This window comes from Micropterus salmoides, unplaced genomic scaffold, assembly GCF_014851395.1.
Source record: "Micropterus salmoides isolate LMB-PRFRI ecotype aquatic unplaced genomic scaffold, ASM1485139v1 Ms_hic_scaffold_14, whole genome shotgun sequence".
In the NCBI taxonomy this organism is placed as follows: Eukaryota; Metazoa; Chordata; class Actinopteri; order Centrarchiformes; family Centrarchidae; genus Micropterus; species Micropterus salmoides.
The window spans coordinates 7596496-7666874 of NW_024040485.1; the positions used below are offsets into that span (position 1 = coordinate 7596496).

The following is a 70379-nucleotide window of genomic DNA, read 5'->3' on the forward strand; positions in this document are numbered from 1 at the left end:
AGTCTACCTTAATACTCACATGTCCATGTTTACAGTAAGTTATTGGTGACTGTAATCATTATTCCTGCCCATATAGTCTGTAAAGACATCACCACAGTTGTCATTTTTATATTAATTCATTCTAAAGTTTAGCTGAAGCTACTATGAATCATCAGCTAAGCATTTGTGTTAGACTATTCAAAAGTGGACATCTTCTACAGGTGTACTGTTTTTTAGAGATTTCTCTTCACTGCAACCATGGAGGGGGTAATCATTACAGTGACCAATAACTCAGTTATAACAGCAATGTTAAAGTGTACACGCGCATGTGAGACTTGTTTTAAGACGCGCTTGAAATAATGTTTTTATGTACTGCAATGCCTGACCACACGATATAATAGCTTGTGATGTTATGTAAAACACTGCTCAACTTTATGTCCATTTATATGGTCATAGATCCTGTATTCAACTTCAAAAGCTGAACCTACCCTTTGCCAACTTTAAACAACTTAATGCTAAACCCAGAGTTGGAATTTCCTGCCTTAGCTCTAGAAAATGAAATAAAGAATAATAGAATAGAATTACAGTGTTTATAATGATACACAAATGAAGAACTAAACTAGGTGGAAGTACTGGCCTAACTGAATATTTATTATATCTCATTTGCAACTGCATTTCTTTTCTTTTAGAGCTTCCTGGGATCGTTGCTCAGATGGCTTAGAGGCCACAAAAATCTCAAAGGACCAGCTGGACCCTCACAAGCTCAATGTGCTCATAGGTATGTCTGGCTCCTGCACACCATCACTGTTCTTACTCTCACTACATGTCAACGGGGTCAGACTAAATAAACAAATATTCTTGTGAAAAAATAATTTTATCTAAAATACTTATATATTAAGTAATTGGCTACTTTTGTACGTCACAAATTGACTTCTGTGTTAATGTGAAATGATATGTAGACAGAACAGTTGTTAAGCAAGTCTGTATGTTTGTGTTATTTGTTGTACCTGTTTAATAACATTTTATCATATCCAGCTCCTTGGCTGAATGCACAGTAGTGTTTATGTAATGTTTTTGATCATGTTGTAATGGAAGAACTGAGCATTTACTGGGAGGGGTCCCTTGTGGAAAACCATTTTACCTCAGTGTTTCCCACACATAGGCTTTTACGGCATTTTAATTGCAGTGCTGCACAGCGCATATTCGCTCCCTTCACTCGGTCGCTCCCTCTCTCTCTCCTGCATGCAAACAAGCCATCTGTGAATTGAATGGTTGGTATCATGAACACCACTGCACACTTTAAAAAAGTTATTAGCAAGCCTTGCCAATAAGGACAGCTATGTTAACGTTAGAATGGGCCTACAGCTGTCGAAGATAGCACACTATTCATAACTGGTAGTCAATAGGTGCGTTCGAGACGACTGCGGCTGACTGCCGCCGATTTGATAGGCTAGTGTAATGTGAGATGCAGGAGACTGCGGGGGCGGGTTATAAAAACAGCGCCGTCAGACACAATCTACCGCCGGTAGACTGCCTGAGTTTACTGTGAGCTTAGAACAATGATCAGGCAAAAGGTGGTTGCAACTTTGTGCAGCAAGAGAAAAACAACCACGTGCGCCAGACTTGCCGCCGCCTTGCTCCCGCGAGGTAATGTTATGTCATGGTGATGTGACATCACGGTGACGTTTTGCAGCGCCAGGTGTTGTGACGAATTCTGCCTGCCTGCCGAGAATTAGATGCACCTTGTGAGTGGTAACGCCCTTTTATGCTGAGAAAAGAGATGGACGAAAATCTCGGCAAAATATCAACAGCTCTGAACTACTCTAAACTTTCATGAAATATTATATCATTTACCACACAAAGAAAATTATAGCATTTAAAAGCAGTATTTGCCCCACCTGAACCTAAACAGTTAGCATCAGAACAGTTAGACATGATGTCATATTGTGTTTCAGCAACTTTAAACAAAATAAAAAATCTGACAATGGTTGTTAATTAATTAGAGGTAATATTGCTTTGATATAGACAAAATATTTATTTTTCCCTTCCACATATGCTGTGTGATAAAGCAGTTTCCAAATCCTATAGTGTCTGCAGTCACAGAAAATGCAACAAGTCCTTCTCAAAGATACCGACCCTCCACTCCAAGGATAAGGATTGTGACATTTTTCAGTTTTAGTTTGGTTTCACCATTTGTACTGTATGCTTGTGATGGACTACCTTCACTACAGTTAAGCGCTCAATGTGTTTCTAATCAGCTGTGCGTGTGAGTAGAGTTAACAGCTACCATCTGAGAAGGAACCTCAACGTCTGTGTACTGAACACACACCACATGCACTCCTCCCCCTTTCACTCAACCTCCGTCTACCCCATTTTTCACTCCACCTTTGTGTCCTCAGCTCTCCATGTCTATTGATAGATCATAAAACGCAGTGGGACACAACTTTTTTTTATCTTGTGTCTGAGCATAAACATTTTGATTGTTAAATAATGAAGAAGTAACATTTGCTATTCATTTACAAGAAACTCTTTTTTGCTTTCCTATCTAGTTAGTCAACTAACGGTGCCTCAGATTTATCTTGCGACCCATTCAAATTTCTTTCTAATAATGATGTGAAACATTTTACCAAAAAAAAAACACAAAGTAGGCCACCTAAAATTACAAAACATTATGTTAATACTACAGGCTGAATGATCAAATACTGACGGTTAGGTTAGACTAACTGGAAATTTCTCACTCACTCTTTAACACACAGATTTCTCCATGAATGCATGGGCAGTTAATTTAATATATCATCTGTGCCCTGTGTTTATTTGGTCATATTTCCCTCTAGACATATTTTTGACTATTTCCTTGTTTTGGGGGAAGCTCCTAAACGCGTTCCCAGTTACTGGGACTACGGCCGCGTCAGAAACGCACCCGAACAACGCCTGCGCGTCGACCAATCAGCTATCCGCATGGCTGTGACGCACAGGGGATGTGGCATCGCGTGTGGTGGGGGAGTGGGCTAATACCTAAAACCGGTCCCTCCATCACAAAACCCGGATAACCTTCACAGAGTCAATTTAACACGGAATAACCTCCAGACTGTATCTGCATCTCGTTTCATCCTCCTCTCCATGTCCAAGTTTGTGTCTAGGTGAGTACATTAACTATCAGCCTACTAGAATAGGATTTTGAGCACGTCTGCGATTTAAAAAACACTATTTTGGTCAGGTTGACGTCATGTTATAGTTGTATATTAACTATAATGTTTCTATAGAGACTAATTTTGTATGTATGTGGACCCATCGGTCTTACCCATCGAACCCAGTCGAGAATTTACAGGGAAGTCACGTGTGGACTGTAATAATACTTTGATGAAATACCCTCACATGTAGCTACATTTCCCATCAAACCCCCAGAGAAACATACTCTCGGGCTATAATTAATCTGATAATTAAAAACGAGCCGAGAAGCGCGCGACTACTGCCTCGGGATATCCAGCTTTTATTTTGTCATCATGGACCACGCAGAAGATGGTGTTGCTGAGTAAAACGTGTACGACGTGCTCCGACCATCCAACGCAATAAAGGGTGGAACAGAAGTGACTGAAGGAAAAACCCCCACTTGACAAATTCCCTCCGCCATGACGTCATTTCTACAAACCCGATGACCCCTTACTCATAGACAGAAAGCAGAGGATGAATGGTATTTCCTTAATGAGTAATCGACCCTGTGGCTTCCGTTGCTGCCGTGAGTCTTATTGTGGGACACACGTACCAGGTGACTGCTGTGCCGAATTCTGCCTGCCTGCCGAGAATTGCGTGCACCAGTGACAACGATCGTTTATGCTGAGAAAAGAAATGGATGCAAATCTCGGCAGGTAGCCTACAAAATGTGTGCTGCCGAATTATGCCTCCACCTCTTTAGGTCCTTTTCAGACACTTTGCCGAGCTCACTGATCAAACGCGATTATCACCACATATATTTACAGAATTAATGTTAGGCTACTTGTACTAAGTGTATTAAAATATGAAAGACACTAAACGTTCATAAAATATATACTTAGAATCATTTATCACCATTGATGAACCCCACAAACAATATTATAGCGTTTAAAAGCAGCCTATTTGGAGGTGCATGGAATTCTCGGCAGGCAGACAAAACTCGGCATAACACCGGCCACATAATGGCTTTCCGCGCATGAGCCAGAATTGTTTTTTTGTTTGTTTTTTTTTTGACACAGACACGGGAAAAGAGAGTAATGGTTGAAAAATAACGAAGTTAACTTTAAGGTCCCGTCCTTCATCACCTGAACGTGACGCACTGTTTGCGGAATAAAGTCACTTCAGTATTTTTACTGCAGAATCAGAACAGGGTATCACGTGTGTGTTTATGTAAATATCACTCAGTGTCAGGAAAGTTACCAACAGTGACAGTACAGGACGCCTCCACCTGTCAGATTACTGCTGTTAACTCCGACATTCCTGGTAGCTGAATGCCTGCATTTACATTCTGTCACACCTCCACATAAAAAGAGCTTTGTCTCATAAAATTAATATTGTCTCGTCAGAAGGTGCAGTTCAGTGCATGTTAACAAAACTTTTTAATTAATGAACAATAGTGCTATAAATTTTGAGATGGTAAAAATAAGAAAAGGAACATAATACATCAAATTTAGCCTAAGGGATGAATTGAAACAGCGCCTGCAAGTCATGTCTTATTGCCCAGCATCAGGGTAGTCATGTGGCTGAATGGAGCATATCTCTGCAGTCAAGATGTTGTCTAAAGCCTTCCAAGAAGAGTGGAGGCTGTTAACAGTAGCAGATTGCTGCCCTTGATTTTGAGATGAGTTGTAATCACATATGAGTGTAAAGTTCCAGCATCCACATACTTTTGACCATAGTGTTTATACACATCACAGAAGAGTAGCTTTGTAGACGCAGTAGTTTTGTGCATACGTGACTGATGTACTGTTGTTTTTCTGCCTCTCTCTGTGACAGCTATGAGGAGTGTCGGGCAACAGCTGATTGGCTGCTGTCCAACACACAAGTGCGGCCCACTGTGGGAATTGTGTGTGGTTCAGGTCTGGGGAGGCTGGCTGAGGCCCTGAAGGACCCTCAGGTCTTTAAATACAGTGACATTCCCAACTTCCCCCGGAGCACAGGTATGCACCACCTGCAAATGTTAAAACATGTGTGTGCATGTTTTTTACTCTGCATAAATGCACTGGGTGACTAACTACGGTGTGTGTGTGTGTTGCAGTGCATGGTCATGCTGGCCAGCTGGTGTTTGGAACACTAAAAGGGAAACCCTGTGTTTGCATGCAGGGCAGGTTCCACCTGTACGAGGGCCACCCCATCCAGAAGGTGAGTAGAGATTAATCAACCCATTTTAGGAAAAGTCATGAAATGAGAGACATAGGGTTTTTTACATGCATTTGAAATTTTTATCAATATTTTGCACTTATCCTTTATCTCTGATTGAAACATTGGATACTTAGATTTTTTTGGGATCCAACCAGTTATTTTAATGAAACTATCTACAAAAAAAGGTTGAAAGGAAATCGTCCTATCAACAGCTCATGACAATGTGGCTAAATTAGACCAGCCATTTGTTTAATATTTAATAAATTCTATTTTGTTTGTTATTGTGTATGTATGTATAATGTAAAAAATTATTTGAAATGTAACTAGTAACTACTTATAGCTATCACACAAGTATAGTGGAGTAAAAAGTGCAATATTTCTTTCTGAAATGTAGTGGAGTAGAATTACAACGTAGTATAGAAGTAAAGTACAAGTACCTCGAAATTGCACTCAAGTGCAGTTCTTGAGTAAAAGAATTCAGTTAATTTCCATCACTGAAGACTTGCATAGACAACCTGACTTTTGCAATTATTTTTCTGTCCCAGGCAACTTTTTAAGATCCTGTACAGATTCTGTGCTTGTGCCTGCCATGAAGGGTTTTCTACAACAATAATTTTTAAACAGGTCAAATACCCAGACCTCTGCTAAAACCTCAAGACCAGAATGACATTGAATACAAATAATGAAGAGTAGAAAGACATAATGATATGAAATGTGTATTTTTTGAAAGGGCGTTTTTATTGCTTTTTATGTTGTTTCTCCAAGTAATCCACTTTATGAATACTTGCTCTGAAGTATTGCAAAGTTTTTCTAGACCCTCAGATGGTTTTGATCATAGCCATGTGAGAAGCATACCGTGGAGATTGTCTCTGATACTCCGAATAATCCACTTACCTCACTGCACAGCTTTCAGCAGGACAGTTTCTTTGGTAGAAAGTCATTCCCATGAAAACTGCCAACAGAGAGCTTTGTGGAGGAACTGACACATTGTTTCTGGGCAGCCACACAGCTCTGACTGTTTCAAATGTAAATATCAGATTTCTCAGGCACAAACTTAAGATACAGAGCTCTCAAACCCTGGACAAATAATACCAAAACTATCTAGTAGTACGTGTGTTTTCAGGGAACCAAACCTTTAAAGTTTTGTTGATGATCTACTGTAGGTTTTTATTTATTCAGCTGTCTGGAACCAGTCACAGTCAGTAGGGTTGAAGATATCAGTGTATGTTCCTCTCCGTTCAGGAAAAACAACCGAAAACGACCTCGGACGGATCATCCATTGCAGAACACAGAAATATATTTGTGCCTGAAGTGTTATCACATTATGTTATACCCTGTGTGCTATCAATCACATGATTTGCATATTAAGAAACAGAAAAGCATTTCAAGGAACACACTTTGCGTTTCAGTCCCCTTATTGTGTCTTTGTTCCAAGCGATGTTTGCGCAATTAGCATGCGAGTGTTCCCTATATGTTGCACTTTCACTGTCCTAACCCAGTCTATGCCCTAACCTTCATGATGTTTCTAAATATTATTATAGTGTTATTGTGTGTGCACGTGTTTGACATTACCGTGTGTTCTCCAGATCACGCTGCCTATGCGCGTCTTCAAGCTGATGGGCGTGGAGACGATGATCCTGACCAACGCAGCTGGCGGCCTCAACCAGGACTACAAAGTGGGGGACGTCATGATCATCAAGGACCACATCAACATGCCAGGGTTTGCCGGAATGAACCCGCTGGCTGGACCAAATGATGACAGGTAGGCAGAGGAGAGTTAGGGGTGGATGTTTTTATGAAGCGGCTTGTGGTTAATATTTTAAATTGAAAAAGGTTTTTCCACAGTGGGAAAGCTCAACAGCAGTAGAACGTCGTGTAACACCATAGACTGTATATAAGAAGTGAACGTAGTCATTGTGACGTCACCCGTTGGTTTGTGGACTGCTGTGTTGAAGCCTCAAGTTTTGCCGATAGGGCGCTGCCATGTTGAGTTTTGGCAACCAGCGGCACCGGACGTGACCATATTTGGACGAGGCGGTGGAGCTAACGACCGTGTGTGGAGCTAGCTAGCTTGCTTAGCTAGGTGCATCTGTCATTTTAAGCGATTTTAACTTTGTCTAGCGAACAACAGGTTTAAAACTTAATGTGCTCACCAGAGAAAGTGAACAGCCAACTTCTAATAAGCTTTTTCAACGGCGCCGGTTATATTTACACTTGTGCCGTGGCTACAAGTCACTCTAGCCTGATTGACTGGTTGCCATGGTAACAACTTGTCAGTCACAGATGATCCCACCCTGAAGCAAAGGCCTACTCTGCTTTATGGTCTATTTTCCTCTAAAGGGGACCATAATTTACTAAATGAACAGCTTGTTGTATTGAAAAAGACTTGAAACTAGCGATTGAGATAAACTCCTTAGCAAAGTGTTTACTGAGGTAATTAATCAGCTGAGAAGTCGGGTCATTTTACCATTAATTCTAATGGAACCGGACTTCTTTTTGCAACCAGAAGAGTCGCCCCCTGCTGGCTGTTTAATAGAATGCAGGTTTAAGGGACTTCCACATTGGCTTCCCGGTTGTGTAACACTCAAATTTCTTACTGAAGCAGAGACTTCTCACAACCTTTAAAGTGGGAGTTGGAGCATATTAACGGGTCTGTTCACCCAAATTATAATGATTATAAATATGTAATTTTCATTTGAATTTCCCCCCTGGAGATCCGTAAAGTCTTTTTCTGGTAGTCAAAAAAAAACATTTTTCTAGCAACTTCAAGCAAGTAGTTGACTCATTAATGTTCAAAGGATTCATCTGCACCAAGCTTCCCCTCCCCCTCCATATTTTATTTCCCACTCTACTTCACAAATATTCCCCCACATGACAATAAGTTCAAGTGTCAATAAAAGCCCCTATTGTTCTCGATGACTGGAAGCCAGAGACACTTTAATATTTCTAGCTTCAGAGTACAACTTAGTGCATAAGCTGGTTTGTTTCTTACATTGATACTCTGGCATTACACAGTGTTTTCTTTTACCCATGAACTGCAGGACGAACCTGCTGACCTACATGTTGGATTTTGTTTTGTTTCTGTTGGACATAAACTAATCTCAGAAACATATTGTTTGCTTGCTTTAATGTTGCCTGAGTCATTTGAGGGAGTTTCAGTATTGAGTAGCACAGTTGTGTGGATAAACTTTAGTCAACACTGTCCTCCTCTCTTCAGGTTTGGCACCCGCTTCCCCTGCATGTCTGACGCCTACAACCGCGAGCTGCGGCAGCTGGCCCAAGAAGTGGCATCAGAGCTGGGATACAGCGACTTCCTGCGGGAGGGAGTGTACTGCGTCCTGGGAGGTCCCTCTTTTGAAACCATCGCTGAGTGCCGCATGCTACACACCCTAGGCGCTGATGCTGTAGGTGGGTGTCAAGTCCTCCTCCCACATTCGCACATTTGTACTTGTACACTTGTGAGGCCCTTCTCAACCTCACCAAATATAGGCCTTTACAGTATGTATTAACAAATTCACATGCTCTCTCGTGTCATGTAGTGTCTGATATGGACAAGATAGGAATGCCTGTTTGTGTTTTTTAATGTTATGATGTCTTACAGGGACACTGAATAACATGTAGATATCTTTGCAGTATAACTTCTCAGCCCCTCTCTGTCTTTGATGCATGCAGGCATGAGCACTGTCCACGAGGTAATTGCCGCCCGCCACGCCGGGATGCGTTGCTTCGCTCTGTCGCTGATCAGCAACCGGGCCGTGATGGACTACGACAGCCAGGAGAAGGCCAACCACGAAGAAGTCCTGGAGACGGGCAGGGTGAGGGCCGGGCAACTGGAGAAGCTGGTGTCTACCATGGTGGCTCGGCTGGAGCACAACAACAACACCTACTAAAATGGTCCCAGGCCAGCTGCCCTGTTTTATCTCTGTTTTTAAGATGTTTGTTACAACGCTAAAATAGAGTTTTAAAACATCATAAATGTTTCCACTGATTGTTACTTAAATCCAGTCTTGAAACCGGTCCACTTTTTTTATACACTCCTATCAGCGACGTTTACATTTTTGAAGTGCGCAGATAAAATATATCCTACTGCAGTTACCCCTACAGCTCTCTGACAAATCTAACATACTGTACTGCATTCAGCCAGAATTGTATATTATTTTCTAACTTAATAACTTTTAACTTAATAAAACAGAAATATTTATTGTTCTTTTACATTCCGTGATATCAGTTGATCACCATCATGTCCACCATGACACTTCCTTTCTAATGTAGAGGACCAACTCATCACACATGTCTTCAAGAGATCAATATTTAATATAGTGTAGAAGATTTGTAAAATGTTCCAAAATATTTATACTGAATGTATTTAAGTGTTTTTAGGATGAACAGAGTTGAATGGGATAGTTACCAAAGTATGTTTGATCAGAATCTCTTTCCATGTCTATTGTATTAAAAGGCTGGGTTTCTGGCTGCTTTTATAGGTATTTTACTTAGAACTGTAAAAACTGTTGATCTGCTTTTCCAATTAAATAACTCAACATGAAAACAATGTGTTTTCACGTGTGCTATGTTTAAAACTAAAAAGGTTGAATCTGTCCGTGCTTATTCATTTGTTGGTGGGATGTAAGAGATGTTTGTCCTACAGACGTGTGGTCTTGAGTCAGTCTTAAAAGGACCTTCAGATCTTACACTATTATAAATGATCAGTCCTAAATCTCTGATGTGCAGATGCATGTGGACAAAGTCTCTGTGATGTTGCCCGTAGCTTTCTGAAGAGCAATTGTGAAGCTCAATGTGGGAGGCTCTGGCCATCGCCATCTTGGCAGTGCCTGACTCTCAGCTAATCGCAAAAAAAGCTAAAAATATGGGCAACGAGGTGGAGCCACACGTGACTGCATCCATCTGTCACTCAAAGCAGCAATGCCCTTAATTATGCATAACTTTAATATAATCATAGAGAAGGAGTCATCATGACCCATGTGCAACAGAGGGTTCATAACCCGGGAGTACCATTTTAAGGGGGAGGCTCTCTACACAATGGGCATCCTTTGGCAAGAGTGTATGAGTAATACAGGCAGACAAGGGCCTGCATGTTTACCATCACAACATATAATGTATAATGGCTAAACTTGATTCTCTATATACAGTATCAATAAGAAAATATTCCCACAGTATCAGGATGTAAACATATTTACATCTGCTGTAAAATTTTAATATGGGATATGGGGTACGACTCGCTTTTGGAGCCAGCCTAACGTGGCCATTCAGCAGTTTGATCTGTCCACAGCTAATCTCACTTTTCTCATATTTTTGAGCACATTTATGACTCATGGTTGCGGTGACTCACAGTTGTTGAAAACCCTATTTTATTGACTGAGCTGTCGTAAAGCTTAGACCTTCGTCTGTTAAGGCTCTTGTGCGATGGATATCTTCCTGCATGATGAATAACAGTGCCAAGGTTTATAACTGCTCGTTGGTTCTCAGGAAGAGACACACAAAAAAACTTATATTGTTTATGCTAATCACAAAAAGAAAATCTCTCAAGCTATTGACTTGCCGCACTCTATCGCACTCCAAAAACATGGGTATTAATCTGCTGCCACAAAATTGGAGGAACACTATTTTCTAAAATATCACTGTATACTGTAGCATTTTTTCTATCGCAACTAAAGGGTCTAGCCCAAACCACAAAAAACAGCAAAAGACCAAAGGTGCAGGAAACAGAGGTGTCCAGATGTGTTTGGCCTGCTAACGTAAATGGTATTAAAAAAACATCTTGTTTATGGTTTGATAATTTTTCTACAATACACACAAAAAAACCCCAATAAAATGGGCCAGAAATGCAAACAGAAATGATAACTGTATCTGTCTCCTAACAGTGTCCGCTAACCTGCAAATGCAATCAATGCAAGCTTCCCAGAGCAAGAATAACAAATCTAGATGGTGCCCACAGCTGTTCTCTGTGAAAGGGAACACCATCATGATAGTTGACGTTTTTACTGTTTGTCCTTCAGCTTATCAGACATGTTTACCCTGTTTTCATCAGTGTCCACTCAGACACTGATACTCCAGTCTACACTTTGTCTGTTCCCACTTTCTTACCCAAAATACATCCACTGCCACTTGTACCCTTCTACCTCCTCCCCCCGAAAGAAAAAATAACATTTTCCATGACTCTCAGGCACCAGTGTTTATGGCTATACAAGGTCATCAGTTTTCCTGCGGCGGACGAGCAGGTCCAGGTGCCAACACAAACGACTGATTCACTGCTGTGTGGGGAAGCAAAGCGAGGCACAGGCAGTACAGTCTGCTAGCACACACTGACAGGATATCAATAAGAAGTTCCCTTCTAGTTCTACAGGTTAGATTTATGGCTACACACACCACAGGTATGTATGGGAGTGGAGATTGTAGTGTAGGTTTTAAAGGTAGCTTGTTTGTGTAGGTTGTTTCTTCTCGGGACAATAAAGTCATAGGCACTGACTTTGTGTGCAACCTCACTTTCGCTTCAACAATCTACCTTTACACTTTGTACTGAGTGCGCACATGTCTAACAAACACTATACAATGTTTGAAATTATGGTTAAAAAATTAAATCAATTTGACAAAGGAATGAGGATAAAGTATGTTTTCATTACAGCATTATCTTGCAAAAGCACCTGCTGTATTCAAATAGAAATCTTTTATATGAAAAAAAGAATGAATGGACTAAGTGCAAGACTCCTCTGTTCAAAAGGGGAAACCTCAAGACATTATCTTCTTCCTCTAACACCTTTAAATAAACGTGCGTAGTTTTGCAGACAAGTGTGTCAAACATGGTGGCTGCTCTTGTAATTAAGCTGACAGACAGCCTGGAAAGACAACACTTTTCTATTAGGAATGTACATACTGTGTCCAGATGAACCAAACCTAGTATAGCATCCCTGCTGGCAACCCGGACACCTTTTAACTTTATGGGTCTGGACACAGGAAGACAATGATCTTTCTAAAGATCTAAAGGATCTTTAAAGCTGCTACTACCTGTCCACGTGTTCATCTCAGTTTTACATGGGTTTCTACTCTGCACAGTGAGGAGGCAGGTTGTGGCAAGAAAAAAATAGTAACTGAAGACCCAAAACCATCAAATACTGAGCAGAAGGCATCAGCTAGAACAGTGGAATGAATCTGGGATGACATGCATGAATGTAGTAAAGAATACACAGTAAAACACTGAAGATAACTAGGACACCTGATGAAAAGTCAGGTTGCGACTTTGATGTTTTGCAATAAACAGGAACTTGAAAGTGTGAAGCTCCTGTTCCTGCTCAGGCAGCCACCCTGCAGAGTCACAGTTCCCCTTTCTGCACTGAGACGATATAAAGGACGAGTTACGCTGCCCTCTGGTGCCATTTCACCAACCACAGAGACAAAACTACAGGCTTGAAGGAGGCCGTAATTCGATTAGGGGTGAAACAGTCGATAGAGTTAAGCAGTCGATTGATAGTAAACAAATCAGCGACAGCTTTGATAATCAATCATTTATCGAGACAAAATGCCAACAATTCACTGGAACCAGCTGTGAGGATCTGCAGCCTTTCCTCAGTTTTACATAATTGGAAATTGTACATCTTTGGGGGGTTTTGCTGCTTGACCGAAAAAAGAAGCACTTGGAAGGCATCAACATAGGCTCTGGGATATTGCGATGCATATTTCTGCACTATTTTCTAACATTTTATTGAATCAGCAATCAGACAAATCAAAAATACATTTTTAAAAATATTATTTGCAACCCTAATTTTGAGTACCAAATGGCACACATATTTTGATGAAGCTAATGTAATGAATTCAATGAAACAAATTTGAACAGAAAGTTGCCAATTTTCTGCTATACAAAAGTCAACAGGTGCAGACGTAGTTTCAGGAAGACAAAAAGACTAGTAGGACAAGAATGTGACACCCGAACTAGAAACACTCAGACTTGGGGTAAAAAAGATAAAAAAATAAAAATAAAAAATAAAAATCAGCAGCTGATTTTAATGATCCTTTAATAAATCATAACAAAGGGCAAACAGATTTTGGGGATATGTTTGATGGAATAATTCAGCTCAGAACAATAGTCAGGCAGGTTTTTTGTTAACAATGTTGACATCAAAACATAAACCTGAGAGGTGCTCCACTGGCTCTGAATGGAAAGCCCTCTTGTGACTGTAAAGGGGGAGTTTCTGGGGATAATGAGCATCTTGTGCTTCTACAGTTTCAGTGCTGAGATGAAGTAAGGCATATTTCCGGATGAGGAGCTAAAACAAACTATCTGTGAGTGAAGATCAGTCTCCAGGTAACTGTGAGAGGAAATCTGCAGGATCTGTTTTTAATGACTCCACATTTTGGTGTTTTGGATCTCTAGCTTTGGCTGTGTCTTCAAAATACTGACTTGTGTGGATTCTGTTTGAGGGTGCAATTCAGTTTTAAGTTAGTATAAGTATAAGACAAGTATTTAAAAAAGAAGCAAACATCTTAAAAGGGGATGGATTTTGCATAGGAAAATATGCATTAATGTACAAAGTCCGTGAGCTACGCCACAAGGTTACAAATCCCAACCAAAACAGCTGCCACTCACTGGCTTTTTGATTTGGCTTTTAGGGTCATTCGTGTCTTTTCACCTGAGCAACATCCTTCTAGACATCTCCGCCTCAGCTGTATGTGTGAATTATTCGGTGCCGCTTCAAATGGTGCATCAGGATGAAGGTTTTCCCGCACAGCGAGCAGCTGTAGGGCCGCTCCCCGCTGTGTGTGCGCTGGTGGACCCTCAGACTGCTCTGCTGCGTGAACCTCTTCCCGCACTGTCCGCAGCCGTACGGCTTCTCGCCCGTGTGTGTCCGGTGGTGTATGCTGAGGTGGGACGAACACTGGAAGTTCTTTCCGCACACCGAGCACCAGAACGCCCGCTTTCTCTTGTGGCTTTGCTGGTGCAGCTTGAACTGGTGCAGACGGCCGAAAGTCTTTCCGCAATGCGAGCAGACGTAGCCCCGCGCCATGCCGGAGAGAGGTTTGTGGGATGGGGTGTGAGCGGGGAAGCTTCCTGGTGTGAAAGCGTGGTGCGAGGGAGGCCTATCTCCGGCTGCAGCCTCCGTCTCAGGGTGTTCATCTGGCTGCCTCGGATGTGCAACATGTGAGGGGTTTCTCTGCGTGTAAATTTGTTCTTTCTGCCGGTCTTGCTGCGACAGGCTACCCTGAGGTCTGGGTTGGAAGCCGGACGACTGTGGAACATCCTTCTGATAGTCACTGCTGTAGATCCCGTTACACTGCCTCTGAGAGGACAACTGCTGGACACTCGCCGGCTTGGTGGTGTTAGAAACCACGTGGGCATCAGAGGGGTCTGGGAATGTGTTGGAATACTCCTCTACCACGCTAGAAAAGTCAGGAAAGCCAGCATCAATGTCATTACCTTCAATTATAGATGACCAGAGCTGATTCTCTCTGTCATCGATGGAAAAATCAGCAGCAAGTTGAGTCTGCTTCCCTGCGCTGTGCTGGCATCCATCCTGACTGAAGCGTGATCGGTCCTCCTCCTTCTCCGTCTTGACAGTGAACTGAAGGCCACTGATGTCTCCTGTAAGCTGACCAGAGTTATACAAGTCACCAAACTCTGTAGTTTTTTGCCTGCCGACCTCTGAAAGGTTCAACTGACGGTTCTCCCCAAGCTGCCGGCTCTCTGGAGCGTTATCTGGATTAGGGTATTGTACAGCAGAACCTGCAAAGCGACACGTAAAAAATCAGGAGGAGCCATGTAGATATATTCACCCCAAAAGTGTTTCATCTTTTCATCAAGATCTAGTTCTCTTACTCACCAATCGGTCCAGTAGAATCGCCGATCCACAGCGTCTCATCTGGGCTCTCTTCTTTAATTGTGAACGAAAGGGTGGCATCTTCAATCTCTGGAAACTACACCAAGAGAGGTTGGATTTAACTGCAAATTTTGGTTGATTTCTTTTACAAACTGTGAACACAACATATATATGATATAATAGGTGCGCTTTGCAGCGTTGCAAAACATCACCATGTCACAAGTTATAGTTCTAAGATCACAGTAAGCTCACGCACACACAAACAGTTGCCTATTTATTAATCGTGGGGACACGCAGCAACATTAATATTCATTTTGAGTCATGTTTCCGGCCACCTGGCTACTGTAAGTCCAATATTCCCTCTACTTTTAGCTCTCAGTCGCCTCAAACTCTTGCTGTGTTAAACATCTGGTTCTTTTGGTGCATGTGTTCAGCTGCAGCAATAAAACCAAAACAATGAGCCGAAAGACACTAAAATGCACCATAGAGCTGAGAGGAACTGCAGAGTGAGGTGATAATTCTGTGGGTTTGTCACTACAGGCGCCACCTGTATGACACAATATAGTACACAGTAAATAATTTGATCCAGTGTTAATGTAAAAAAAATATTGTTCGGAGCGGTTTTGTAATTCATTATAAGCACGTCCCACACCGGGGTCTATACCAGTCGGGTGAAATTAGATGATGATGCTGGGCTTCCTGCTTGGCGGCCCCAGGGCAAAATGTTGCTTCTGGGCCTCTCCCATTCTCTGAGCATTGTGTTGAAATATTATCACAAACCAATTTGACCTGGGGCCCCGGGTGGTCTGTGGTTCTGGGGCAGTTGCCTACTTCATCAAACTGGTGATCCAGCTTTGTTGCTGAGTAATATTGTTATTGCTATAAATCAGTTTTGTAGTTATGAAAACCACACAAACCTTTATGTCTCCTGTGGGATGCGGGCAGTTCCTCCCCAAATCTGTTCCTCGGTCCATATAGTTTTCTGTGCAGAAGAGGAAAAAATACATTTAAATAAGCTGGAGTACAGTTAAATTGAACAGTATTTTAAAGGAGGAAATGCGTCCAGTGGCACGTTATGTACATTACCGTGTGTATGGATGCACAGCATTCCTACAGTGTCTTTAGCTCATTGTGAATGTTATTATACTTCTACATTAATATGCATGACACATTCATTTACTCAAGTCGTCAATTAAGTGCACAAACGAGGCAGATGAGCTTCTTACCAAACCCTCGCTGCAGCTGTGAGTTCTTGTTCTCCATTATCTGTAATTTCCTCTTCAGCATCTCGTTCTCGCTTTGTTTTCGGGATATTTCAAGATGCAAAAACGCACATTTGTCATCGACTAGTTTGGATATCTCTGCCACTGCTGCTTTAACCAAAACCTCCATTATTGAGGATAACTGGGTTTGAAAGGGAATGCACGTCGCCATGTTAATTCATGTAAAGTAATATGTGAGGGAAACTATAATAAAAAAAAAGGTCCTTCCACGCAAGGATTGTTCTAAAAATTGCGAAAGGAACCGACGCACTGGAAAATTTTACATCTCCCTGTTTCTAGCTAGCTCAACCTTTTCTTCCGTGTGGCGGAGGGCTCTACCGTAAATACACCAGCACAAACGCAGTGAAATTACAACCGACAAGGAAGAACCACGGGTCTGACTTAATATGTGTGTTATTTGTTCTTTTCAAACTCAATTGGGAATCCAAATCGGGAAATAACGGTTCTTTATGTTGGTATTCATTTTTTAATCCAACACAAAAACCCTGATAATCCTTTTCGTCAAGTCAAAAATATGAAATGAACCAGCCACGTACCGAATTTGATTTTGATATTTGAAGTGTCCAATGTGTGTAAACAGGAAGTTACGGACTTCTTCGTGTCTTGCACTTCATAAACCTGCAGCAAAGAGGGCCTCAGTTGGGCGACGGTGACACCTGATTTAATGTAGCCTAATGAATGTGAGCTTTAACACTAACATAAGTGGGGTTTCTTTTTCAATATTATATAATATATTTGGGGAAAAAATGTGTTGACACATGTGAAGACTTTTAACGTGACATTTCCAAAATACTTTGTTGGGGAAAAAACACTTGATGTTCAAGCTCATATTCATTATAGCCTATGTCAAATCAGCTTCATCGCCCAAGTGTGTTATTTGCTGCAAAGTATCAAATGCAACACACAAATAAGTCAGTAACAAATTGGACACACAACATCAAAATCAAATCCGTGGGCCTGTTTTTTCATTTTCTATTTTTGACATGAGCATGGGTCAGCTGTTAGCTGAGATGATGAGGCTTCAGCTAAGCACAACCACATTCTGGCATACTGTCATTCTAATACACTACATCTAGACATTTGTTGTGGTTGTGGTTGCAGATTTGCATATTATAAAAGATTGGACTGGTGAAAGTCTGCACTCTCCACCTGACCTTCTACTTCCTTTCAAAACGGAAATTCACACTTGCAAGTAGGCCTACACTTTCATCTTTTTTTAAAATAATTTGTTAAATTTCCATCCAGATATTTTCATTCAATCAGAGCTGACCATCGCCAGTCCACTTTTGAAAACAAATAGTTCAACACTGTAACCATCTGCAGATCAAGTACCCAACATTAACCTATAATATACAAGCTTGATTAAAATAGTAACCTATAAACTGGTGAACCAGTTATCAGTTTAATGGTTTAAACAACTTGATTTTGAAGGCCGAATCTGTGATTTGTTCCCCTTGAAATTTGATCTAAATAGGGGGGTCCTTCAAGGATCCATAATGGGTCCTCTTCTGTTTAGTGAAGATCAAATGTTGCACCTTTTTGAAAAATCTGTAAGCCCTGTAAGCCAAGGAGGCAAGGTGAGAGAAGTAACAGAAAAGGGAAGGAGGAGGAAGTGGTGCAGGAAAGATTTAACATTCAACATTATTTTATTTACACTGATGAATATTAAAATAACCAGACTCCACAATTTTATTAACTTAGTTTTGAATTTATTTGAAAATACAAAAAGCTAAACAAAGAAATAATACCGTTTCATTATGGTCATCATTTCAAACGTAATCTAACATTGCGTATAATGTGATAAACTATTACTGTAAAGGTGTAGTAAATGCGATACCCGTGAATCATGCTACAATTGGGCATCTTGGGTGTCAGACTGACACTTATTGAATTGAAGCAGACTGAAAACGCCTGAAAGGCAAGAACACTGCTGCGGCAGGGCGAGGGAATTAATTCCCATGTGAAAAATGTAGGCACTCATTTCACTGTACTCTAAAGGGGTTCGTGTCACCCCGTCAGCCCCAGGAAGTTGCACTTTCTGTGGGCTTAGCTGGAGTGTTCGTTTTGTCAAACTATTTTACTGACCTCTTCAAGTCCAGCCACCTGCTCCAAACAAATACTAACTGTACCGTTCATTCAGAACCATTCAGAGCTATTTACTCAACCAACTTGATGGCTTTTTATATTACAGTTTTCCATGTGCGCTGCTTAACACTCGCCGTGTAATTTGTTCTATCTGATAGCCAGTGTCTTTAACAGGGGGCATATTTAAAAATAAAATACAAAATATCTCCCCCAAAATAAATATTAGTGAAAGGTAACAATGAAATCAAAGAAACGCTTCATATTCCTCGACTTTTCCAAATTCTTCAATGATTATGGGGACCCTGTGTTATTACTGAGGTATTTCATGTTTCTTTAGTCATACATAATGCACACATATCCTGCATTTAGTAGTAACTTATTGTAGTCCCTTCCCTTTCTCCAAGGAAAACATTACCATGTTGGCATTTGCCATTTTTGGTTAGGTCTTGCCTTTTGAAAGACCAAACCAAACCAATACTGCGACAACATATATACATACAGCGTTAAAGGCAACAGTTATTTCAGGTATAGTGTATATTTGTTGTTGTATAAAGGTTTCTTCGGTTCAACTTAAGAGGAAGACACAGCCGTCCATCCGTTTAAATCAATAGTAAACATATCACGGACATTCTTAACAATGGCTTCAAATCAACTTTAAAAACAAAAAAAATGTAGTCCCCTCACTGCATCCTCCTCAAAAGAAAAACTAGGCATTATTCCATATTTTAAGATCCAAAATACTGATTTGGATCCACATTACAAAAGTACTGTATTTTCTTAGAACAATATGATCAGCAGTGGTAGTATATCTAATCTAATCTTGATGAAACATTACATAAAAATCTGAATAGAGAAGAAACCTGTGCTATATCTTTAGCTGATGTGCTAAATCCATGAAGTTACAGCATGAATCCTGCTGTAATTTGTTCTAATTCCACTAAATACTATTTAGCCCAAAGGTATCTTGTAAAAAATAAATGACCTCAAACTAAAAGAAGTGCGTCTTGGATGAAAAAAAGCACATGGCCTGAAAAAGGTTGAGTTACATTAACAGTCTATAGTTATGGCATACTGATGACTGGGACTGGTTTACATTTACTTGATCAGTGAAAACAGCAAGAGCACAGCGAAAACCTGACATTTCAGTTAAGTGCCATGATCAGCATTTATGTACCGTTCTTCAAAACACAGACAAGTGTCATTAAAATACTTTCAGTAAAGTGAAACTAGTGGTCAGTCATGGAGTAACAGCTTTGCCTGGAGACCAGAAAATAGGACAGCTTCAACTGCCACTTAAAATGCTCAATGTTATTTGGTTTCTGCTTGTAGTAATTAAGTCATTATTAAAGCCACTCCAAAGCCTAGATTTGGCCAGCTTCAAGACGGCAAAGAACTGTGCCCACGCCAACGATGCTCAACTAAAAAGTCTTCTATAAATGAGGAGATGGAGTAGGTCCAAAAAACATTTTGTGCAAAGAATTTGAAATGTGACAGACGCTAACAAGATTTCTTTTTTTTTTTTTTTACTTTTACTGCAAACAAAAAACTAATTTTGTTCTTCTTTTGGAAGTTTCGGGACATATCAAGTATTTATTTAGTTCTCACTGTGATTTGTCGCCCGTGAGAAATTTTGCTGTGCCATTTGTTGTGACTGAGGGTGCTGAAGCCTGGTGGGGAACCGTGTAGAGTATTTGTCCTCGTTGTGTACATTTTCATTTTTACTCTACATGCAGCTTACGGTGCAATTTCAGGGCGCTCATCTGATTAAACATCTTCCCACATACCTCACAGCTGAAGGATTGCTCTGTGATATCCTTGCACTGGTGCCTCTGATATGAACTGAAACTATCAAAGCTTTGCCCACAAGTTGCGCATATAAAGCAATTCTGCCTGGTGGCGTCCCTGCCACAGTTGTCCTCATGGTCGCCTGAGGCGGTCACGTTAAACTCAAACACACATCTCTCGTGAGTCCTGTCACTCATTGCGGTGTACTCACTCACAGCCACCTCTTGTGTAACGGGTTGATCTCGCAGCTCAGGTGCTAGAGTCACATCAGAGCTTCTTGACTGCATCCCCATCATTGAATACCCACCATTGTGCATCATTTCTTCCTTTGCTTTGTGGTCTAGAAAAGGCAGATCCTTTATTGGTGAAGTATATCCCTGCGTCTGATTGGCCGCTCCAGCAGCAGGACTGAGGTGATACTTGACATCACGCAAAAGTACACAGACATTTTGTTCAGTGGCGTCTCGACTCTTCTCTATCCTGGAAGTCCACAGCGGCTCTGGTGCTCCTATGCCGTTTTCAGTCCCTGCCTCACTTAGCGTCTGAAAATCCTCCTCATTTGGCTCCATCTTTACCGTTACTGTCTGCTCACTGTACGCAGAGCCGGATAACTGTTCTTCCAAAACTGCCAGTCCGGTTCTGGGTTCTGCCAGGTTCTTCAGCGCTTGATTATCAGGCATTGCAAACATCAGGTGATGTGCCTCCAGCGCATCTGTGGTCTCACCTTTTCAGAAAAGAAAATGAAACAGTTTAATTAATCAAGAAAATAATACACTGGTTAATTGATAATAAAAAAATAATTGTTGTATGCAGCCGTAGTCTTATGTGGGAAACACACGCTTGTCTCTTACCATTTCTGTGCGTCTTCATGTGGCCCTTGAGGCTACTCTTCTGATTGAAACACCTCCCGCAGATATGGCAGCCGTACGGCTTCTCCCCGGTATGAATTCGTAAATGTCTTTCAAGGTGGCCGGCGCGCTCGAAGACCTTGCTACAGTACGAGCAGACGAAGCATTTCTTTGGTTTGATCACCTGGAAAGACCTGCTTCCTCTCTGTTGGTGGTGATGCAGCGTGGCTCTCATTCCATGCAAGCCTGCTTCACTTGATATCATACGTGTGTCCGAGGATCCGTAAGGTGTTTGGGAGACCGTGCTGTTTTTGAACTCCCCATACGGTTTACCTGCAAAGGAGAAGGTGCTGCAGGAAGCTTCGACTGGTGGCTGGAGAAACTGAGCCATCGGTGGGAAGGACGTCATACTCTCCGCTGGGCTGCTGAGATACTCTGTACTGCCGATCTCTGTGTTGCTTTGTCCTTGTAATCTGGACATCCACTGCTGGCTGTCTCTCTCGAACGTTGCGAAGTTCTCACTGAGGTTCTCCACTCCTTCCACTGTCTGCTCGTTCGCTCCGTGAAACAGCGGCTGTGCAATATTCTCCTCTGCAGGCTCAGATTTCACGTGTACAGGTGTGAGAACGTCGTCGTTCTCACGTGGGCCGTCCTCGGCTTTCATCTGGCTCTCTTCCTCAGGGCGCTGAGTATCAGTACATGGATTCACCTCGGGAATCTGCTTCTGTTCGACCACCTGGATCTCAACTGGTCTGGGCTGAATACCTGTGTAAGCAGAAAGAAGTCATTATAAGCTAATCTTTACCGCCCACACTGAAGGAGTTAAAAGCATCAAACAACTCATGTGTAAAAAGTGTGTAGATCAAAAAATGTTTTTAATGCCATAGAGGTCATTGAGTTTTTCCATAGTGTTGCCTGCAATCAAGACCAATGGGGAAAATAATTTAATAATCATTCTGTATTTATCCATAATTCACTGTGTAAAGGAACAACAGGTGGTGTATTAAACTCCAGCAGGGGGCGTTTGTAAAATGTTCTGTTGAAAGCTCAATGGCATTCAGAAAAGGAGGCTCTTCATTCTCTTCGCTTACGCACAACAGAGGAGACTAGCGAGCCGTGCTGAAGGAACAATTGTGACCCCAAACCAAAGCGGTTTGTTGCCACTTACAAATGCAACTGCCTTCCAGAAGCGTTGCCATAAAAAAAGCGAGGGCAGCAGAGAATGAACATGAATCAGTCATCAATTTTGCAATGTTAGTTTAGGATTAGGCTGCGTGTGTTACGTCCAAATTAATTTGAACAGATTAGTTGTTAGTTCTCATTCGTTTTGCTTTAAAAGGTCATATCCTAAACGGCCATAAAAGTAATAATTTTAATCAAATAAAACAAAAACTTGCGTGAAGAAGAACACAAATACCGTCATTTGCCGTACACCCTGCTGAATTGTCAGGAAGATATGAAAGTATGAAAAGATGAATACCGTCCAAGCCTAAAGGAACACACTTGCTTGGTACAGACCCCGGAAAAAAAATGATAATTTCCCCACTGAAATCGTGACTCCTGTCGTTCAGCCCACGTTGCATGGCATGAACATGAACTGAAATGTGACCCCAGTGATTGATCCGCAATGGATCTCATATGGGGGCGGTTCGGAATCTCGCCCTGGGAAGCGAGGAGGGTAAAAAACAGGCCGGTCTTCTTCGCAGCCAGACCAGCGAGGCGAACACAGCTGACAGCGGGGGAATTTTAAGTCACCGTGCCCCATTTACTGTCGTCTCGCCTAAACAACATGGTTTTTCTCTGCCTGCTGGGACACCGAGGACTGTCACAGCCAGAGACTTCCAACTGTGAATTGAACAAAGACTCCAACAGACAGTGAGGGTAAAAATAACACACAAAGAAATACAGCGAGCTGCCACGTGTCAGGGAGATGTGAAGGACCTTCGAAACAAGAGGTACATTTATTGATTCTCCACATACAGTTTTTCTATGGACAGTCACAAACTTTATTCAAGGTCCCAGGGACCCTGGGCATACAGGTTAGATCCCCCACAACCCTGTCACCCTCCCTTTTCCCACCACTCTTCCCTTGCGATGAGCTTCAGAGGACAAAGTGCTTTGCTCAAGGGCAACGCTAAAGTTAGTTGCTGACAAAAGGAAGATCAGTATTTCTTCACACAATGAAGTGTTTTACTTACATCTCCTGTGAATCTTCATGTGCTCCTTAAGGCTGCATTTCTGGTTGAAGCGTCTCCCGCAGATCTCGCAGCGATACGGTTTCTCACCAGTATGAATCCTTTTGTGCCTCTCGAGGTGCCCGGCGCGCTCAAAATATTTACCGCAGTAGGGGCAGATGAAGCCCTTCTTAAACATCAACCTCTTCACCGTCCTCCTCCGCACGGTGTTGTACGAGTTACGATACTGACTGTAGCCCAGCAGCCCGCGGCTGAACGGGCTCTGCGGGAACCCGCCGGAGCTGCTGCAGGGCGCAGTCAGTCCGCTGTCCAGAGGAGACTCAGGGAGACATAACAAGGAGTTCTGCCCTAAATGTAAATAATCTGAGTTGTTGCCTCCCGACTGAGTTTGTGTTGTCTGTCTCCACTGCGCAGTGTCCGTTTCATACAAGGCCGGTTGGACGGGTTGTCCTCTGGCCTCCTCGCTTCCGTCTTCCACAGGTTCACGTTTCACCTGCACCTCGGGTATGGACAGGATGTTTTGGTTCTCATCAGCGTGCACCTTCTCAAGCAAGCTCCTCTCATCACCAGCGTCACTCTGTCCATCTGTGGAAAAGCAATGAGAACGTTGTAGAACAGTGTATTAGCAGCGAGTTTGATAAAAGGTATTTCAATAACTAATAGATTAAAGTCATAATTAAATATGTGTATACAAATTGATCATTTACTTCATTCAGACACATTTGTAGTAGGAGAAAATAATAGTAATGACCACCCAGGATCCCAACAATGAGGTGGGTTCTGTGAAGAAACACAACCTTTTGGGGATCCTCAAAAGTATCTCACACTTGACCTTCACACTGGTTTGGTTTTAAAACCAAGTCTACAAAACTGTTACATGTTCTCAAAAACAGGACACAACTGCTGAGCCATGTGAGAGTTTGACCAGAGTGGTCAGAGTGGTCCTCTCTTGTCTGATCGTAAAACAGGACACCACTTTTAGAAATATAAAAACCAACATTGCGCTGTCACAGTAGTGCCTGAAAGTGCCTGATTGTATATAATTAATATTAGTATATAATTAATTATGTTTTAAGTCCCTTCTTAAAACATACTTTTATAGAAGAGCCTTTCCCGATCATATTTGACTTTATTTTATCCCTTTTATTTTATTTTACTAATTTTATATTTATCTGTATTTTAGTCTTTTCAATGTTTTCATGCTTTTATCTTGTATTGTTTTTGTATTATTGTCTCTTGGTTATTATTGTCTTTACACTTGTTAAAGCACTTTGTAACTTGTTTTTGAAAAGTGTTACAAATAAAGATTATTATTATTATTATTATTATTATTATTATTACCAATTCATCAGTAAATTAAACCTACAATAACAGATTTCTTGGCCACTGCTGCGGTCTAATACGTCGTCATGGGAGCAGTGAGGCTGAACAGTACATTTACGCACCAGACAAAGTACAACAATGAGCTGAAGCTCCGTACAGCAGAGTGGAGCTGTAGATTCAGGTGATAATTCTATGGAAGTTCATCACTACGACTGACAATTTTCTACAATGTTATGGTAAAATATCAGATCCCAGACGAGCCCCTATTTATGTTACGACCCGGCTCGTGGGGAAAAGGGAAGCAACATAAACCAGATTATTTTTGGTAAATTGCAAGATATTTATTTACAGGGTTCAAAGCAAAGAAACGGAAAGAACCCATTTTAATGTGCAAGGGCGTGTTTTAGTTTGTTGTTTGTTGGGTAAACTATACATACACAAGAGGGAAGAGGGGACCAAAGCCATCCCCGAGGCCTGAGTCATCTAATTCCTAGCTATGTCCCTGTCACACAGACGCTCGGCAGTGCCACAGGAAAGGATTAAGCGTGGAACAGGCAGGTAGGCACTAGACAGCATGAAATAATCACTTTAAAAAAAGGACTTGTCTTTATAAGCTAAGAAGTTATTCAAATTTATAAGAAATTAAATTGCTAATGCAAAAACACAACGATTGACCAATCAAGCAGTAGTTGTCAACATTACCTATTTGTACTGCTGATATATCCCTCATTTCTCTTTTAGTTTAAAACAAATTATTGCTGCTCATCCTTTTCAATACATAATAACAACGAATCTTTGGAGTTGTCACATACATGCAGCTGACGGCCACACATGTTTTGCTGCTGGCATTCAACCACCTTTGTAGCAGTGTTCATATAGCTGATAATGTTACTCCAGTGTCTGGCTCCACAAGGCCCCTGCAGCCAGACAGAGCCTTGCAGATATGCTGAGGTGATAAGGTTGATGAAGAAGCACCAATCCCCAAAGCCCAAACACCAAGGTCAGCTGGGTGTCACAACAACAAGAGATTTGAGCACTTCAATCCCAACCCTGTCCTCATGTGTCCTACATCAGTGTGATATTAGGTAGATATAATGTGTGATTTAATAGTGTTAGCTCAGTCAGACGTGTGCAAGGTTTATAAAGTGTACTTAGGTCCGTCTGTGTCAGGTCCATCTCACCATCTCTCTGGTCGGGTCGCAGGGTCGCTCTCTGCTGCGCTGATCTCAGCTCGCTGTGCAGAACCTCGATGTTGCTCTTCAGCTTCTTGATGTCATTTTCCCGCTGACACATTTCCAGCCGCAGCACCACCATGCCATCTTCCACAACTTTGGCGATTTCTGCCACGGCTGCTTTGGACAAGGCGTCGATTACGGAGGCAATCTGAGCCCGCAGAGCAACGCTGCTCAACATTGTTAAAACCACAAACAAGTGACAGCGAAGCCTGAACTTTACAGAGAGAAAAGTGGCTCAGCTGTCCGGCGCGAGGCTGGAACTCAGTCGCCCTGGCTAACGGCAAAACGTCATTGCTGAAGCCGCCAAGTGTCCACAAACTGCAGCTATTTGGTTAGCTTGGTGTTGGTTTTATTGTGTACCGCTTTCAGCTAACAGCAGCTAATTGGTACAAGGAATAAACACAGGTTCTCGTTCTACGGAAGTGATGTCACAAATGCCGTAAACACAAGAGGAAAGGCGCAACACATATTGCCGAGGCACTTCCGAGGTTACCCCACTTTTTTTTTTCTTTTTTTTTTTATTTAACCACAAACAAATCGATAGTAACAATGTACAGGCATTGCACCAATTTAAAACATACCGGAAATAATCCAAGCAGCGGTAACATATAATACAAATAAAAGAAAAAGTTCAAACACTAAATAAAGTTAAAAAGCATAAGAATATTTGTATTTATTTATTTATATTTGTTATTAAGTCCTTCGGATGAGGGACGAAACGTCTTCCAATATCTTCAACCAAGTCCAGTTGCCCTTGACTTTAACCTTCGTTGGATAAGAATATTTGTAGGAAAAAAGTGGCATGAGACATTATAGTAAAATGTTAAAGTTTTTGTTATACACTTTTTAAAGATTTAAAGTAAATCCCTGGAGATTTTGTTCTCAACAGCTTTAGCAAATGCCAACAATAACCTGTCAAGTTGAACTTTTAAGCCAACAGAAATCGTATAAGCATTGTAACACCATTCAATTTTAATGTTTACTTGGAAATGCCACTCTTTGCCACCTTTAACTAACATTATTTTGAACTGGATGTAATTTGACAACCATTAACTTGCCTTATTTTATCCTTTAAGTCCCCCCAACAAAAAACTTTAATTCATACAAACATATCCATTAACTCATAATTTAGTTCACTATCAAAACAAACAAAGAAGTAAAACATTATAAACAAATAAATACATACCTTCATGTTATATAAGTTAATCAAGTTTTACAAAAAAAAAGGCATCTAATGAATATACTAAAACTCATACATTTATACTTACATTTATCAAGTATATTAAGTATATACTGTATGCATAAATCCTGCAGGCGCAAAATAAAATAAAATTTGGAACCTTTAACAGAAAAACGGAAAGAAAAATAGGGGATCATTAACATACTTTAATGCCAAGAGACAACAAATCTCTACTGACTTAAATTACGTGCAAATGTGAAACACATTAAATTATTGCATAGGTACAAACCCACACCCCCTTTACTATGACACACTTAAGTCATCACTGGTGCACCCAACTGCTGAGGCCGCATAATAAGTTTCAATCAACATCACTTGTGTGTAATCAAGTTAGGTCAAATACTCAGTGTGTATCTGGAAGGTCCAACATCATGAATGCAAGGGAAACCATTACAAAAGTACCAGTCAGGGAGTGGATGCCAGAAACTTTCCAAGGCACTGAAACACCTCTGAGTACAGTAAGATCATGATAAAACTGCACAAACTCCCTCTCCTGATACCGGTACCTGAAGTCAGGATATCTGCAGATCTGACAGTTGTGCTCTCTTTTTCTTAAAATTGCTTGGAACTATTTGAAATCATTATTATGTAAGGTAACAGGAGCCCAGAAAAATGCTATAGTATTTGTTAGGGTTGGGTGATAGGACAATATATACTGTAAGTAGAGATTTTGCCATACAATTTATACTGTTGTTGCTGTCTTTTTAATACCTGTGTGTGTGTGTGTATTAGGCCAGTGATGTCCAACACTTTTTCCATGAGCCCTTAATACAAAACCATATTTACTTGTGTCATACTGTCACAGTTTAAATGTGTGTGATTTTGTGAGCCATTTTTCCATTGTAGATTGTTTAATTTAATTTAACTTACTAAAGATGTTAAACTTGTCCAAATAGTCCTAAAACATTGTGTTACAGAATTTAGTTTTTTGTCATTTCAAAGTAATCATCTTGCCCCTTGTAGAGGTTCTGACCCCCAGGTTTAGAACTACTGTATTAGATCGTTGTGGTTAATCTTGCAAATCAATGAGCTGGACTGTTTTAGATAAATAAGATAACCCTAACCCAAGATTAATACGTGTTAATAAGTGCAATTTGTCTTAATAAGTGTCACAGAGTATCTGAGGGTTACCTCCCCTGCAGGTGAATCTCTTGATGTATTTTGAGGTTACCCAGCACCGTGAAGCTTTTACCACACTGCCCACAGCTGTACGGCTTCAGGCCGCTGTGGAACCGCTCGTGTCTCAAGCAGTTGTCCTGCCTCGAAAACATCTTGCCGCAGATTTTGCAACTAAATGGCCTTTCACCCGTGTGCACACTTTGGTGCGTCTTCAGCCGGGTCTTCTGGGTGAAAGACTTCCCGCACTCGAGGCACCTGAAAGGCTTAAAGGGTTGGTGGGTAGACTTGTGCTCTTCCAGCTGGGAGAGGCGGGGGAAACCCTTGTTGCAGACCGAGCAGATGAACAGTCTTTGATTTGTTCTCCAAACGGTCATTAGCCTTTTTGCTCTCGGGTTGTTCCTGCTGAAGATGTGACCTTCTGTGTTCGGTCCTAACGTATCTGCCGTGGACCTCTGCGCATGCAACGAGGCTAGCGACGACCCAGCCTGTTGCGGAGCAGACTGCAAGCACTGGTTCTGATTGACTGCAGGGTGCGAAGCATGTGTGAACAGTTCATTAGGAGCATACTCTGAAGTGGTACTTGCCATGCACATAGGTCGAATCTCTACCTCTACTTTTATCGGCAAACTTAAGGAATCGTCTGCAGTTTCAGTTGAAGAGTTATAGGAACTTTCTGTATTTCTATGAGCAGCATATTGCTCAGGATGAGGGGTGAAAATCTGTGTGTGCTGCTGCAGTGCAACAGAGCCTTTCTCAAACATGCTACAAGCAGGAGGAGGCCAGATTGGGTCGTCTCGCTCTACCGCCTCAAAGCAAATGTCAACTGTTCCGGTGCTGTCTGTTGTTTCCTGGGTGGCAAGTTCATCCGCCGGCTCGTGTTTCACCGCTGGCCTCATGTCACAGTTCTCCTCTGTTCCATGTTGTGGCTCGCAGAGTGAATCAGCAGCCTTTGGTTTCAGATACACTGCACATGTTTCCGGATCTTCTTCTTTGTCTGCAATTGACAGATAGGAAATTTGCAGGTGCGCGTGAATTTTACTCCACAAATGCAAATGCCAGACAACAAAGCACAGACACAGTAGATGCGTTTCTACCCAGCTGTTTGTGTGAATTTTCAATTTGCGCTTTAAAAAAGCCGGATGGAAACACTGAACATTCAGAATAAAACCACTCAAAATATTGCAAACAAGTATTAACACTCAGCTGAGGTGCAAAAGTTGGTGTATCAATAACAGCAGAACGCTTTAAACAGAATTAGCGAATAAATCTTGATGTCTCAACTCAGTCTTCAGGTTCACTCAAAACAGTGGCAGACAAAAACATCAGATTGATGTGGAGCGATGAGGCGACTGTATCGTGAAATTAATACATGAAATACATGAAACAAACAAAGATAAATGCCATTTTCCCCATCTAGTTTTCCACTTTTTCAGATTTGACTGGCAGTCTTTTTATAATGTCATCTTGTTGCAGCTTCTTCTTCTGTAATGGTTTAACTACAATACATTTAAATGGAAACCTGGCTAGTTTTGTTAACTGTAACAATACAACCCAGGACTATTTACTTACCCTGTTCACTGGAAAGTGTCCATGCTTTGAAGAGCATGACAATACTCAACACTAAAGATCACTTCCTCATGAACTAGGTATTTGATCACTGCATCAACTAACTAAAAGAAACTTTATACTTTCAGAATCGCTTGTGAGTTTAATCTGCGTCTCTTATTACCTTAAAATACACTACACTTTTAAACCTGAAATAATAAATCAACTAGTCTAACAACTTAAAATGAATGTTGAGAATTCCCCAAACATTCCCTAATTCCAGGATTTGCATCTCTTTCTGTTTTGACTGTTGCTCGGGCAAAACAAGCCATATAATATCTCATTTTGGACTTTTCACCCTTTCCTGACCTTTTAGTAACTAATCGATTAATCAGTCAATAGGAGAAATAATTGGCAGATTAATTAAAAATCAAACTATTGCTTTTCAGCTGAGTTGATTGAATGCTTTTCTTTGTCTGAAAAGATTGACATTGTATCAATCAAATAGATGCAGCCCTAATAATATATGTTAGTCGTCTTACACATGTCTATTTACTGTTTCCACATTGTTATCCAAAATAGGTGTGCGGCAATTTAAAAGGAGTTCAGGGATTCATCTTTAAGCCGAATTAATAGGAGACCATAAAAATTGCTCAGGGTCTTCTGTTGATGTTCTACCGAGCAAGGAAGGTTGTGTGTAAGGAAGCAAATTCTGAATGTCAGACTTGTTGAATGAAGTTTGGTGTGACGCTTCTCTACAGCCCCAGATGTGGGAGCTATAGCAGTTCCTTCTCACCTTTTCGGGGGACCTGATTCGCGGCTGCTGTTCGCTCCTGTTTGTCCTCTGTAGCTCGGGTCGTGGCTGCTTCTTGAGCTTTGCAGAGTTCAACCTCCATCAGCTTCAAACTTCTTTTGAGTTCCTGAATCTCGCTGTCCCTCCGACACATCTCCAGGTGCAGAACCACAGTCCCGTCCTCCACCAGCTTCGTTATTTCGGCGACCGCAGCTTTCGCTAACACATCCATGATGGCTGCGGCCTGCGCACCAAATGAGGAGGGGAAAGACATCCTGCCGATTGTAAACACAAACCCGGTAGAAGCAAATGTCAAGCTTTATTAAACAGCTGGGGCTTCTGCAGTGAGGCGAAACATCTTCCCACCACTTTTATTTTGGTTTACTTCCGGGAAAACTAGAGGGCGGATTTGACGTAAGGGCAAATGAGGTAACTCTTCTAATAAACGTGAATGACCAAATCTTCCTTCGTTATATGAAGGCCTGCTTTTGTTTTGTATGAGATAAATAAGAGTCAATAAAAAAATCTCTATATTTGTCTCCCATTTAAGTTGTTATAAAGAAAATAGCTACTGATCTTTAAATAATACATAGATATTAACATATAAAATGTTTATGTCTATGTGAAAAGTCGTCCTCTTTGTACAAAAAACAAAAAAGAAAGTTCATCTGTTATGGGAATGTACCCATTTCTGTATCCACAGAAAATTAATTTTTGCATAAAATTATTTTCAAGACAAATTAGTGATTTGGGGCATGGGGAAAACAGCAATATCTCAAACATTGTAACCCTGCTTTTAACCTTTTGGAAAGCACCATGTTCACACAAGCAAGTAAACGACAAACCACTTAATATTACCCATCCCTGACTGTGGTATAGACCTACCTCAGCGTAAGTCAAGTGTCTGACAATGTAAGTTAGATTTCAGCAATAATATATATAAAATCATTATGCCTTATAATTAGCAAAATAATATGGCAATGAACATCTTGGTTCTGTCACTCTTGGTATCCAATATAGTTTAATAGATAAACATGAAGAACAAATTTGAGTTTGACAATGTAATAATAATAATCATAATAATACACCACATTGGAAACATCTTTTTATTCACAACATCAACAAAAAAACGTGACTTTTGCAGACATTATATTTATCATGATACATTCCATTCATCATCCCTGCTCTTTAAAATCTACCATTTAACTAGGCTACATGCTTGTCAACTGTTTATTATACATACTGCAGACAAACATATACTTTATATAATTACAAAGTATTGTAAAATTAGACTAGTGCAAACAGGAGTGAGCTGGATTTAAGGCTTTTCCATTTTGGGGGATCAAAATTGATTTATCAAATGGTGGGATGTTTTGTTTTACAGACCCAAAATAATGAAGATAAAGAAGTTCTGGCTTGAAATAGAAAACACCAGTTCATTCAGATTGATTGTCAAACATTTCTTCTTCAACATGTTTCAGCAGCACTATACCTTTAATCTCACCTGTGTCTTTGCTTTCAGTTTCAGTTTTGTTTAACTTAAAGAGCAGATAGCACAATTGCAGCTATTCATTTATTAGCTACCTGACATGGCGTCCTGGTGACCTAGGGGTTTAACACTGACCCAGTCGTTGCATCGTCTACGGTTTGAGTTTGGCCGAGGATCACGTCCCTCACTTCCTGTCAGCTTCCAATGTCTCTCTGTCTAATAAAGACGAAGAATTCTCCTCCAAATAATACCTTCAAAAACCCATTTCGTTTCCTGGCTGCACATTAAGTTTGTGCATGGCTGAAAAAAAAACACCTAACACATCTTTAGTAGCATTGCGATGACAATACTGTGGTTGTAATTTAAACTGAAAGAAAATCCTCAGTCAGTACAGGAAAAATACAGCCATTGATGCTACACCTAGAAAAATAGTTTGTACAGTCAAATCAGTTTAAATCAATATACAAACAAAACAAACCTTCACTCTACTTCACTTCCCCAATCTCTCTGCCTCTCCTTCTCGCACTCTTTCTCTTTTTCTCGCCTCATGGTTGCTTTGGCAACGGCCTCATCAAAACACATGCTGAGGGGACTGTTTCTGTTTGTGGCACTTTCATCCCCATCCCTCCTCTTGTCCCTTTCTTTCTCCCCTCCCCTGAGTGTTGGCTTCTCCCTTTTCCCACTGGCCTCGTCCTCGCCGTCCTCGTCTCTATCCCCGTGTTCTTTGTCCTGCTCTGTCGGGGCCTTCAGCGTGTTTTCCCTCCCTCTGTCGGCGTCTCTTCTGTCTTTCTGCTGCTGCTGATTTCGGAGGCTCAATGCGGTGAATCTGCAGTGCTGCGGCTTCGGAGGCACGACCGGCACTGCTTTTACTTGGTAAACCTTCGGATGTTTGGAGATGACCAGCTTCCTTCCTACCCCTCCTTGGCTGCTGTCACTTTCCTCACACTTTCTGTCCTCTGTCAATTCCTTCATATCAGACCTGACCTCTTTCAGTTGTTTATTTATTTCAGTTGTTCTTCGCTGCTCATCAGCTCTCTCTTTGTCACTGTTCTCTTTTTCTTTTGAAACCACCTCTCCACTGTCGTGTCGCTGTGCTTCGTTGCAGATGCCGTGTTTCCCTTGAATTGCTTCATCTAGTTCACTTGTATTTGGTAAGTTTGTCTCTTTCTCATCAAACTCTTGCTGCATCTCCGGATCTGCGTGCATATCTTCAGTTGTCTCCATTGATTCCTCCACTACTTCTACTCCAACCTCTGCCTTGTTTGTCCCTCCTTCTTCAACTTCCACCATTTTCTCTCCTGAAACATTTTCTATCTGATCTTCCTCCTCTCCATTGACTTCTTTGAGCGTATCTCCCTCCCCAGCAACACTTTCTCTTGCGCCCTTCTTCTGAACCTGCTTACTTTCCTCATCCTCTATCACCTCACATATAACATCCTCAAGTTCATTCCAGACTTCGCTGCTTGTCCCACAAAATGCACTATCCTGCTCTTCGCCACCTTCCTGCATCTTTTCTGCATGTTCTTGGTCAGCTGACACTTCATTGGCCTCCTCTGTGGTTTCTTCCCCCATGTCAGCATCACTTTCTTTCATTTCCAGAACCATTTCTGTGTCCTCTGTCTCTTTGCATTCATCCTCTCCCTCATCAATGTCTCTTTCTTTCCACGTGCCACAAGAAACCCCATCACAAGGTGGATAATCACCGTCAGGATTATCAACCGCTTCCTTCTCCTCCTCGACCGTAATGTCAGCCATTGCGCTTGATTCATCGTTGCTCGTCAGCGGATGCTCAGCAAAGCAGTGCGTTGATGCTTCTGAGGTGGGAGGTTGTTCTTTGTCACTTGGAGTATCTTCCATGACACTGCAGGTTTCGTCTGTTGCTTTGCTGCAGATGGATGACAGAAACATTTAAGATCTCTAAGTGGACTTGGAAAGAGGTGTCTTGCTTCAGACAACTGGTTGTAAACTTTAAGTGGGTTAAGTGTGTTGTTCGATGTGATTTTGGAAAACACAATCCATTTTACGGTGAGCTAAACATATGGGGCAACAAGATGAGATCAACTTTTTGTATATTCTTTACTGGCTTCTTTATTTATGCCCCTATTTGTAGTTGTTATATGATTATATGATAATTGAAATGATTTAATGTCTTAATTTTTTATTTGTAAAAAGGGGACATATAGTGGTGTTACTGTTACTTTTCAAGTTGCATAATGGTGAATGCTAAAATAGTTAGTTAACTGACTCAGTGATGTCAGTTATGCAGAAATAAATATCTGAGGTTTGCTAACATTAGCTGACACACAGTATACTACTGTTGTATCATTAGCTACTGGTCATACCAGACCAAGTAAGGTAGCAGCAGCGAAAGCCGTTCAGAGTATGCTAAATGGAGCAAGTGAGTGTGTTTTATTGGTTGTTCAAACTGATGTGTGGTGAGCATCTGGCACAAATGGCTGCTGTGCATCACCCACCTGGCAGCATCTAAGATAAACACGCAATAGTAATGTAATCCAGAATTATTATTAGAATGATTATAATTTTTATAATGAATTTAACTTATAAGGACGGAGAATGTGTTTGTCTTTTTAAAAAGTTACTTCTTGCCTTAAACCTACCCAACAGTTACCCGGGGGGCAGCACAACAATCTATAAGCACAGCTTTGACATATTATCGCCTTATAAAGTTGATATGGCGAACTTGTTATCAAATAGTTGCCTATTTACACATCCGGCAATTACGAAGCAACGATAGCATTCACTTGGAACTGTCTTTCTGGACACCTGACAACAATAAGTTCAATATTTAATTTACATAGCTCTGTTATGAGATAGCTGGCTCCTCAGCAGCTAAATGCTCCACCATGTTCCCCAGCTGGTCACTAACTTTGTCTATCTGCCGTTTGGTGCTCAGCAGGTTGTGTACAGTGAGTTTTTCCCCTGAAAATAGCTGCCTGCTGCATCTGGAAATCTGTTTTATTTGTCAGGTTTGAGAATGGTGGCAGTCAGTTTGCAGGCTATAAAACCATCTCTGTAGTTATTTGTGGGTTCATGCGACATCTTTCACATTACATATAGTTATCTGACCCATTGTAATAGAACAGTATTAGTTAAAGCAGCTTTAAAGGTGCACGATAACGTAGTTATGAACTGAGTTGATAACAGGTGTGTGTGAAGGGAATTAGTTTTACCTTTGCCTATTGTTTTCCACGTTTTCCTTCTTTGTTGTCTCCTTTTCATCCAGTCCATCTATATCTTCTTTATCTTTCACTTCTACCTGCTCTTGCTCTCCAGCAGTTGATTCTTTACATGCAGAAAATTCAAGGTTTAGCGACTGGCATTCTCTTTCCTCAGAGCTCTGTAATTGAGTTATAGGTACTCCATCATGGGTGCAACAGTCTTGTTTATCAGTGTCTGGTTCAAAGTCAGTCAAATTGCTTAAAAAGAAATCAGGGGGGAGGCTTTTAACAAACATGCTGTCATCGTCGTCGTCGTCACTACTGTAAATGTTATCATCACTGTCGTCCCCTGCATCCTCCTCTTCAGAACCCGAATCCTCTGGTCCGCGGACAGGTGAGGTCATGTAAGGCAAGCTGAGGGATTTAGTGTGTCGGCTGTTTATGTCGAGGCTGAGTGGCCTGTGTGGATTTAACTGTGTCTGACTCTGGGTGTGTGTTTCAGGGCCCGCTTGCAGGTACATCTGTAGCGCTGCAGGACGATGGGAAGGCTGACCTTGCGCCATAACTTCATACTCATCATCTGAGTAGCCAGGAGGTTCAACAGAGAACTCGCTCACCTAACATGTAAAGACAACATGTAAAAACAGGAAGTGAAAAGCAGTGCAAGGGAGAAATGTTTCTATTTTTCTCATTTGCATTCTTTAACCCCAAAGAAAATGTGTTAAGAATTATTTCCACCTTCAAATGCTGTTTAAACCTTATTAGTAAAGATAAACAACACACACCTGGTAGTTGACACTGCAGTCCATATGGTCCTGGGCGCTGCAGTCCATTTGGTCCAGGAAATCAAAGTTATCTTGAACGTAGCCAGACAGCCCCTGGTCATCCTCCTCCACTTCAGTTGAGTTGAGGATGTTGGAAGCGTCAAACACAGACGCATCAACACACTGAGTCACCGCTGGCTGTAAATCAGCTGGCTTCACCCCTTTCATGTCTGTAAATGAAGCACGGGCTAAGATTAGATGTGATCTTGCATTATTTACATTCACATTACATGCAACAGAATAAAACAAAACATTTCAAGACTTGAAATGAAAGAAGAAAATAATCTTGTTTTAAAGTGTGTTATGGTCACCGTCACATGCTTAAATATAAATGTTGTCATACAATACTATACAATATAAATATTTGTTGTCTCAGAAGTGCAATGTTGTTGTATTTCCTTTCAACATTGTTATCTAGTGTTTTGACTTGCATTAACTGATATTAAAAAATAGTAACTTAACAGCCCCTAAACGTTTTGCTGCCCCCCTGTGCTTCACCTTGCTGCAATACGGTGTACTCCAGGACCCTGTGACATCACTGTAGGGTGTGGGTACAGGTGCAGCAAATCACACATCTAACCACACCCATCAGTGATGTTATGTCACTCTTTAAGTCACTGTTTCACACCCCTTTTGCTTATTAACTTTATAACCAATCAACACCTGGGTTATAAAGTGAGCTGTTACATATGAGCTGTGAGCAGTTCAACTATGGAGGGATGTTTCCTTCCTCGACTGTTGCATTTAAAGAGGTTAAACTTGGTAGTATTTCACAAGAAAAAATATTTGAATACAATTTAAAGACGTCAATCTTAAAGCTAGGGTAGGCTATGTTGGAGAACTAGCTTGATTTTGAAAGTATCCAATCAACAAAAGCTCCACCCTCTCATCCAAAAATTGTCACTTCTGGCACCAAAAAACAAAGATGGCAACGCCAAAATGCCAAACTTGAGGCTTCAGCAGCAGTCGGTAGCCATGCTTATTACAGTCCTGCAACAGCCACAGATACTGGATTTTTATTGATTGCTGTTGGGATGTAAAGAGAATGCCAACAAATATAATGAAAAATTGCTTCTGAAATAAATTTCCTAAGTCTTGGGCATTTTTTAAAACTATTTTCTGACATTTAATTATTGGTGCCCAACCTTTTTGGCCTGTGACCCCTAAATGAAGCAATGTCTGAGGTGGCAGGTCCTTGTTGTGAGCCGTGAGCAGTTTAACCAACAAGTATTTCAGTTTCATTTGAAGGTGAACGTGTCTGGTATTTCACAAGAAAAATAACAAAGGAGAAAAGTCAGAATAAATAAACATACATGTGTGTAACCAGTGTTTCTTTTTCCCTGTGACCCCACAGATTTGTCCCGGACCCCAAGGATGAGAATCATTAGAATAATTATTTATAAAATAACAGATATTGCAAATAACTATTGGTTGAACCCCCGTTGTAAAAAAAAAGGAGATCATGGTTATGAAATAGGTGAAATTACCTATGTAGTCATAATCGACATCCTTGTCATCATCCACAGCATCTTCATCATTATCTTCCTCAGCATCTTGACCTCCCATCACCACCTCCGGCTTCCATGTACGTTCTTCTCTGACCTCCTCTTCCTCCTTATCCTCCTCTTTCTTTACTTCACCTTCTTCCTCCCCACCACCGCCTACCCCTGCCTTCCCTTCCGCATCCTCGACTCCTTCCCTGTCCGTCACTTTCCCACTGCAATTCTTCTCCTCTTCCTGAACCTTTCTGCCTTCTTCCACCTTCCTTTCCATCGCTCTGCTCTCCTTGCTCTCCACCTTCTCTCCTCCCTCCTTACCTTCCACCCTGTCGCCTCCGTCCTTGTCCCTGCCACGATGGATGACCCTGTTGCCACCGCCCCCTTGCAGCACCCCTAATGCTAGGTTAGAGGTGATATGCAGGGGCACAGTAACCAGGGTGGGCCCTGTGATGTGCATGGCTGCTCTTCGGCCTACTTTAGTGGAGAGTCCTGGGGATCTGGACTGAAGAGATTCATTGCCTGTGACTCCTGAACCTTCAGGGTCAAGGGCAGTGTAGGTGCCCTGGGTCCCTGCGCCCCCGCTTACTAACCCTGTTCCTCTGCGGTAGGTCACTGCATATTCACTGCCACCTATTGCACCGGGGGAAGACGTGACCTCCGAGCATGACTGGGGGTTGGGGGTGACGAGGGGAGATGCTGTGGGGATGCTGGTGGAAGGAGGGCGCTGGGCAGGACGTCTGGAACCTGGAATAAAACAGGCAGATAAGTCCGGGGACTAAGGACAATCCAAAGTGAGACTGTAAATCTTTTAACTAATACAGTTTCAGACATATTCAGGCAAGTTTGTAGATTTTGTTTTAAAGGGTCAGTACACGCAAAACAGAACAGTTCTCTTCCCACACTTATCCTCAGTGGGATGTGGTTTATGTGAGGTTTTTGACCTATTTGTGGTGCTCTAAGCATTACAAAATGACAGCTGGAAAACAGTTTGTTGTGTCTTGTAACAGTCCCTATGTTGGTAGAGAAACAAGTCCTTTTGAGTATTAAAGATGCAAATTTTCAATTATTTTAACCAAACCAAAATTTCAATAAACTGTTGTAGGGTGGTTTCAAAAGTTTCACAGGCAGGCATCTCAAAACCTAAAACCATAACACACGCAAAAAGAGAAACTTTCTCCATGACCAAACGCCACTATGGCAAAGTGAGAACTTCTTTTTATTTATCTATACATTTATTTTATGACACGGGTTGGATCCACAGGTCAATCAAAGCAAGCTAATTATATATATTTATATTTCTCCTTAGTGTGTGTAGTTTATTCTATTGTTGAAACATTTATGATATTTATTTATCATTTATCATTTTAACAACATCAGTTGGGAAATGTGTGACGAGAGCAGTACCTTCATTTGGAAACGCCTGGGTGCTGAGGGAGTCCATGCTTCTGGCTGGTCTCAAAGCTGGCCTGTCTTTCTCTAAAACAAAGAGCCAGTTATTTAAGACCAGACATATAATAATATATATTACTGCAGCAAGGATAAAAAAGTGCACAGGTGGGGTTTTTTAAGAAAAGACCAATGTTGATATCATTTTCACGAAACCATTTGGTTATAGTTATATAAGTTTAGTTATGAATCAAACATTCTTAACACTAACTTTGACATTACCAGAGGCCATATTCCTGTATGATCATCAGTTTTCAACAGAAATGTCTTCCTTTGCTAGAAAAGTGAGAAATCTCTACACATGTGTTAACTTGAACGATTAGGATCACTTTTATTTTATAATGCATTAAAATAATGCACTCAGAGGAGAAATAACAATTATTTAAGGGAAATTATCAACGATAGGAACAATGACCAGAGATAATAACCACGATAAGGTTCGGTACCTTTGGATGAGTGTTTGTGCCTCCGCCGTGGGTCTTGGAATCGTCCTCCGATGTTGAAGATGGACATCCACTTCCTGCCTTTGAGAGATCCTTTCCTCCTGAACGAGACACAGACATTCACAAGGACTTGGAATATGAAAAAATGAAATAGAACAGCTGCATTCAACATGAGATAGGCTTCTGTAAATGCCTGTTTGGTAAACATACATTTGGAATGTCTCTTTCATGTCTGTTTCTGTTTATTTTCCAAGCTGCCCCACTCAGACTTACAGAGCATGTTCAAGCTGATCATCATTGACCTTTGACCTCTGTATGAAATACGTCCCCACCAACCAGATCAGATGATTCAGACAGATAAATATGTGGTCCACTTACTTGTCTGTGCCTTCAATGATGGCGTGGTAGGGTCTTATGGCTAGAGGACCGTCTCCTGGACTGATATTACCAAAGTTGGGGAAGGGCTGAATGGGAGCGGATTTGAAAAACCCTTCCTCCTGACCGGACGCTGCTGACGGGGAGGGGAGGGAATTCCTTCTCTCATTTGATACACCTGAATATGGCAGAAGTCAGTGATGTGATGTGGGACTGGGTGTGTTTTTAGTCCAGACTTCTGAATTGCTGCCCAAATCTCAGATTTTTTCAGCAATTCATACAGAGAAAATGATATAAAACAAAATGGTAATTCTGTCTTGTCATCGGGAAAGTGTTTTACCTTGTTCGGGAAACAGCTGAGGGACGTGTGTGAGGATGAACTCCACCACGATGGACTGAACCCTGACCTCCATGAAGGCTGCGGTACCATTAAACCCAGACGCCTCAATGTCCTTTGACCTTTATATACAGATTGATTGATTGATTGATTGTTGGAGAAGTAAGGATGAACATGCATGAAAAAATAATGGATAGAGGAATGAAAGGATGAATGAAAAAGAGAGAAGGAAGAAAGCAAGGAAGAGAAAAGGATAATGAAAGAAGGAAGGAATGAGATGATAAAGAACATCTACTAATTCATAATCATCAAACAAAATTGCTCTATTAGTTAGATTTTAGGAACGTCCACGAACGGCTTATGTAGATTTGCCAGTAGTCAGGGCAGAGTGTGGATAAGTGTCTTGCTCAAACGCATTTCACCAGAGAACATATATTGGTGTAAGCAACTGATATTAGCAAACCTGAGCAGATTGGGGGCCCAGACAATGGCCAAGTTCCTGGAGTGCATGTTGGTCTCTGAGCTATATGAGGCCATTCTGACAAGATGGCGCATCAGAAACTCGAGAGTCCTGATGGAAAGAAAGTGAAGACATTTCAACTTGAGCACAGGTCAGCAAGTGAAACGCAAAGTGAAAGCTTTCAAAAACTGTGGTCAAATCATTTATTTTTGTTAATGACATTTTATTATTTTAACAACCAAAATCATATCATGCTGTGTTTCTCTGCCAATCCCATACCTGTCCTAACCTAGCTTCCTGATGGCAGAGCCCCAAATCTACGTCAACAGGAAGTTGACAAACAAAGAAGCAGACAGGCCACATGTGGACACCCTGTTTTGTCATGTAACAAAACTGTAAGGACGCCGGCTGGATGATCTAAACACAAAGAAATACAGGCCTGCTTTCTCAAGGCAGAAAAGACAGTTTTCCAAGTACCTGTAATGTGGGTTTGGAAGTTCTTTCAGCACATCTCTGATCTTTACCAGCCTGTCCTCCTCCAGCTGGATGGCCACAGCCTCCTGTTACACAGACATGAGTTTGAATCAATATGTTTTTACATTTCTGAGGGAACTGACTACTTCGGGATGTTTGTCTCTCAGCTTCAGACTGAACTGAAGAAGCCGCTCTGCATAAGAAGTACTTTTACTTTTGATAGTGTAAGTACATTTTGGATGTGAGTACTTTTTCCACCGCTGGAAACATGACATATAGTCTCTATTCATTATTAGAGAACTGTTGTAAACACCATGACCCAACTTGTCTATGTTCTCTGGGAGATTTAGACTTTATATATTTAATATTTTCTTTGCAGGGGAGGCACTTTCCACCCCTGTGATCACTCCAATACACATCAACGCAAGAGGGTGGAAATTGTGTGAAATGTTTGTATGTCTGAGCTACTCACAGCAAACTTGTCATATAGCTGGTATGTGAGCAGAGGGTTGGGCAGCTCTCTGAAATAAGCTTTACACAAAGAGCTGACACAGTGGATGTCCTGCAGGTACAGGTCCTTGTTCAGATCTGGACTCCCATCGCTCTCAAACTCCCCCCTGGTTGTATACACACATAGATTCACTTTAGAGTACAGCAACATACGAACTGGAATTAAACTTTGGTGGAATATACATTTACAGCTATAAGTTCAAAGAGAGGCACACAGCTGCACACATACACACAACTTACCTTAGCTTCTGTATGTTGGACGATACTCCAGACAACCTGTAGATCCCATCCACGATTCCATGTTTCTCAACAAACTCACTGCAGCATCGCAAGACCAGAGGTACTGTGGGAAACGGTGAATGACTCAAATTAATCAATTACAAAATAACACAAGAATAATATGCTAAATGAGCAAATTTATTATTTTATTTATTTTACATGGACCGGTGAGAAAGATAGTTATGGTCTAACCATCATGTACAATTAAAAAAGCATTGGGGGTGAGATAGTTGTGCAGGAATTTTTGCTCCTTTTGTGCAGATTATTGTTTACCAGCATCTGCAAATAATTTATGGATGTGCGTGTACCTCCGGATGATTGCCAAATATGGTATGTACAAAAGATAGTGTACGAATAAATATTAGCATGGTATCATAACATATTCAATATGGAGTATAAGTAATGTATCAAAATCCTGTTAGACAAAATACACAAATTTCTGTTCATATACATGTATACAAGTTTCTAAATTGAACACTTTAACATTAGCAGCATGACTCCAGTGATGGCAATGTCATTGTGTCAGTCTACCACTTTGATCCAAAGTGAAATATCACAACAACTATTTAATGGATTGCCATGACATTTTGTACATTCATGGTCCACAGAGGATGAATCCTAATGACTTTGGTGATTTCCTTCAGCACTACCATTAAGTTTCTATTTGTGGTTCTCAAAACTATAAAAAAAAAAAGATTGGTAGAGACATTCATGCTCCCCTCAGCATGAATTGTAATAACTTTGGTAATCCTCTGAATGTTTCTCCAGCCCAATCAGGTAAACATTTATGTGTCCAATACTTTGGTTTATAACCAAACACCTGCAAATGCATTGATATTCCCATCAGCCTCGGCTGTACTTCTGATTTGCAAATATGAGCATGCTAGCACTAAATAAAATATGATTGTGAACATGGTAAACATAAACTACCTGCTTAACACCCGAATGTTAGCATTGTCATTGATAGCATGTTAGCATACTGACGTTAGCATTTAACTGTGCCTTAAGTACAGCCTCACAGAGCTGCCAACATGGCAACAGGACACGCAAAACCCACTATGGAATGGCAGGATGGACTGCTGATTACAACATGGACTCCTGAGAGAAATAAAATAAAACAGTAGAATGTAGCCACAATGTAAAATGACCAAGAGACACTCTTTGGAGCAGACCTGGTGTGGTAAATGCTGTGTGGTTTGATTCTTAACCAGAAAGAAATAATTGAACATGTGCTTTAAAAAAGGCACAGGCTAGTCTTTTCTTGACTTCATATCTGTCTGAGAAATATCCCTGCATATTGAGACACCAAGATTTTTAAACATGACAAATATTCTGATCAAATAATAACTGTCAAAAAGTTATCTGTTGAATTATTCTTTTACAAGATGTACGGTGACCTGTCAGAGGATGTCATTTGTGGTTATGAAATATTCACAAGAACACATTGGGTAACGCTTGACTGAGGATATCCGTATCTAAGAACACATTGTTATATAAAAATCGTATGGTTATTGAGATGTCTACTGTTAGACACCATAGGTACTGTATTTTCTGGAGATGTTACACACCATTGCTATTGATCTGTACAGCATGGTGTAGTGTGTGTTGTAATGAGGAATGTCATGAAGAAAATGGTTACAGGAAAAAGTTTGTTCTCTTACTCTCTTGAGAGGAGGCGTTCAGGTGCTCCAGCAGATCACATCCAAACACCTTCTCTTTGTTCCCTCCTTTTCTCCGAACTCTCCGCATCTCTTCCTGTCTGCTGAGTTCACCTCACATTCAGACCGACGCGAGCTGCTCCCTTTGTGACCGTCAGACTGACTGACTGTCTTTGTGGCTGCTGGATGTGTTGACCGACTCCGTTAATGTGAGACTGACTTTGTAGAGGTGCTACACATTTCAGAGATTTGACAGTGCTGCTGCTGCTGCTGCTGCTGCTTCTGTTTTCTTGGCTTCAGTGCATGTTGTTGGGTGCAGGTTGTTTCCTCTGTATGCTATGTTGCATTGGAGTTGAAATTTAAAAGTTGGGGTGTTAGGACATTCTTTGGTTTACCTTCCACCCTGCAAAAGCAGAAATAACAAAAGTTCCTTCGTGCAAACCCCAGCTTTACGTTGCAGACAATAATTCCCCCCCCCCCCAAATCAACAAACTGCACTGAATCCTCAGCACACAAATGTGGCTCTCCACTTCCCCCTGATGTACTGAATTTATTTTCGAATGAAAGGCCACACCCTTGCCTATGTACTTCTCCTATTCAGTGAAATGAGCCTCTAAATGTTTCACTCCAATCACACCATAATATTGCTCTAGGCTGGTGGACCCACTTAGACCTCAACTCTCAGCTTCAGCCTGAGAACCGTGTTAATTACAGGCCCAGCCTGTCCTCACTGCCCGCATGTCATGGCCATCGCGGCCCCCTTTTTCACTGCAGCGGAAGTCGAGCACTGTTAAAGCTTGAACATATAGACTCATACAGACATTCAAACTCACTCCCCGGCCCCTCCACCCTCCTGACACCTGCCACTGCTCTCCCTTTATCCACCATCTCTCCCTATCTGTCCACTTTTAGGAAAGCGTTTCAGAGGGGAAACGTGAGGAAATAAAAGTTAAAAAGCGAATACGAGTGTTCCTACCTTCACTCTGCATCGGCACACAAGCAGCAGCATAAAATGATGACGCAAGAAACCACTAAACTTCCCCTGTTAACTTCCTGAGTGTCTCTGTTTCTCTTGTGCTTTCTCTCTGTATGTGCCCCACAGTTTGTCTGCCTCTGCTGATTGAGTAGGGAAATCAGTTCAGTGTATCTGTACAGTGCATCTATTTCCCTTTATGTGCTGTGTTTGTCTGTGTGTAGATTGAGCTCCATGTGTACTTTTAACCCTGACAGCAAGAAATGTACAGTAAATATAGAAATAGGATTAATTCAACACATTTCAGCCCATTTCTTTTGAGTGTGTCAGTGGTACACACCAGTACTAATCCGTACAAACTCAAGCATCACACAGCACCTCAGTGAGTACTGTTGAAGTACCACAAATGGCTTCATGCTACAAACTACAACAAAGTATAACTACCAGATAATACAATAGAAACTAAAACTACCACAAATAAAACACAAATGACCACAGATTACAAAACAGTAACACACAGTACAGAAATAAGTAGTGAAGTAACTACAAACAACCACAAAGCATATCGAAAAGTACCACAAAATACCATACTAGTGCATTGAATCACACAAAATACCAATCGGCTCAAAGTACCAGGGGTTTCCACAAAGTAAGGACTGCAAAAAAGGCCTACAATAAAATATTTAAAAGTACTAATAGGCCTACAACAACAAAATATCACCAAGTACAACAAACAAATTACAACAAAAGAAAAATCACAGTATACCTCAATTCCACAATGAATTTAAAATTTGAGACAACTACAAAAGTAGTCATAGTTGCAACAAAAAGGAATTTAAGTATCAATAGTAAAATATTCCTAATGTAGCATAATGACCCCTGCCAGTGTTGTATTGTTGGATTATTATTACTCATGCATTAATATGTTGCAACCATTTTAGCTACTTACAATAATTGTTTCTGAAATGTAGTGGAGTAGAGGTATCCCTCAAAATTGTGCTTAAGCACAGTACTGCAGTAAAAGTATTTTTTCACCACTGGTCTTTCTATTCCTGGCACTTGCCTAGATACCTAGATATTACTGCTCTATATATTGTGCATGGAGTCTAATAATAATAATAATAATATATTGTGGTAGTTTGTGATAGTGTCTGATACTGTATTGGCTCTGTATGGTAGTTTGTGGCTGGAGCTATTTCCTGGACCTTATCCTGCAAAACCCCTTAAAAGTGTTGATACACGCATTTTAAATGGTTAATACATTATTTGCCAATATTTTATCGAGCCGTTATAAAACATTAATAAGAGATTGGATTGCCAAGTTTGGTAAATCCCTTTGGCTGGTGTTGGTAATTCAGTGTTATTAATTGTTTATAAATGGTTTAAAACTGATGTATACATACTTTGTAAATTAGTTATTAATTATTTGCTATATATAGGCTAAACCCCTTATAAAGGGTGACTTACCAGAAAGTGGTAGGCCCTGCTTAAAACTGAACCGAATATCTGTTTTTCTCTTTCACACACACACATCTAAATATCGTCAATATTTCTCGTGGTCTTAATGAGATCTTCATCGTCATAAGTTTATTAAGACACACTGATCATGTTTAAATAGGCCTATGTGGTGTCTGTATCAACGTTTCTAAGACATGGAAATTAGCCTATTTGTAATACTTAGGAACACGTTTAGGTCGGTTTTGATGTATAATTATAAAGTAAAACTAAATATCATGTTATATTTGTAACTTTGTCATGTTTGAAAATATCGTTAGGTCCCTGGATGTTTACGTGAGGTCTGTCTTCCACTGCTGGGGTCACAGTGCGGATGTAGCGCAATACTTACGGTAATTCACCTGTCTCTTGAAGTGACGTTGTTATGCCAACCTCGTTTTGGATTACGGTACGTCCCTTAGTGGCGGAAATAACGCTGAACTGGCAACCCTGCTAACTTTATTTAGAAAAATATACGTAAACAGTCCCTATGTTGTATCGATTTCAAAAAGAATAAGATGTTTAAGTTTGTTAATAAAAAAAGAGTAAATTTGTATTAATGTGGCCAAAGCAGAGAGGGAGTGAGACCGCCCGCACGAACCGTGGGGTGGTCAAAAACGAGCGACCCTTCCCCCCTAACTTCCGCGGAAGAAATATACAGTGCACAGCAATGGTGGCTCCAGAATTCTGAACAGCCATTTATATACATTGATTATTAAAGTGGGCGACACACAGCACATACAGGCGTGCACAGGTGAATCTGTTTATTCGTATTAGAAGAAGGAGCGGAAGTCAAGTGCAAGATGGAGAACTGCAGCTTCCACAGCCAGCTGCTGTCCGTCATGGAGGTCCTGGCCAAGGCAGCGGTGGCGGAGATAAACCGGCGTGTGGATGACAGCTGCGCGGTGCTCCGGGTGGAGGTGAGCCAGAGCCGGCGGGACATCGACCAGCTGAAGAGGAAGTGTGAGGCGATGGAGGCAGAGCTGAGGAGGACCAGGATGAGAGCCAGGAGGAAAGGTGGGCAGGGATGCATGAGAATTTCACTTGTTGTCCAGAGGAAGGGTCTGCTTTAAAAACACGCTGTGTTTGTTGTACTTCTTCCTCAGTGTTTTATCCTCCAGCAGCCGAGAGGTTCTCTCCTCTAGTCAAAGTCGTGTTGAACAGAGAGAGACAGAGCACAGGATGGGACAGACAGGTGGATGCTAAGGATCAAAATCAACCCCAGCAGGTATGACAACCACAAAATATTATTTGGATATTGATTAATCAATTAATCATTTAGCCCATAAAATGCCTGCAATTAATAAAAAACACCTATCACAGTTTCCCAGAGCCCAAGGTTATGTCTTTAAACGGCTAGTTTTTGTCTGATCAGCTGTCCAAACCCCAAATATATTTATTGTGCGATGATATTAAACAGAGAAAAGCAAGAAATCTTCACATTTGAGAAGCTAGATCCATTACTGGAACCAATTAATTTTAATTTTGCTTTGTTTAAATATGACTTAGTACATGTATAGCCTATCTCTTAAAAAAATATTAAAACTTTGTAAGGCTTATTTACATTTAGTCTACTTTACTTAAACTCAGTGTAGATGCCCTTTACTAGCACATCTTGTGTATTTATTTGTTTTATTTGTGAATCAGTTCATCCTTCCTGTATGAGTGTTAATGTCGGGCCCGGTGTTGCAGTGTGCAGACATGGAGCCGGCTAATGAAGCTGAACACGTACTGATCAAAGAGGAGTGTGCAGAGGAGGACACGTGGAAGAACGACTCAGAGGACAAGCTGAGTGAGTTTGAACACAAACATAACTCAGTAGATACGCATCACTCTGGGTTTCAGGTATTAAAAGATTTAAAGATAAGACATGTGTTAGCCTGAGAGCCTCTACTTTAAGAAGATGTTTGCTTCCTGTGCTTTCTTTAGTCGCTAAAGACGAGCAGCCGCCATCTTTCGAAGCCTCACAACCTGCCCAGACTGACAACTCCGTGGAGCGACGCTACTCGGCTGAGACCCCCGCCGACCCTGGAGCTCTGGTTTCCCCGACGGACGGCTACATCTCTTTCCCCGAGCAGCAGCTGAAGAGAAACCAAACTGAGGCAGAACTCGGGGTGAAACACGAGAGAGAGGAAGAGCCCGATGAGAACGCAGCTCCTCTTGATTCAGCCCACAAGTTTGTGACAGAGGAAGGTGGCGGGCCGCTGTGGCCGTCCAATCTGTGCAGAGACGCCCCTGATCCGAGCTTCTCATACGCTGAGCAACAGTATGAGCCGGTTCCCTCTGTGTTCCCATCTCAGAGTGGGTTGCGTTTGGAAGACCTGGTGCCCCAAATTCACTCAGTCGGGAAATCACATTCAGTCGTGGTGAGCGCAGCACGAGTGAAAAGACGAGCCAGAACGTTTGGATGTAAGCGACCACAACCAGATGAAGGACACAGTGCTCTGTCTCAGATTAACACCATGGATCAGTGCATGGTTCCGCAACAATCACAGCATCAGCACAGAGACTCCGCGCCTCACGTGACGAACCCGAACCAGCATCCGACGCCGCCAAACCCAGCGGCCTCTTCCTTCTGCGGGCACAGCCGCGGCAGCTTCGGCCTGGCGAGGAGGATGAGGACGCCCTGGAGGTCCGGCATCGGCGAGAAGAGATTCAGCTGCACGTACTGCGACAAAACGTTCATGAGGTTCAGTCAGCTCAAAGAGCACCTGAGGAGTCACACGGGGGAGAAACCGTTCAGCTGCCTGCAGTGCGGCAGGAGCTTCACCAAACAGTGCAACCTCATCAGACACGCCGTGGTGCACAGCGGAGAGAAGCCCTACGAGTGCTCGCTGTGCGGGAAGTGCTTCACCCAGCGCTCCAGCCTCAAGTCCCATCAGAAAACAGCGCACTGAGTTTACAGGGTTTCGTTTTGTACATCTGACTCCTGCGTTTAGTAATTCAAGAAACATTCCATGTTTTTCACTGTAGCTATGCGATATATTGATATGATTGTTTATTGTTTATTGTTTTTAATATAAAATATGTGATATAATACTGACATAATGAAACAGACTAGTCTGAAATCGGAATACCACAGTTAAGCTTAAAGAGCCATACTTTGTTTTTTTCCTGCTGCTCAAGGAAGCCACTAGTTTTCCGTACAGTATGAAAAACAGTTAGTGGACTCTTGAACCTTACTTTGTCCTCACTGCGTTACCTCACAACAATAAATACACTCTATGAACAAAAGTACTGGGACACCTAGACATTACTTTTATGCCCGTTTTTTTTTTTGCCCGTTCATCCATTTGTGAGGTCAGACACTGATGTTGGACACGAGGGCCTGGCTCGCAATCTCCATTCTCGTTCATCCCTAAGGTGTTTGATAGGGTTGAGGTCAGGGCTCTGTGCAGGCCAGTCAAGTTCTTCTACACCAAACTGGGAAACCCATTTCTTTATGGAGCTGCCTTTGTGCAGGAGGCATGTTGTCTAAAAATGTATGTTGCAGCATCAAGAAATGAGCCAAAACATGCTAAACCACTGGTATGGTCCTTTAAATGTGTAACTTCCTGTTTTGAAAGGCTAATCTGACTAGGTGAGGTAAACAAATAGTGAATACTTTGGTCATATCAACATCACTAATTATCTTATTTCTTAAAAAAATAAAATGTGTATAATTACCTTTGGAAAAGCACTCAGTCATATTGTCACATTATATTGTGAGAGTACTTGTTTTACATGTTCTATTGTTGTGACACACAATGATGCACCCAGATAGGAATATGGATTATACATTAAAAATATCAGAGAAAAAGAATTAACTTCAAGTTCATTTTTCAACATGTGAGCAAAAGGATGTCCGGTGGCCTGCAGTCCTCGTGTTTCACCAGACTCTCTTTGTCCAATTTAGAGATGCCAGATATGAACTAAGACAGGACGGCTAGGTTTACCGACTATTTTTATTTTAATTATTATTGGGGCCATTTTTATTCCTTTGTTGGGGTCTAAAATCTGAGTACCAAACATTGACAGGTGAGGTGGTCGAATCCTACAGACAAACTGATCCACTTCTGGTCTTCCAATTCAGGTCTCCATCGTCAAGCTGCTGAAACACTGCCAGGGATCACTTTACCAGGACCATGATGTCGATAGATATTGAATGAATTTGTTTTGAATGTCTATTTATTTCCACATTTGAAAACCTGCTAGTCTTTCTTAAATTTGAGTAATCCATCACATTGTGGGTCAAGTCTGTATAAAATGTAGTCAGTTAGTTACTTTATCTTTGCATTGGCACAAGTCTGCGCTGTGTTACCTTTATCAAGTCTGGCAAAAACATAATAAGCATGTTTATTTTTTTTAACAATTTAGTACAAAATAAGCAAGGAGGTATGTCACAATCTTTTTTTCAGATTAGCAAATAGTCACAACTTTTTTATTCTGCAGCTTTCAGGAAAACAGCTGCTTGGCTCTGAGACATGAGAGGGACAAAGCAGGGTGATGCCTGCCTGAGTAAACCAGTCTAATATTCCTTATTGCAACCAATGTGTAGAAACCAGAGAGACTCTACTGTGACACTTGGTCAGGATGTAAAGTGTGGATCTGTTTTTTATACACTATGATCTGTCCACATTATGACTTCGGTCTCAGAACTTGCAAATCAAATCTAAAAGGAAAGGTTTTCAAAACAAATACGACTTTGTCAATTTTAAGTCCAGGCCGTGATGAGCTTCTCCGAGTGTTAGCCAAGTCACACTGAAGAAAAGAATGGGAGACAAACACAAGGAAAAACTCTGGGAAGCTTGTTGTTATTCGATCAGCAAAAAACATCTCAATCTCTACTCATCAAAGCAGGTAACAAACTTTTTACACAAATATACAAAGGTAAGACATTAAAAATGTGTTCTCATAAATATCAAATTAGATCCTTTATACTGTAAAACAGTGTCATAAAAGTTACATTGGTTGCATAGAGAAATAGTGATACGTAGGTTCAGAGGAGATCACCGTATACAATCACTGTACAAGTACATTTTAGTTCCTGTTGAAGTCATCAGACTGATCAGCAGAATTTAGCATCCTAAGAGAGTGCTGGAACAGAGGCAAACATGACTCACGTTCAACAAAAATAAATCTCATTTCAGAACAGTCATTTAGTTTGTACACTGAAAAACATTCAGATGAACACTGAAAACGGTTTTGCTGTTAAACATTACCACCGAGAAAGTGATTTTACCCCAATCTGCGACACGCTCACAAATTTCACCTCTTCCACGTCTATGATGCGCAGTACAGTGGAACCACTGAACATCAAGCAGAAAGTCTTATTTCAGATATCCACTGGAGTGTGTTGATCAAAGTTGAAAATGTCATGAAAACCACCTATTTAATAATTGAACCGTATGTTAGCAGCAACCACAGCCACAGGGGAGTGTTTGAGAGCTCTTGCTGTGAGACATTTAGCTTCAGTTTACAGGAAACATGCCCAAAATTAAATAAAATACACACTGATTTATTGAAAATCTTGCCACTGAGGTTGTATAATCTTGTCAAGGGGAAAAAATTAATGAACAATTTACACCAAAGTTACTCATATCTAGTACTAATAATTTGTGGAAGAACAAACATTTCTCTATCTTTCTATGTTTTTTCAAACACTGCTCAGCCCACCTCTCTGGTCTGGTTTGAAAGTTTCCCTCACAACAGAGTTTTCCACTCATCTAAATGGAAAGGCGTGAAAGACCAGGTTGTGTTGTTTCCCTCAAAACAAAAGGCTTTTCATCCAACCCAAAGCTGTACGCTGTGAGACTGAGTAATGTGCTCCTGTTAAGTAAAATGATTCCATTAACTGAAGCCTCTTTCGAGTTTTTAGGTAAATTCACCGGTTTCTGCTAGATGGAATTAAATCGAATGGTTTCTTTTGTGGGAGTTTACTTTAAATATTGCTCAAAAAAAATTCATTCATTTAACCACATTCAGTTTTGACTTCCTTATGCATGGGGCAGTACAAACTGAGGGTAGCAGGCTGAATACACTGCAGGGTCACACCAGGAAAGCCTCTTCTCATGTCAGGACCAGCATCAAACTTATAGCAACTTTTTGGAAGACTGCACATCTGTAAGCAGTATCAGCATCAGTGGTTGTTATGTAACACTGTTACAGGACATATTTGCAGCATGTTGTCACAGTGAATTATCTTTTTTATATAGTTTGTTAATAATAACTTTGGCTTTTTTAAGTCTGACATAAGATTGATTTCCCATCTTCAGGGAGCCGTTACTTTCTAAATTAAAAATGAAATTAAAATCTACATTATTAAAGTTTTGACTTTAGAGCTGGACTATGCAACTTTTGCAGAAGAGCGGCAACAGTAGCCGTACGTAGCAACAACAGCACGACTCTGCTGGGTGAGACAAACGGTTTGTGTTGCACTTAAAGGTGAGGTAAGCGATTTTGGAGAAATCCAACACCATGACAAAACCCACAATTTAGAGCGAACGACGACACAGCAAGTAATGCAACTAATGTTAAATAAGATGTCGCTACAGCTGCTGTTGCGAAGCGAACATGCAGAGAGGACGAGAAGGTCCCAGAGCAGCACACCAGCTCCAGACAGCGATACTCACAGCTCTCCTGCTGATAGAGCTAACATTACAAAGTTTGCTATCATTAGGCCACCATACGCTACTGGTCACACCAAACCTCGGAAGGATAATTCCCTGAGTGTAAATGTTACTGACGCGAGTAAAATTTTATTATTTATAAATTCAACTTTTAATTTGTTAGCGGAAGATGGTGTTATTTTGTCTTTCAAAAGTTACACAGTCTCAATTCAAACTTGTTTTAGAGTGCTAACTCATCATAGAGAGATGTATTTAATATAATTTAATATCATTTTTTGACAATTTCATCGTCATTGTGTGTTAACAGAGTTGCAAGAGGGTACAAACTCTGACATCTGGGATTTTAAATGCAAAAACTTTACAAGGTTCTTTTTACAACATCTATGTTTGCCCACAGTTTGTGTTCTGGATTTGATGTCTCAATAACTTCGCTTGTGAACGCTCTGCTTTGACTATTGAATGGTATTAGTTTGGCTGAAGTACAGTGGCAAAAAAACCCACCACTATGTCATCAAAGCAAACTGCTGTATTTTTCATTAGTGGGCTAGAATTGGCGGTATGGTCCTTTAAGAGCTCATAAGGCAAAGCAACATGTCATGGAGTCATTGACAGTGCTGACCTTTTGGGACAAATACAGTCTGACCTCTAAGGTTTTTAGATGAAATCTAATATAAAGAAATCTAAACTTTGTCATCTCTAAATTCACTTCTGTTAAGTTCCCTGTGAATATTTCACCACTGCAATCTAGTTGGGGGTTGCTAGGATGGTTTAATATCTGTCTCATGAGTGTTGTTTGTCAGGCACTCAATTATTATAAAATCACCTTTTTTCTCATCTGGATATCAGCGTCACGTTAATCAGAAAAATATGGGATTTTTTTAATGTAGTATAAACATTTGTCTAGAACACAAAACACAACATTTGATTTTTAAACACTCACATACACATCACAAGGGATCTTCAATACCCCTCGTCAGACAAGACGCCTAATATAAGAAACCTTTAAAGGAAAACAAACTACATCATCTCACAATATTAAATATAAACAACCGTCTCAAGAAAATAATTTCTATTTTGAGTGTCCATTTTGTTGATAAAACCTTTTTTTGTTCACTTGAAAAATAGAAATCAAGTGTTTTTTCTTTTTTTCCACATTTTATTTTTCCAAAATCTCTGAAATGTGTCCAGTTCATCAGTCTACTTTTAAAAACTAGTTCCCACTGCCTGCATGTCCTCCATCCAGGAGTAATAGTCCCTCTCTCATGTCCAAATCCACCACCTCTTCTGTATGTGTTGGTGTGTGTGTGGATTTCATGTGTGTTACATGGGACAGGTGTCTGTCCCTCTCTGTCGTGCCTCCTCTTCCTCTAGGCTGCTGGAGCAGTCCATCGCCTCCCCACTGTCCCTCTCGCTCTCACCGCTGGGGACCATCGGAGACCAGCTCTCACCAAACTCATCCTCCTCATTTCCCTCCTTCCTCTCCTCTGCCTCCCCGTCCTCCTCCCCTCCTCTCTGCCGGCAGTAAGGTGGGATCTCAACCACAACGTATTTCTTCGCCCAGACACTCAGCGCTGCCTTCTGTCGGGTGTCATTTCCCATCAGGCCTGCGTCATACCTGCAGTTAGTTGCTGAGAGAATAAAAAGAGAAGAGGTAGAGGGAAAAGGGAAAAAGCACAAAAAGATAGGTGAAAAAAAAAACACAATGAGGAACCATTATTATCTAATTTGGCAAATGATTAATGTTGACCTAACCTTTGGCAAAGTATGTCTGTCACACATAACTCACAAATTTTGGTCAATAATCTAAAACAAACTAGGTAACAGGAGGAAACAAGAGCCCTGTCTGCAGAATGACAAGGCTCTCCCTTTCCCCTTGAGTGCACTGAAACCTCCAAGAGTTTGTAGATGAAACTGTAGATGTGTGTGTGGTAAGATGGAAAAGTCAAAGGTGAACAAAGAACAAAACCAGAACACAAGACACCTTTGTCATGAACCGCCAGCTTACATCTTAAGTCACTAGCTGAGTTACCGTGTGTGGCAGCCGTTATCAGGACCGAACACTGTCCTGTGCAGGTTTTCTGCTCACATTACACAGCAGCTGTTTTATATTACTTTAAATTATAACTTCTTTACTTCATCTAAATAGATTAAAGCAAGAATGTTTACTACTACCAACAACAATGACCATCAAAATCAGGTGCATTAAAATAATGTTGCACTGCTGTTAGATTGTTATGTTTTAAATGTTTTGCAGGATTCACTTTTTTTTAATTTTCCACACATTAATCATCAAACATTTTATATCCAAAATGCTAAAAGAACATCTTCATCAGACAACTCACCTGGCAGCGTTGTGGAGAGCTGGCTGGAGTTGCACGTAACAGAACCGTTGTTATTGGAGCCGATAGCACCTGCGAGGTAGAAGACCTCGGAGCGGGGCAGCTGGGGGGAAACTGGTAAGGAGTGACACTGCCTTCCTGGAAGCTGCTGCCAGTAGTAAGACGCCCCCTGTTGGGGTCCTCCAGGTACATGAGCAGATGGCGGGTTACTGAATACACTCCCGGGGGGTGAGTGGAGGTCAAACACCAGCGAGAAGACAGACTTGCTGGGCACATCGTAGAACTTGATCTTGCCCCCACACAGGTCCTCTCGGGCGGTGAACGGGTTGATCTTGTGGGCCTTAGAGGCTCGCTGAGCGGTGGGGGGGTTATAATAAGGGTCCTGGACATTGACTTTTCTTCCTGGTTTGCAGGAGAAGATGTCTGATTGGCTGCGGCTGAGGCAGATGTTTCGCCGGGGGCGGGGTGATTTTGGAGGGATTTTATCATCCTGGAAACCGAGAGGGTTCAGTCGCTTAAAGCCCTGGATCTTCTCACCTTCAACAGAGAGATACATTTGTTGTCGTTGTGTAAGTCTAGAGGTGTATCTTCCATTCCATCAATTCTATCTTGTTAATAGTGCTTTGATGGTGAAATACAGCGCCAGTTTGGATGCACTCTCTCATTCAAGTGAATGGGAAGGTGTGTCCAAACCTTTGACTGGTACTGTGAGTAATATAATGTAACCACTAGGTGGCACTTCAGGGTAAATCCTGCATAGAGTACATAGCCATGAGTTCATTGAATCCCTGTTGTTCCAAGTGTTTCCAAAAGCACTGGATGAGATTGTTTTACACAGAAATATCCTCTTAAGTGTGGTAGGATCTGAATATTCTGATGAATGTTAATTAGAGCAGCAGGAAAAAATGCTAGGATGAACTGAAGGATTTATGGATGAAAGAAACAGGGATAAACAATAGTTAAGAAAGAGATAAGGGCATAAATAGTAATTTTCCTAGTTCACAAAAATCTGTTATTCCCAAAGATGATACATATAAACACATGATGTAACCAAGAAAACATCTTGTTTTCTCCTCCTCTCAAAGTATTGTTTTTGCCAGAAGATATCTGATAGAATTACTCATGTCACTCATGAGGACCAAAAAAAGCTACTCTGCAAATATATTTGGCTAAAACATTGTTATGCAACACAAATATTTCCTACTATGAGGGTGATCCTGGTTTGCAGGAAATGCTGATGTTATCAGGCAAACAGAGAGAGGGAGCTGGAGGAGAGGGACAGAGGGAGGGGCCAGAAGAAGTTCATGACGTACTGTAACAACTGACAGCAGACGAAGAGTGAGAACTGTCAGGTCCAGACCATGTTTTCCACACAATAATAGCTACATAAGAGACGTTTTTTATGTCAACAGGCTCAGACCAGATTAGGGTTGAACGATATGAAAAAAATAAAAAAATAAAAGATATTGCAATATGAGTCATGATTTTAGTGGGAATAGTAATTTTTGCATTTCACACCATAATGCTTCATTTCTAATGGTATGTAAGTTTACCTTTACCAAAAAATTGCATTTCCATATTGCACTTGGCCATACTGAAATAGTTAGATAAGTTAGAATATTTAGATTTCCTGTGCAGCCCAACTGTCACTAGTATAAATTGACCCTGCATCCTGTGACGTAATTTGTTCATGCTCTCCTTCTTCATACACTGTAGCACTGAGGAAAAGGAGCTGAGTGGCTTGTCTAAACAAAAACCCTACTGCCTCCTGGTTCCATGAAGATCAGACATGCAGGCGGCTGTACGCAGGACCAAATTAGAAATGAAACCTGGGCTTGCATGCATCAAGTATCTTAAAATAGGAATGTTGATCTTGGTGAAGTTTATATTATCAACAACCAAATACTCTGCACTATGGTTCTTTGAAGTGTGATACAGATACTCAGATAGATATCACAACATATTAAACTTGAATAACTTACTGGGGTGCAAAGAACAGGGGCTACTGATATTACAGTGAGAATCGCGATGTTGCTTCTTGCTGAACACGAAGTGAAGTAAATATTCTGGTTTCAACAAACCTGGCTGTGAGTTTAGGTGAGGTAAACAGAGTAAACAGAATACTTGCATGGGATCATGTTTGCAAGAGGAACTGTTGTTAGGAGAAGAGAGAATTTCTGTCTCGACATGGGGAGGATAAATATTGAACCAGCTGACTGGTTGGCAGTCTGACTAGAGGAGACGGATATAAAATAGGTTGCCTGCATTACAGTTTCCTTTCCTACCACCTTCTTTTACAGGAATTTACAATCACCTTTTTGTAAACTAAAGGAGGGGACTTTTAGTGACTGTAAAGCTGAAAGGACAAATCACAGCATCACAGTGTGAGATTCTGTGCAGTGCTTTTACCTTTGGGTATGGTCTTCTTGTCGTTGTCCCCACTGAGTGGGACACACTCGTGCATCTCCTCGACTTTAAGGCGTGCAAGAATCTCCTCGAGGTGCCTGACGATGTCTGGGAAGGACGGACGGAGTTTCGGGTCCATCTGGTGGAGTAAAAAATGCAGATGTGGAAAAGGATGAGATTTATATACAATGAAATAGTGCAAAAGCAGGGATAGATTATTATCTGGCAAAAAAACACAGAAAACATACACCAACAGGATTAGCATGTTAATTATACAATATTACAATTATTTACATAAACAAACAAGACAAGAGCTGATGCCTCTAAAAGCATTTACACTGTATTTTGGTTGGTTTTTCCAGGAAATGTGTTCTATTGGTATATGGCAGAGAGGGAGATTGCTTTATGGCTTTTATTGGCACAGAAAGTGGTACAAAAGAAAAGTCTGTGGATAAAATCACCTTTACATGTTTGCATGAAGACACAAAGGTCTTATTTGCAATAGGACTACAGCAAAATGTGGACTGACATCCAGTTGTGTCAGTTATATTTGCCAATATCTGTAGAAATAATATGTGGGTATTCTTTCTATGAAGTGACATGCTAACGTTAAAGATGTTACATGAAAATTAGAATAAAAATTAGGGACTGCAGTTGAAGATGCAAAGTAAAATAAGATTGGGACAATAAAGAGAGGTAGACAGATGCTGGGGATACAGCTGACACGGAAGCGCAAGAGGGTTGAAATAAGATTCTAGAAAAAAACTGTAAAACTGACAATTAAGAAAATGAAATTAAACTGGGGGGCCCCAGAAGAAGGACTTGGATGGGGGATAAGGAAGATGAGGATGATAAAAGCGAGACAACAGACAAGGATGAGAAGGGATGGAGGGAGCCAATATAGGATCAATCAGCAGGGTGCTCCAAAATCTTTAATGCCCTGATCCTCTGTGGTTTGTAATTATGTTAGAGAGAAAAAAAAATCACTATTCCAGTAAATCAAACTATAGTTTATTATGAGAATAAAGTATATTTGGTTTGGTTTGATTTACTTAATGTTCCTCCTCATCTCAATAGTTAATCAATTTAACAACAAATAAATGTATGAGTATTGAGAAAAGCGGATTCTGCCAAGTAATCCAGCTTTTAGTGAACAGAAGACCCCTCCCCGCCATAGTGAACTAAATCAGATTATTCAGATAATCAGATTGCCCCTCTATTTCTGAACAAAGGAATAATAGTTACTTAAGAAATTAAAATATAATAACCAATTTGGGAAATCTCTTTCCCTCAACACAGAGAAAAGTTTGTCATGGACATCCTATTGCTACAGACAATATAACGTGACCACCATGTACTGGCTTTAGCAGATGCATGGCTGCTGCTGTGTGTGCTCACAAGTGGACAGGGATGTTACAAAAATGTAATATCTTAACTGACAGAGAGTGAGACAGGGTGACTGGACGGGAGTGTGGTGGACTCACATTGCAGCAGTTGAAAGCCAGCTGAAGGAAGTCAGGCGGACAGTCTCCAACCATGTGCTGGAACGTGTGATAGTCCAGGCCGAAGTTCTGGTCAGGACGGAGAGGAGACAAAGAGATTGTGATATGTGAAAGTTAAACAGGAAATATGTATTTGCCTTTGTAAACGTGGGATGAAGACAGAGACAGACAGCGCTACATCAGGTGTTTGACATTCTGTAAGTCTTCTGCCAAAACCAGACTCATGTCAAACTAATCTCTCTGACATGGTCCTGCTGACTGCCAAGACTGCATTTTGCCTCTATCAGTCCCATAGACTGACTAAAAGAAGACCAGCCCGCTGAAAGTTTAAATGAAGCAGGCTGTTTGATAGAAAATAAGGTCTCTGCAGGCTTTAAAACAGTAGATAACACATTTGTTTCTGCAAAAGATGTAAAATATATTAAGAGTCCCTTATTTATATTAGACATGATAAACATTTATCTCACACTAGGAGAGCATGAAGATAAATAAAATGAGGAGCAGAACTGGACTTTTTAGGCCAATATGATATATATTTTTCCCTTCAAGTTAGTTATTAAACAATTAAGTGCATAAAATGTGCTGAGCAGTGCATTTTACATTTGAAGAACAAACTTGTGAGTCCTCTCTGGGAGAGGGCATTTACACGCATACCAATATATAATTGTCAAAAATATAATATTGGTCAGTGATTAAAGCTCCGTTACAGTTTTGCCAGGGTGGGTTAAGAAAAATCTGTGCCCACTCTCCATCCCTTGAGAATGTAAAAAACAGGCTTTTGCATTTATTTTGAGGTCTGTATGAGACACGTGAATGTTAACACAGTATCCACAGGGTGTGAATTATGGGACATCAACAGATCAACCTGTGTACAAAGCAAACAGGCAGGTGGAGTACTACAAGGTTATAGGGAGCGGAAAAGAGAAGTAGATGAGCAGTCACCTCTGTGCGGGGAAGGAAGTCGGGGTCAGCCTGGACCCTTGCGATGATCTCACACAGGATTATACCATAAGAGAATACATCGGCCTGAAAACAGATAGACACGCATAAAAAACACGCAAACACCAAATACTTATACCTTCACTTTGTAATAGAGTGAAACATTTTTAAAAGTCCCTGATATTCCTTGAATTTTAATCTGATATACACCAAAACAACACTCTTGATCTGTGTGTACCCTGTAGTTAACTAATAACATTAGTGGAAGTTTTAAATTGTTAGTATGTACAATGAATCATGCTCAGTAGCTTTTGCTCTGTTTAGATTTAGACTGGGTGATGTCAAACCTTCTCACTAAGTAAAACAAATGATAGGTGTGGCTACATTCTGTGCATTATTCATACATGTTGTTATACCCACATACAGATGCATAGACGTACAACAAGTCATATCAACCCTGTTCCTGAAGACAATTCAAAAATAGAAAACAATCCCGCTCGCTCATTGTGCTACTGCAGTATTAAAAACGAAAACCTTGCACAGGCATACTCCTGTTATCAGACAAGAAGGTCCATGATCAATGGAAACTGTGCATCTTGGTCCTAACTCATTATTTTGCTATGTATATTTAGTGTTTTTTCATTATTTTGCTTTGATGTACATCTTATTTTCTACTGCTTTTATGATCCACTATCCCCAGGTGTTCCAAGTTTAATCAAAACATATCTAATGTGATCTTATTTGATTTTTTTCCTTCACCATCTCAGCCAATAACACTACTTGCTATTAACGGCGGCAATGGCAAAGGTCAGAGGTGAAAGTTGGTGAATTTACCTTCTCGTTGTAGGATTCATCTCTCAGCACCTCTGGAGCCATCCAGAAAGGAGAACCAACCACTGAAAGCTTCTCTACTTCAGCACTGCACACGACAAAGATTATTGACAACATGTTAAAGTGTCTGGTCTATTAAAACATGGAAGCTATTTGTGGCCAGGTAATTCAAGACACTTCAGATGCGTTGAAGCGACTCCAGAACTCTGTGTTCCTGGTTCAATGTTTTAATAAAATCATGCAGGCAGAGCCAGACTCAATGTCAGTTTGTGCATAAATATGTCAAGCTGATTCCCTGACACAGTACACAACCAGGAAGAAAAGCCTGACCTGACCCCGGTCGTGTTGTGTGTAAATGAAGACTGGACAAAATAATAGCAGGAGAAAAAAATGACGAGGTTACATTTTCTATTACATGCTGGCTTTGCATTTTTGTGTTGAGGTGTTAGCTCTTGAATGAAAAACTGTTTTCAATTCGTTCTGGGCAATAAAACAATAATATAATAAATGTTCAATATATCATCAATAAATATTTGGTTCAGTTCATTTGAATCACGAACAAATTAGCACTTAATTTTTCTATTAAAATATTGATTTTGTTGAGAAAAAGGGACTGAAAAAAGATTTTCTAATCATATTTGTTCAAAAAGATTTTGTCACAATAGTTTTGAATGTTCTACCTCAGATTTGTTCAGTGATCCACTGTTTGGCACAAAGTGTCATATCTGACCATAAAGAAAAGTTTAACCACATAATTTTCAATTAGGACCAAAAAATGGGCATTTAAACTAAAATAATTATTTGACATATATCATGATAATTATCAATATCAAATGATATGAAATGTTTTTATGATAACATTTTTGGCCATATCGCCCAGCCCTATTTTCAATTAAATTAAATTTTACTTACCTATACTGCCAAATCACAACAGGAGTGATCTCAGGGCCCTTTTCATATAGCGCAAGTACACCTAATAGTAATATAATATTGTTTGAGTTTGTTTGTGGGAGCGTGTGAAGTCATTTCTTTGGTCTGCCTCCATAATGTTAATATGAACAACCTGCTGGATATAAAAAAAAGCTGATATAGAAAATCTGTGCAAACATGAATCCAAGCGCATCAGCTCTGCCTTTTTCACTGTAGTTAACACATACAGTAATATACATTTTAAATTGTTAGTCTACACAATAAATCAAGCTCCCTAGCCCGTTAACTTCAGTAGCTCTGCTCTTTTTAGATTTAGACTGGGTGATGTCAAATCTCATCTTCTCACGAAGTAAAAAAAATTATAGGTGTGGCTACATTCTATGCATTCTTCATTCATGTTTACATACCCACATACACATGCATAGACACACAAGATCATAGAAATTATAATTTGTCTAAGCTGTGTCAACCCTGTTCCTGAAGACATTTAATTTGATTTTAAATTGTTCATTGCGGCAGCAAAACAAAACCCTGCGATGGTATCCTCCTGTTATCAAAACACTAAAGTTGACAGTGCTCAGAAAAGCAATTAGCTTTTAGTCTCTTTTATATTTTTCCTTTAAGTCTTGGTCGTTATTGATCTACTAATAAAGATCCAGGCGTGTGTTTATCTATGTAGCGCAGTGGACTACTCCTTACAGATTGGTGGGGATCTTTTCTGCCAGGCCAAAGTCTCCCACCACTGCTGTGTAGCTGTTGTCATCACATTTGATCAGGCAGTTCTGTGAATACAGAAAAACATCATCATAATTATCACACGTTAAGTTAAGGAAGTTGGGACACTAAGAGATTTTTTTAAAACGTAAAAAAACAAACAGCCAAACCTTCCTGACTGTATTTAAGCCTTCTATATTATTTTAAGTTGCATTCTCATACAGAAAAAAAAGGAAGTAACAGGATATTTCAATATGCATTGCTACGAAGTTAGGACTGTTCCTCTTCACCCTAAAAGGAACTATTTGTAAATCTACTGTTACCATTTGTTACGGTGCTCATTACTATTACTCACTTAACGGACATTTGGTAGCCACAGACACTGAGTTGAGCCGGATGTTAATGTTCTATATCCTCACAATTCATTTATACATATCATTCTACTTAGTATAACTAATGATTCATGAACCCAGTACACAAGATTCTCACTATGCTTCCTTCCATAATTGTGGGTTAGTGTGCGCAACCATGCTGCTTCAGTGTACATTCATGTACAGTACATATTCAAGTAGGAATGTGTGTTAAGTTTTGTTTACATGTCTTACACTGCAACCTTGGCCGTTAGTTTTTGGCACTATGTAATAAAATGTACTGTATGTGCTGCCATTTCTTGCGCTTTCTGAATATATTGCTTATAAATCCTTAACAACTGAAGGGTATACAGGCATGTAGGTCTTACATATGATCTCTAAAACATAGGATAAAGTTACAGTTGGGAGGGGAGAGTGCTTGGAAATACATAACACAATAATTTTAATATTTACAAAAGGAAAGAAAGTTGCTTTGGTCATTGAGTTTAATAGCTGTGTTGTGTGTTAAAGGCAAATGGACTTTGCATGAAATTGAGGAACTATAATCTGCAAGGCTGTGACTATATCATTTAACCCTCAAGAGTCAACTACTGAACTACTGTCTACATGCTTGTTGTCTTTTCATCTTGTCCAGTAACAGGTTTCACTTAAACGTTGCTTAAATTTCCCTGTGCGCTATTCTCCTACAGACGAACAACTGTAAGCTTCGACAGGCAATGAATATGAGTTTTACAACTGTGCATACTGTCCCTGTTCTCTGCCGGTTCCATGTCAACATGGCTCTCGGTCAAGTTGGAAAACTGGGAGCTGCCTGTTACAGATTATCACATCTGACTGTGACACTCTGTTCTTTACAGAGAGGTTTACAGGTCTAGGAGTAAAAGAGCGGATCAGTCTTTAACATTTGTATCTAAGATCTTGTGCAAAGAGGTTGCTTCACTATCCTGTTGACCAAACGCTGATATTAACTAATATTTGAAAATTTACTGTATAGTACTGAACAGAAGTCCAAGGCCACCTGAAACTACTGGACAATGGAAACACAAAAAGTAGCCAAAGTCAAAGAAAGAGTCGTGAAACATTTTCTGAACTAATACATTTCCTCCTATCATAGGTTGTATTGTTCTCTAGTGGGTGAGTCAAACACACCTAGGACCTAATGTGGGCCTCTAAACCAAAAATACTACACATTAAACCTCCCATGAAGATATGTAGATAAAAATCTACAGGCTATGTTACTTTGTTGTCCTGGAGACACAAGAAGGCTTGCTGTCCTATTTTTAGCTATGGTTTCTCCTCTTAACAACCAATTAGCCCGTCTAGCTAACCTTGGAGGTGAGGTCCCGGTGGAATATGCCTTTGGAGTGCAAGTAGGCCAGACCACTGGCGATCTCACAGGCAAGTTTCACCCTTGTGAGCCAACTCAGGTGTTTGTTGCTGTCTAGAAGCTGCTCCAGGTTTCCACCATTGATGTACTAGAGAAAAACAAAGAGAGACACACAAATTAATATGTACGTAGAAATTAACAGAACATATGCGTCACAAGGAAAGGAACATAAACTACTCAATTTTACAGGAATATGTAATATGCAATTTCAGTTTTCAATTTCAAATACGGTGGAAACATTTATATACAAATGGTGTTTAAATAATTTGCTTATAGTAATCAAGTTGTCTGCTTACAGTGTTAATTTTGGGTCTTTCCATACATGACAACAAATGGGGGAAAAATCTAAATAGCCTACAGTTATGGCCAATGTAGTGGTGAGCTGGGGAGATGTCAAACAAGGAATTAAATGAGATGTGAGATGTCTAAACTCAGTTAGTGTGAATACTCTACTGATAGCAACACGACACTTTCTGTTGCCAGTGCCAGCAGACTAGTTAGCTGGCTTGAAAATGTATTGGTCAACTGTTGTGCTGACTGACTGACTAGCTTTATTGTTAAAATATTCAGACACACTTAAACTACGTAAAGGTACAGACTAACCACATTACATAAAGTACGTGCCTATCTAGCTGGGTCACAGAGTGTATGACAGATTGGTGGGTTGTTTGAGTTACAGACGGCCTGCCTGGGGGCTAGCTGGTGTATCGACCAACTGGCTGAATAAAATGTGGCTGGCAACCTGTTCAACTGCTAGTTTCCTACGTGCATGAATGCTGACTGTCTGGCCATCGTGCAGGCTGAAGAGTAGACAGCCAAGAGGACAAATCAGCTCAGCGGGTTTAAAACTATCCAGGGTTCTTCACTCTGTCGGTCAGCTTTGATCCAGAAGAACTTGTCTGACCTTGCTGCTTGCATGCAAACACACACAGGCACACTAATCCCATGTCACATATCGCAAACAGTGTTGGTTCACTAGATAGAGCTGAGATGGGATAAAGAGGTGAGCTGGTTTAGCTGTGGTTTGTATGACTGATTGGCACATGATTAGGACATAGGAGGCTGAGGCTGAATGAAAGAGGTCTCTACTCTGTCACGTGATTCAATAAAATGGGCTCCTGGCCAGATTATTTCTAATTTAATCTAATCCTAGTGTATTTTTACAATGAATGTGTAACTCTGCATGAATGGGTCTTGTAAAGATGTAACCTGACCCACTGCCTTCCTACAACAAAGGTCATTATTTCTCCTAAGCTGTGTGTGACTTTTCCATCTGAACGCAGGGTCACATCCCTTGTCACACCATCTCTCAAGACTACTTAAATCTTAAATGCTGTTATGGTTCAGCTTCCAAAGGACAATGGTAACATCAAAATATACTAACTGTACTGAGTTTTCAATCAGTGGCATCTTAGTATCCTACTTTCATTTAAATGATGAGATATAGTAATAAACATGCATATAACTGGCTTGATGCTGAATAGATTCACTTTAGATTAGAGCTGAGGATCGCAAATGGAATATGGAAAACCCGCTTTACCAACCAAGTTAAATTTATTGTGATACATTTAGCTCAGAAAGTCGATGTAATGTTTGTACCATGATTGTCCAAGTGACCTACAGTAGCAGATTGTTACGGCTACAGTACAGCACAGTAAACATCTCTATAATAACAAATCTTATCTAAAAATTTAACTCGTCGTGTATGAAGCAATAAATGGACCCCAAACATTCACCAAAATATTCCACTAGTTTTCAATTTTAGATCTTACAGTTCGTAAAAATTCGTTAAAATTATCTATTAGAGCTCAAAAGATACCGTTACAATGATTTATTGCTATTATTTTGTAATGCCAAAAAGGTCTAAAGACTTCTTAAATAAAAGATATGGCAATGCTTTAACCTTCAACACCAACCAAAAAGGTTGAGCTCCCTGCTGTCTTATACCACAAAATGTTCTGACACACAAACCCCAAATCAAGATGTCAGAGTCATAGTACATGTCCAACAAATTCCTCATTAGCCACTAAATTCAATAACTGTTGAGGGATACAGCAGGGGAAAAGACAAGCAAAACTCACACTAATCCTACTGCCTTCCTTTATCATCTCATTTAAGATCTAGAGAGCACCCATTTTATTCTTTTATTTTATTCATTTTATTCTTACATTGACAGAATATGCAGAGAGTGCAAAGTGCGCCTTGTCCAGAATGCAAATCACATGGTTCAGCGGAAGAGTGCACCTGCTGTGTCAACTAGTAAGTAACTGAATGGAAGTAAAGTCTCTTGTTCAGGGGTGGTATTTTTTTTCCTGGAATTTGCTTTAGCCTATTTGTCGAGTTACTGATAAACCACAGTAATGATCATGTATAACCTAGAGTGTTAAGGAATGAGAAACATATGGCTGGTTACAACTGGAAATTGCTCTGCCACACGTTGTGTGTTTCAGGTTAAACACCATGGAAAGAAAAACAAAAGAATCCTTGTTTGATGCTGGGAGCAGCTTCAAACAGCAGTATAATCCTGCCATGGGTCATGATTTACCGTTAGTCCAGATTATGATTGCAGAAACACTTCCTATAACAGTGCATTAGATTGAGATTCAGGAGAAACAAAACAAGGCGTTTTCAAAACAGGGGGGAAAATCAATAAAAAAAAAAAATCACACTATTAAAAGCTCTACTTCATATGCAGTTATGCCGCAGCTAATAAAAATGAGAACGGTTGTAGGTTTTAATAACAATACAACATGTTTTCCGGCTTTCAGGAGCTCAGCAATCAGAAAAATAGTGACTGTCAGAGAAAAGCAATGTAACGATCTCAATGAAACGTTGCCCCATCTCAGCCCACAAAACAGTCTGAGAAGACTGAATCTGAGCAGACCAACAAAACTAAAATCAGACTGAACACTTCTTAAGCTGATGGCTTAACACAGGACAGGTTGCTGCTGCTTCTGGAAGACAGACAGTGTTCCCACACCTTCTTCAAGATCAAATGCAATGACTTTTCAATGAATTTCCAGGCCCTAGTTTGAGAAACGGATCAAAAACTAGCACAGTAGCTAGTATAGACGCTTACAGACAATTACATTTAATGATTAATTAAAACAACAGAGAGACTTGAATGTGTCAACACTTCATAATCATGCTGTTCTCAATGATTTGAAAGCTTGGGAACTACTACTCTACATTATTCTCTACATCTTTCAGAGTCTTCAAAGGCTAATCATACTCCCTTTCAATGGCCCTTAATACCTACTGTACTCCTTTCTTTATACAACAGGTCACAGAACAATTGTTCAACATCATTAATAATCTTGGGTTTTAAATTTTGTGAGAATGCACAATGCACTACAAGTGTTCACACATAGTTTTATGGTTTATTTCGCAGTTGTTGGTGGATTTGCACGTCTGAGAGCTGGTGAGATTCTTCGAGGTAGCTTGGGGCCACGCAGTAACATAGCTCTTCATTTCCTCTGAGCATGACCTCATAGTGCGGGTCAGGTAACAAAACAGCGTGAGCCTGCTCCCAGGGTCAGAGCAGTCAGTTTGGTCCTGACACAACACAACAGGATCTGTTTACCTGGCAATAGGAAAACAAGACCTACCGCAGTGTGTGTGTGTGTGTGTGTGTGTGTGTGTGTGTGTGTGTGTGTGTGTGTGTGTGTGTGTGTGTGTGTCTTACAATGCATGGATTCACTTTGCAATTAGATTAGGATGAAGTGGTGTGTGTGTGTGTGTGTGTGTGTATAAACTTGGTATCTTAAGATGTGTTCTCTCATGCAACAGCAGAAAGTTGGTATAGGCTACAAAAAGCAATACAATGGTGTAATCAAGTACATGTGTGCGCCTGGAAGCATCTTCAACAGTGCATGCCTTCTTCGGTGTGTTTACAGAATTGTATCTTAAGCCACTGGTAAAGCTGTTAGAAGTGTATGTGTGTGAATATATGTCATTGTGCAGTTTTTGTGTGACTACAATGACCGCAGAACACAGAACTGTAACCCCATCCTTGAATAGAGTTTGCGTTTCAAAAGTAGTGGGAATATAGCAAGAAACTTCATGATTATTATCGGCTGGTTCATAAAGAGGCCAAAAATACTACAAAATATACCTATCACTATTTTCCAAAGCCCAAGGTTATGCCTCATATTGCTTTTCTTGTTTGACCAAAGTCCATAAAAACATTTTTACCTTCTGTCAAAGGGCATCAGTTACATAGCTCGGTGTCTTTTAGAGCAAAAAATACAGAAAATTCTTGAGGAAAACTAATTCTTTGTAAGTGTAGAACAGGACTACAACACTACAACAGGATTTCAGGTAATATTTATCCTTTAGACCTCTCATTTCTCTTCCAAATAAAGAGAATTTGGCCTGACTTTCTGTACAACTAGCCTTTTCATTAAAGAGATAAATAAGTTAACTGCCTAACAAGCACTTTCCATGACTAATTAATGATTATCATGAATGCAAAGTAATCTTCCTTCTCCATTGCACACACACACACAGATAAACAAACCCAGGTTAAATATAGGCTTTGTGCAGCCTAAAATTATTGCTCACTGTAACCCTGATAGTGTATGTCCTAACATTAAGCATCTCTGGAGAACTTTATTAGCTGCCTGTATCAAATTATCGCGGCCTCTCTCTCTCTCACCCTCAACATCTCCCTCACACTCTCACAGGAACACACAGCAAGTGTATACTTGAGAACATTCAGATCTTTTGGTTTTCCACAATTACAGACTAGTGTGCTTCTGTGTTGTGAAATGCTGTGTTTGGGTGCATTTGCCTACCTCTGTCAGAGCGTGAAGCTGGCCCTCATGGACACACACTCCCTTGAACCTGCAAAACCACAAAAGACATGCAAGATGAAGCTCTCATATTGTCGTGATTTAACCTTCGAGACAACACAGAGACATTTGTTAGAACTGGATTGGAATTAATTAAATCAGAGTACTGAGGCCGAAACAGACAGCCTAAAGAAAAATATGACCATATATATTGTGTGACGATAGAAAAACGTCTGTTGTTTCATAGTTGGCTCTGGCGTTTATTTCGTTGTGTCATAAATCCCACTCTTCACGGCAATATTTTTCGTAATTTGGACACCATATTGTGTCTTCCGCACAGCACGGATGCAGGCAGGAAATTTGCAAGAAGGGAACACAAACAAACACGGAGGGGTAATTCCGAACAGGAGAAGGACTCCGACCGGCCAAGACAAAATGAGGAGCTCGTACTTGAGGGGCTACTTCTGTTGCATGGATGAGGTTGGGGTATAAAAAGTTTGACAGACCGGATTTGTTGAGTATATAATCCAAAATGTAATAAGAAATAGTCATTTCCCTGTGGTCACTTTATATACAGTGTTTATTTATTGAATTTACAGAAAATGGTGCTGTATGACGTATAGATGACCTATGATGATCAGATTTTGGTCGCACAGCCCTAAATACAGGTTTTAGATTTTCTTAGTTCAAGCGCTTGCTCTCCAGGGTCACATAAATTAAAACAATGAGGAAATAGTTAAGAAAACTTTAAGAGTCCAGCGGGCAAGACCAGACAAGTGATAAGCGCAAGACTGTCTCTTAACAGGAAGATAATAACAGCTCAGTTGCTTCACCTGCATACCATCCATTTCTTTCTCCTCCTAGCCTAACAAATTCCAGCAACACAATCTACCACACTGCTCTTTCATTTCTGTGTGTGTGTGTGTGTGTGTGTGTGTGTGTGTGTGTGTGTGTGTGTGTGTGTGTGTGTGTGTGTGTGTGTGTGTGTGTGTGTGTGTGTGTGTGTGTGTGTGTGTGTGTGTGTGTGTGTGTGTGTGTGTGTGTGTGTGTGTGTGTGTGTGTGTGTGTGTGTGTGTGTAGAGCAACACATGAAACAACTTTGCTCACAAGCAGCATTGAAGGCCTCATAATTCTGAAGGCAATGAAAAGGCCAACTTTGTGGGTCCTTGTTGGATTTTGGAACAATGACCCCCTCAGTGTCTACTTGTTAACACTCACACACACTATCCACTAGGCATGCCCAACAAAGATGGCATTGTAAAATATACTGTGCATGTTTATGTGTATGCACACACAAAGGCATTTATGCATGTATCTGCATGTTCATAAACACACCCTCGCCCAGCATTTGACAGAAAGTGTTTACAATAAAGAAATGTACAACACCATTTTGTCATCATAGTCACTATAAATTAAATTGCATTGATTTGAATTCTCAGTGCTATTAAGTTTTATAGTTGAAGTTATATGATTCTACCGACTTTTCCTTTAAAAGCCAGGCAAGTTTATTTGT

The 70379-nt window shown here is 40.6% G+C and overlaps 7 protein-coding genes across 7 annotated transcripts in view; 2 read left to right on the plus strand and 5 right to left on the minus strand.

The window, feature by feature from the left end:
• The first annotated feature begins 2966 nt into the window (after positions 1-2966).
• pnp5b (purine nucleoside phosphorylase 5b) lies at positions 2967-9880 on the plus strand. Its single transcript, XM_038717416.1, has 6 exons — positions 2967-3119; positions 4966-5129; positions 5228-5331; positions 6918-7093; positions 8549-8739; positions 9004-9880. The coding sequence occupies exons 1-6, from the start codon at positions 3100-3102 to the stop codon at positions 9219-9221; spliced, it is 873 nt and encodes a 290-aa protein (XP_038573344.1). The 5' UTR covers positions 2967-3099; the 3' UTR covers positions 9222-9880.
• Positions 9881-13338: 3458 nt separating this feature from the next.
• Positions 13339-16988, minus strand: LOC119901760 (zinc finger and SCAN domain-containing protein 5A-like). The gene is made up of 4 exons (XM_038717417.1): positions 16382-16988; positions 16073-16137; positions 15159-15252; positions 13339-15061 (listed from the first exon to the last, which is right to left on the minus strand). The coding sequence occupies exons 1-4, from the start codon at positions 16587-16589 to the stop codon at positions 14001-14003; spliced, it is 1428 nt and encodes a 475-aa protein (XP_038573345.1). The 5' UTR covers positions 16590-16988; the 3' UTR covers positions 13339-14000.
• A 1148-nt stretch (positions 16989-18136) lies between these two features.
• LOC119901761 (zinc finger protein 189-like) lies at positions 18137-26304 on the minus strand. Its single transcript, XM_038717418.1, has 4 exons — positions 25856-26304; positions 23355-23936; positions 21160-21921; positions 18137-21032 (listed from the first exon to the last, which is right to left on the minus strand). The coding sequence occupies exons 1-4, from the start codon at positions 26085-26087 to the stop codon at positions 20242-20244; spliced, it is 2367 nt and encodes a 788-aa protein (XP_038573346.1). The 5' UTR covers positions 26088-26304; the 3' UTR covers positions 18137-20241.
• A 971-nt stretch (positions 26305-27275) lies between these two features.
• Positions 27276-31000, minus strand: LOC119901762 (zinc finger protein 135-like). Its single transcript, XM_038717419.1, has 2 exons — positions 30610-31000; positions 27276-29262 (listed from the first exon to the last, which is right to left on the minus strand). Exons 1-2 carry the CDS (start codon positions 30878-30880, stop codon positions 28277-28279), a joined length of 1257 nt encoding a protein of 418 aa, XP_038573347.1. The 5' UTR covers positions 30881-31000; the 3' UTR covers positions 27276-28276.
• Positions 31001-31694: 694 nt separating this feature from the next.
• On the minus strand, positions 31695-44674 carry si:dkeyp-68b7.12 (rho GTPase-activating protein 30). The gene is given in 15 exon segments (XM_038717420.1): positions 31695-32627; positions 32630-33980; positions 35287-35891; positions 36060-36268; positions 37586-38341; positions 39002-39073; positions 39490-39587; positions 39865-40039; positions 40202-40320; positions 40662-40769; positions 41136-41218; positions 41605-41749; positions 41883-41985; positions 43583-43982; positions 44556-44674. Coding segments are annotated over 14 exon segments (3954 nt in total). The 5' UTR covers positions 43671-43982; positions 44556-44674; the 3' UTR covers positions 31695-32585.
• Positions 44675-46682: 2008 nt separating this feature from the next.
• si:ch211-155e24.3 (uncharacterized protein LOC100150696 homolog) lies at positions 46683-49711 on the plus strand. The gene is made up of 4 exons (XM_038717424.1): positions 46683-47063; positions 47153-47274; positions 47739-47838; positions 47976-49711. Exons 1-4 carry the CDS (start codon positions 46850-46852, stop codon positions 48941-48943), a joined length of 1404 nt encoding a protein of 467 aa, XP_038573352.1. The 5' UTR covers positions 46683-46849; the 3' UTR covers positions 48944-49711.
• Positions 49712-50820: 1109 nt separating this feature from the next.
• The window catches only part of tesk2 (testis associated actin remodelling kinase 2), a 33632-nt gene continuing 14073 nt past the window's right edge, over positions 50821-70379 (minus strand). Inside the window, exons 5-13 of the mRNA XM_038717421.1 lie at positions 68870-68918; positions 64015-64161; positions 62301-62383; positions 60675-60759; positions 59844-59927; positions 58884-58970; positions 57403-57538; positions 54997-55530; positions 50821-54282 (exon numbers count right to left, since the gene is read on the minus strand). Coding sequence (XP_038573349.1) covers positions 53975-54282; positions 54997-55530; positions 57403-57538; positions 58884-58970; positions 59844-59927; positions 60675-60759; positions 62301-62383; positions 64015-64161; positions 68870-68918 — 1513 coding nt within the window. The 3' untranslated portion in view covers positions 50821-53974. The remainder of the gene's footprint in view (positions 54283-54996; positions 55531-57402; positions 57539-58883; positions 58971-59843; positions 59928-60674; positions 60760-62300; positions 62384-64014; positions 64162-68869; positions 68919-70379) is intronic.

Excerpts from the sequence above, each read along its gene's own strand:
- LOC119901760 (XM_038717417.1), bottom strand. The coding sequence starts at position 16,589 with ATGGCGACGTGCATTCCCTTTCAAACCCAGTTATCCTCAATAATGGAG. Across the intron at positions 15,253-16,072 it reads ATCCCACAGGAGACATAAAG|TTTCCAGAGATTGAAGATGC; the intron begins GTTTGTGTGGTT and ends CTCTTGGTGTAG. Across the intron at positions 15,062-15,158 it reads CGATTCTACTGGACCGATTG|GTTCTGCTGTACAATACCCT; the intron begins GTGAGTAAGAGA and ends GTCGCTTTGCAG.
- si:ch211-155e24.3 (XM_038717424.1), top strand. The coding sequence starts at position 46,850 with ATGGAGAACTGCAGCTTCCACAGCCAGCTGCTGTCCGTCATGGAGGTC. Across the intron at positions 47,275-47,738 it reads ATCAAAATCAACCCCAGCAG|TGTGCAGACATGGAGCCGGC; the intron begins GTATGACAACCA and ends CCGGTGTTGCAG. Across the intron at positions 47,839-47,975 it reads CGACTCAGAGGACAAGCTGA|TCGCTAAAGACGAGCAGCCG; the intron begins GTGAGTTTGAAC and ends TGCTTTCTTTAG.
- LOC119901762 (XM_038717419.1), bottom strand. The coding sequence starts at position 30,880 with ATGTCTTTCCCCTCCTCATTTGGTGCGCAGGCCGCAGCCATCATGGAT. Across the intron at positions 29,263-30,609 it reads GAATCAGGTCCCCCGAAAAG|ACAAAGAAGAAGATCCGGAA; the intron begins GTGAGAAGGAAC and ends TGTCAATTGCAG.
- LOC119901761 (XM_038717418.1), bottom strand. The coding sequence starts at position 26,087 with ATGTTGAGCAGCGTTGCTCTGCGGGCTCAGATTGCCTCCGTAATCGAC. Across the intron at positions 23,937-25,855 it reads GCGACCCGACCAGAGAGATG|ATGGACAGAGTGACGCTGGT; the intron begins GTGAGATGGACC and ends GCTTTTCCACAG. Across the intron at positions 21,922-23,354 it reads CATGAAGATTCACAGGAGAT|GTATTCAGCCCAGACCAGTT; the intron begins GTAAGTAAAACA and ends CTGCTTACACAG.
- pnp5b (XM_038717416.1), top strand. The coding sequence starts at position 3,100 with ATGTCCAAGTTTGTGTCTAG. Across the intron at positions 5,130-5,227 it reads CAACTTCCCCCGGAGCACAG|TGCATGGTCATGCTGGCCAG; the intron begins GTATGCACCACC and ends TGTGTGTTGCAG. Across the intron at positions 8,740-9,003 it reads CCTAGGCGCTGATGCTGTAG|GCATGAGCACTGTCCACGAG; the intron begins GTGGGTGTCAAG and ends TGATGCATGCAG.